We start from the raw sequence: 69428 nt of genomic DNA, 5'->3' as shown, positions 1-69428 counted from the left end.
ATTCATATTTCATTTTTCATAGTTTTTGAATATACACTAAGATGGCTTTTAAGTTCTTAACAGCAGATTGTTAACTAGGATTTTTATTGTAGTACATATTACTGTGATACAGTTATACCTTGATATCACTTTAAGTGCCACATGTTTTAACAAAAATTACCAGGGCATATCCATCATATCAAAGCAAGGAAAAAAAGGATTTGAATGTTGTTTTGTTTTGTTTTGTTTTTGCTGAGGCAATTGGGGTTAAGTGACTTGCCCAGGATCACACAGCTAGGAAGTGTTAAGTGTCTGAGACAGATTTGACTCAGATCCTCCTGATTTCAGTGTTGTTGCTCTAACCACTAACTAACTGTCCCTGAATGTTGAGCTTTTAAGGCACAATGGAGTACAGATTATTTTGTTGTAGAATTAGATGGAAAAGCAATGTGTTTATTATGCAAGGACACTATTGTTATGCCAAAAGGAAACAATATATGGATATATAATCAGACTAAGCATTCATTATAATATTCCCAACTCACAGGAAAGTAACAGTGGGGAAAAATTAGGAAATGTAAAATGGAATATCTCATCACAGAATTTCTTGAAAAAAATTTTAAAAATGAAAAGGAGGCTGCAATCAGACTAAATTTTTGAGTGGCCCATTTGTTGGTTAAGGAAGGAAAATCTTTACAAATGATGATTTAATTAAGTCATATTTGATTGTGGTAACTGAAAAAATATATTCAGAGAGAACTTGTTTAAAACTATTAACTTTTTAGTTCAGTTAAAAATCATATGCTTGTGGATAGATATCAGTATCTGAAAGTACTCAGTTGCATAGAGATATTTTTAAAGATGAAATACATAAAAAATTATTACAGATCAGCATTAATAGATAAACATTTTACTATCAATTTTGAAGATAGGGAAGATTAACTTTAAAATCTTACTTAAGCAAAATGTCAAAAGAATTCCATTCTTCTCACTAGTGGATTTGTATAATTAAATATACATATATACTTAATTATCATCTTTTGAATTTTATTAATAAAATTTTTTGAAAGTATATTTTCTCCCTTATTACAAAAGCACCAATCTTTATTTTGCTTCTTGGCCTAAGATATTTACTTTTAAATAATTTACAAAAATATTTGGGCCTTTACAGAAAATCTACAATCTATACAATGAGGGACATGTTGTATATCAGGGCTTCTTAAATTTTTTCCACTCATGACCCCTTTTCATCTGAGAAATTTTTATGTGATCTCAGGTATATAGACATGTAAAATAGATATATAAGCCAAACATTTACTAAAAATAAATCATAATTTTATGATCCCCATATTTAGTTACAAGATGGATTTGGAAACCATAGTTTAAAAATTTGAAGATGACCTCTAACTTCCCTTTCTGCTCAACATCTGTGATTTTATGATTCTCTGCCTTTGGAAAGGTTCATTAATTAGGCTTTTTTTTTTTTTAATGGTGGAGTCAAGTTCATTCTGACAAGGATCTGATGTAGTAATACAGTGTTTCAAAGTTTGCAAAGCACTTTACATGTATTATCTCTTTGGTTCTTTATAACAACTATGGGTCATTAGTGAATTTTCATCATTACAAACTGACAGGTGCTTGAGGGCAGCTCTAATCTCAATTTTATATCTTTGTTAGAGTTTATTATTGACTTATTCATCAAATCCTTCAAATGGGTGTTTATTAAATATTTATTACATTATGCAAAGATATTTATCTTAACTGTATGTACTTAAGGTGTTGTTAGAATGACTAAGGTGATGAGAATGAGGCAGGATGAATAGAATCATTTCAGATAACTGCCTGGAGGAGTTGAGTTTTGAAGGAAAAAGAGAGATATAGCTTCACCAGGGAAACATATTTTAGGCAAGAATGTGAATGTTTTCAGTAAAGAAAGACTAAAAGTGTGTAGAGAATGACAAACAATAGGTTGAACTGAGATGGATTAAAGCAGATGGATTTGACACTGGGGAGCTTTTGATAAAAATGCTGGAAACCAAGACTAACGTTTATTTTTTGTTTTCTTTCTCTGTCTCTGTTTCTCTCTCCTCTCTGTGTCTGTCTCTGTCTATCTGTCTCTCTGGCAAACAAGGTTAAGTGACTTGCCCAGAGTCTCATAGCTAGTAAATAAAAGTATTCAAATTTGAACTCAGATCCTTCTGACTCCAGGGCCAGTTACTCTATCTATGGTGCCATCTAGCTGCTCCTATCCCAGTAGTTACATTGTGATGAAACGTGTGGTTCTTTTTGTTTCAGGTCTATATTTAGAGTCTAAATGACTTTAGTTTAAATCCTATTTTTCATATACACATTAAGTGATCTGGAGCAAGTCACTTTCCTTCTCAGAGTCCGAAACAACTCTAAGATTAACAGATATGAACCAGCTGTCATCTGCAATGGGAGAATTTCCTCCTCAGGAATATTTTATGCCGATGAAATCACAGGCCTGGACCCACAAAGACTTGTATGTTATGAAAATAATACTATACGTGGAATAATGTTTGGCAAAGAGGATTTAAGAATCTTATTTAATCATCATAACTTTCATTTGTATATGCATATTTTTTCTTATGTAATTCTGTCTTATGGGTATTTAACTTGTCTTTTCACACTAGAAGGTAACTTCCCTAAAGTCAGAGGCCATGTGTAAATAAAATTGTGTATGTTCTTTGGTCTTAGTCACAAGTTACATACTCTCTGTAGTTCCACAAACATTTGATATTTATATCTTTCCATTACAATGCTGATAGAAGATGCTATCTCATCTTAACATAGAGGGGACTGGGGAACTGATTCATTATAGCTAAAGCAGAAAGGAACCCTGGGTAGAGAAGTGGGAGTCAGCATGTCTAGGTAAGTTGGACCACTCTCATCATCTTGACTTGACCTCTCAGATCCTGAGATAGTCCAGGATTCTGACTCTAAACCAGGCTTTGGGAATCTCTGTACTTCCAGCTCTGTCCTGGTAATTCCCCTCTGTGGAGGGACAGCCTAGCAACTACTTCTGAAAGTGGTCACAATCAGACCTTCTGAAAAACAGAAAAGAAAATTCTAGTCACCAAAGTGCTGACAGATAGCTTTGCATTAATAGTGCTTTCCCCCACAGTGGCAAGGACATTGAAGAAGAGACATTAACATTTGCTTTGCTTCTATACCCCAAAGATCATGGGACTTTCCCGTCTGACTTGCAGCTGAAACTTTCTATATGTGCTGTTTCCTCTGTTACCATGTGAGCTGCTTGAGAGCAGAGAGGCTGTTCTAGTTTTCTATTTGTTTTCCTAGAGCTTTGCACATAGATAGTGTTTAATAAATGTTTAATTTATTCGTTCTGGGGAATGAATGTACAGAAGGATTATGAATCCTTAAGGTTGAGTGGTTAGCAGGTACTTATTAAGTACATGTTACTGTATATGGTGCTATATGGTGCTTTCTACTATGTTAATAGGGAATCAAAATACATAGAAAATGGGTCCTTGCCTAAGTAAAACCCATTGTATGGTTAGAGAAGGAGCACATCCATGCATAAAGATGATATAAAATTTACAAAGCAACTGATAGGTAAATTAGATATATCACAATACAGTCATGTATGGATGAAATGTTTAAATTCATATAAACAAACACATGGAGAAAAATTTTAAATTTATTATATATCATTCAACTCTTTAAAAGTTTTTTTTCAGAGTCAGAGGAAAAATAAGCTCAATGAATCATCAAACAGAAGACTTTCTGACATTTTATAGGAGATATACTTTTTACTGATGCTATCCAAGAAATCAACAGATTTTTCTCTCTTCTCTTAAATTTTTTCCAATATCCCTACTCATCATGATTCATATCAGTCATTCAGAAAAGGGGGCCAGTAAAATTTCAGCTCAAAGACCAAATCCTGCTTTATATGTCATACAAAAACAGGTGATCTGGGTTTGGCCAGGTAATGTGCTAATAATGCTGCTAACCCTTCATAGGATTGGGTGGGTGAATGTACTCTTTAGTGATTTAGTTCAATTTCACTAATCAGTTAATTGTGACTAGGATTAATACATTAAAAGTTATTTACAGACTATTAATTTATCTTTCAATCTCAGGTTTTTGACCCTGAACCTTGAGGTCTTGCAAACCTTCCTGGAAGAGCTCCATGTTCACCCTTCAAGTTCCTGAAAGCTGATTTAGAGGTAGTTTGTTTCCCTAGATCCCACCTGGAATCTGCTTATTAAGTTTTTCTTCTGCAGGAGTTTTCTGCTTGCCTGGATAATATTTATCTCTACTTTCTGTTGTTCCCTGTAACCAACACGAACCGCTGACAGATTACAGCTGGTTTTTCTCCTTCCTGGTTGCTCTAAAACAGATCCTATTTCTCCTTATGCACTCTCCCTTTTCCTCTGTGTTTTCTAAGTCTTTTCATTTTTCTTTCTACGGGCCTCCACAGTTCACACATCCTAAAATCAGTTTTTCAAATAATTCTTAAACATTGCCCTATTGAAAATACAAAATCATCATGATTATTCTTACCCTAGCCACATATGACTAATCTGAAATCCACGAATTTTGTGTGGAGGAAAGGGGGAGTGACATTTACCACTTAACTAAAATAATAATTTTTAAACTACTCACTATTTCTGAATAGGCTGGCTTTCTCTCTTGGAAATTTCTTTCTTCCATTTGGCAAGTTCTCTAAGATTCTCCTTCAGACAAATTAAATTCAACAACTATTAATTATTTATTCTGTGCAAAGCAGAATTCTAAACAGAAGGGCTACAGAGACAAATAGAATTCAGATCCTGCTTTCAAAAAGTTTACAATCTGATAATGGAAGTGATACAGGTTTATGGCTAGGGTAAATGTGATAAGGGAAAAGTAAACAAACTGCTAAAGAAAATATATGGAGGGAGCAATCACTTTGAGCTAGGGCAAAGATGATGGGGATTGGATGCTCCATGAAGGAAGTGGTATTTGAGTTGGGACATGAAGGAAGGAAAAGTTATTCAAAAGATGAAAATTGGGGTGAGAAAAGAAAGAATCCTTTCCTGATTTAGATTAAATGCAAGGACAGAGACAATAGGAGAATAGGAAAACCTTGTTATATGAAAGGAGTAGCATGAAATATCATTCAAAAGGCAGGTTGGAGACAAATTGTGGAGGATCTTGCCACAAAGGGTCAGGGTGGATGTAGATTTACATTAGACAGTATTTAATAGGCAAGGAAGATAGTAAGAATTTTTGAGATAAAACCAGAGTAGTACATAAGGAAGATTAATTTGGCAATGGTTTGAAGGATAAATTGGAGAGGGGAAAAATTTATAGGGTAGACTACTTAGGAAGTAAATATAGGATAGTAGGGGAAATAAGAAAAAATTACCTAACACATAGATATGATTTGTAAAGTCACACACATATTTACAAACTAGATATATTTTATTTAAAGAAATCTCATTTGAAAATCTATCAACAAAAGCTCAAAAGTAATTTCTTCTCCATTTCCCTAATTTTCTAGCCAGATCATAGTCTCATAGACTATAAAGCTGAAGTCATCCTACCCATGAAACTACAAATAAAATAAAACCTAATTAAATTTTTATTCTTTTCCTAAAACAGTATTTTATTTTTCCTAATCATGTTAGTGATAGTTTTCAATATTCATTTTTGTAAACTTTGTATTCCAAATTTTTCTCCTTTCCTCCATTTCCCCTTCAAGTCAGCAAGCAATCTGATATAGATTAAATATGTACAATTCTTTTAAACATATTTTCATATTTGTCATGTTGTGCAAGAAAAATCAGATCAAAAGGGGGAAACTACAAGAAAGAAAAAAAGCCAAGCAAACAACAAAAAAGATGAAAATACTATGCTTCTATCCATATTCAGTCTTCACAGTTCTCTCTTGTCATATAGATGGCATTTTCCATTGCTTTGAATCATCACATTGTTGAAAAGAGCCAATTCCACCACAGTTAATCATCATATAATCTTGTTACTGTGTACAATATTCTCTTAGTTTTGCTCACTTCACTCAGCATCAGTTCATGTTTATCCAGGCTTTTCTGAAATCAACCTGCTCATCTTTTCTTATACAACAATAATATTCCATTACCTTCATATACCATAACTTAGCCATTCCCTAATTGATGAGCATCCATTCAATTTCCAGTTCTTTGCCACTAGAAAAAGGGCTGCTGTAAACATTTTTGCACACATGGGTTCTTTTCCCTCTTTCATCATGTTACCCTCTATCTTGTACTATTTTGTATTTATGTGTATATCTATCTTATCTCATCCTCTACTAAATTCTCCAAAGCTTCATGGAGACCACTTCATTCTTGAAAGCCAGACCAGTGAAGGATAAACTGATTCCATCAAAGCTAAAAAGATTGGGCTTACAGAAGTAGTTCCTCTCCCTTTTAAACTGCCCATCTCCTTTCCATTCTGACCTTACGTCCCTATTTGAGACTTTCTCTGATTTCCCCAGCTATTAGGGGAGTTCTATTTCTTTGACTTTATCTTGTATTTGTTTGTATGTATATGGGAATCAATAAAATGTAAACTCCTTGTGGGAAAGGACTGTTAATTTTTGTTTTTAAATTCCCAGACCTAGCAGTGTGTAAGAGGTGAGTTATACAATTATAATTCCAGACAAAATCATTTGGTATGGGACTCTGTCCTTATTGATGGAGATGAATGCCCTGTTCTGCTAAGGGTCTAGGAGGAATTGTCAAAAAAGTGAGAGTTCAGTTCTCTGCTTTCCCCTTCAATACAGATCCTATTTCTCCTTATGCACTTATGCAGAAAATTCATAGTTTCTGTTCTGGACTCTAAATGTCAAGTTGCTTAGGGCATTCATGGCATTGTACTTTGCAAAGGAAGATGGTAAGAGGCCAATCCTCTTTCGGGTTGCCAGAGGAAAAGATTCTGGGAAGACATGAGAGAAGCTGGCATTCTCCACCATGTCCTTACCTCTGGCTTGCTATTCTAGACACTCTGGGGAATTTCCCTTTGGTTAGATTCAGGACCCTCTCTCATGGTTGAGCTGAATTAGCTCACTTCCAATAAGAGAGCTCCTTAATTCTCTATCATCTAGTATATATATATATTACCTTATGTATATAACTTCTCTGATTTATTTTGATGTTGGCTTGGATAAATTGCTGTTTTTGCTATTTGCTGTGTTCATGGAGGAACTAGTATTATATGAGAAAATGGTCTAGCCTTGGATATAGAGCTTGGATATAGAACTTCCCCCTTAAAGTGATAAAGGGATCAGAAGTTATATCCCTTAGGCTAATAATATGTAAGGGCATAAGTATAATTCTAACCTGGGATCCCTAATCTCTGAGGAAAGCATAGCAGCCATTGGCCCCAAACTTCTCTTCCTCTCCTGGAAGGAACTTAAGTCTCCCTTCTCCAAGGGTGTGGGCAAGAAGTTAAAACAAATCTGTTCTGACTCCGTTCGAGTGGCTTCAGCTGCCTTCATCAGGAAAATCACAGATCTTTTCAAGTATTGAAGTTTTAATTTCTTTATGAGATTGTAATTGACTTGAGGGGAAACTTGTTACCTTTATTTTAATTCCCCTGCCCCAAACTGACCATGGCCTGAAAAAATGGCTGTTGAATGAACAGAAAGATTTTGAGATTTTCTGAATTTCACTGTTGGTTATCTTCACAATTCATACATCCTATTTCTTCATAGATATGTGATTTATTACCCTCCAAACAACATCTTCTCTAATATGCTGGGAGAGCTCAGAAAACTAAGGCCTTTTTTTGGTACAACTTCTGCCCACATTCCCCAACCCAAATCAGAATTCTGTACAGTGCTTGAAAGCCTGCCGTTTATTTTTTGGCATATAGTTTCATGTAAACACATGGAGAGCAGAAACGTTCGTCTTTGTATTCCTAGTGGCTAGCACAGTGCCTGAGACTAGAAATTGCTTAATCTTTATAAACTGATCAGTTTGGATTCCTTTGTTTACACTTAAATTTGCCAATTGACAAGTGATAATTTTATCCCTCTTCCATCCCATATAACAACTAATATTTCTATAGAGCTTACTGTGTGCTAGCCACCAAGCTAAATGTTTCTCAATTATCTCATTTGATACTCACACTACCTTGGAGAGTAGGTTTTATCCTTATTTTACAGATGATTAATTTGCCCAGGTTTTACAGATGATTAATTTGTATAAACAAATTTCTACATTAGCTAGGTCCAGAAATGTATGTTTTTTGCATCTTAACTCAATCACCTTTTAGTCAAAGATGTTTGACTTTATTTACAGTGTTCTCACTTCATTCTGCATCAGTTCATACAAGTTTTAGCAAGTTTTTTTGGAAACCATCTCTTTCCTTATCTATTTATGCGAAAGCAACTGGGATTAAGTAATTTGTCTAAGGTCACACAGCTAGGAAGTGTTAAGTGTCTGAGGTCAAATTTGAACTCGGGTCCTCCTGAATTCAGAGCTGGTACTCTATCCACTGCGCCACCTAGCTGCTCCTCTTTCCTCATTTCTTACAATCCAGTAGTGATCTCTTACACTCCTATTTCAGGTTTTGCTGTTCCTTGATGGAATACTCCTAGTTCTTTGCCACAACAAAAAGAATTCCTTTATTTTTATACACACAGGTCTTTATCTTCTTTTATGTCTTTGGAGGTATAGCTCCAGTAATGTTATTATATACTCTATAATATATATAATATAATTATTATATAGTTTGTTTTTTTTCCCTGAGGCTGGGGCTAAGTGACTTGCCCAGGGTCACACAGCTAGGAAGTGTTAAGTGTCAGACCACATTTGAACTCGGGTCCTCCGGAATTCAGGGTTGGTGCTCTAGCCACTGCGCCACCTAGCTGCCCCTATTATATAGTTTAAGTGAATTTTCTTTGAGTTCCAAATTGCTTTTGGAATTGCTTTTGCGGAGATGCAGCAATTCAACTCCACCCATAGGATATTAATGTACTTAATTCCCTTCTCCCCCCAAACTCTCCAACATTGCTAATTTTGCCAATTTCTGTAAAGTGATTCACAGATAATTTGCATTTCTCTAAGTATTATTAGAATATTATTTCATATTACTTTTGAGAGCTTGGCTTTTTTTCAGAATTGTTTGTTCATGTCTTTTAATCATTTATCACTTAGGAAATGACTCATCCTTATAAAATTGGACTCCTTTGCAAATTATAGGTTTTCAAATGCAGTTTAACTCAGAAACGTCATTAAAAAAAAAAAAAACTCAAGATATAAAAGAGTTAAATAAAGGATGGACGGCGGGGTGGGTGGAGAGAAGAGGGCTTCCTTCCTGTCTCCATTAAAATAATAAACCCAGGAGGCAAACTCTGCCCACGATAAAGATGAGAGGAACTTGAACTTCAACGACAAATTATTTAAAGGTTCTTTGCCCCAAACAAAGATGGCAGACTACATAAGCCATACAATGTCTCTACTAAACCAAAGATGTCTACCATATGACACCATTTGAGGGAATTTCTGCCCAAGTCCAAGATGGCGGAAGCCGCCCTCAACCGCCAAAGGGACGGTCGCGGGCCGTGGTTTGGGTCAACAGTGTCACATGACATATTCCTAGCCGGAAGTTGAGGGAAAGGCGCCGCTGGCTGAAGCGCCTGCGCATTAGGGTAGAGACGCTGTGAGGCAGGAGGGGACTTAAGCTCGTCCTCAAGAGTTGGGACCGTTAAAAAGGCCGCCACGGAGCCCGCCGGAGCTAACGCTGCTGCTGCTGCTGCCCGGGTCGGAACCGCCGGGCCGCAGCCGGCGGTGATGCCGCGAAGGAAGGTGAGAGAAAAACTGGGATACTTGGCGGGTTCTTGAGGACAGCTTGGTGTGCTGCATGAACTCTGGCCCCGCCCCGTAGCGGCTGCATCCCCTCCTTCTGCACCACACAGTCCAGCTGTGGAGCTACTTTCCCTGCCCGAGTCCGGCAGGAAAATGCGGGCTAGATACGGGCCTCGGCCTTGGCTTGCACTATTCCCGTTTTCTGGTTGGCTAGAACTGGGGCCTTTCTGAATTTCAATTGGTCACTCCGATGCGGAGAGCCGCACTCATTGGTTGGCCACGCCGCCTGTTTGGGCCCAACGGTCACCTCCCCGCGTGCGGGGGCGGCTGCTGGTCCAGCCCTACTAGGCTCCGACTGGCTAGTGGTAACGATCCTTCTTTTCCTGATTGGTTAGTTCCAGCAGTCTGTCTCGCGGAGGCGCGCCCCCGGTTTAGCTGCGTGGGGGTGCTTATTGGTTGGAAAAACTTCTTTTCCTCTCTTCGCTTTGGCGATTGGTGGGGGGCGGGGCTTTGTGAGATTTCATCCCTTCCCAGATGGGAGACATAACAAAGCTGCAGGGGGGGTGGGGGGGTGGGGGGGTGGGGGGGTGTTCTCCCCTCCTGGGACTGTGCCCTGCCCCCCTCCAGGCAATTGATGCTGAGTCTTGACCACTGTCTAGGTGGGAATGCTTGTTACGGTATGGGGTGGGTGGGAAGCAAAACGCTCAAAGATAGGTTTTAGCTCAGCTCCATCCATCATCATGGCCATCATCATCATCACTAGCATTTTTATAGCCTTAAGCCTTGTAAAACACCTTACAAATATCTCGTTTGATCCTTAGGACAGCCATGGAAAGTAGACACTATTATGCCTATTTTACAGACGATAGAGGTTGAATGACTTGTTCTGGGTCCTAAAACTAGTTTGAGGCTGGATTTGATTTCAGGTTTTAGTGATTTCAGGCCCAGCACTCTTTACCAGTGCACTTTAATCACCTCATTTTATTCTACAGATGGAAAACTACCAGAGAGACTGAGTAATTGACCAGTCATCTAGATAGTTATAGGTACTTCTGGCCCATAACTGCCCCACTTCTACTTCTGGGTGTGTTGTCTTAAAACATTCTAGACAGGTTATTCCAACTTGTCTTTGCAGAAACTCTTTATTGGTAAATTTGAGTTAAAAAATACTATCTTCATAGAATTTGAAGTGAAATTTGGGATGATTTATAGCCTTATAGATCATCAGATTTTTTTGAGTGGATCCTTTAGCTTGGTGGTAAGTTGGAAGAAAATAGATAGCTTCTTAGTTGATTATTTAGATGATAGATCCAAGAGAGTATATGTCTGCTGTGGAGGTGGATATGGTGTTTGAGCACTATTAGTCAAACAGCAATCTACCTTTGAGCCTTTTGCTCTGGAAGATATTTAGAAAATGATCATTAATGTAACCATTATGGTGGCAAAAAGGCTGTATCTGTTTGAGCACCTTTTAACCTTTATGTTGAGAAACTTCAAGAGGAGAGAGAATAGGGAGGACAAAGGAATTTCCCTATTTAATTTGGCTTGCATTCTTTTTCTTGAAATGCTCTTCTACAGAGCATAGGCTCTCATATTTTTGAGTTAATGTCTGGTTCCTTTCAAATGTGACAGATGTTTAGAGAGAGTGAGAGATTCCATCATGATATTGTAACATTGGGACTTAAACAAAAGCTGTTTTTAGAGGCAGAAGGGAAAGAACCTGGCACTAATTTTTCAAGTGTGACCCAGTGAGTTCTTGGTCACAACCATCCAGCCATTTGAAGTTGGTAGTTTTCATTTTCAGAGTGTGGAACTAATGGTCAAGTTGATCATATCTTCCCAGGAACTTCTTACAACAGAGTTAATGATACTGCAACCACACTTTATTCATCTAAGTATTAAATAAAGGCCTTTGTATTATTTAAGTGAAATATACTAATTTCAGAGAAGTTGATTGTACACTAGTAAAAAAGTATTGTGCATACTTTGAATTTGATTTTTATATACTTAAAGTAACCATAGTATTATAATTGTTTTACTTCTGTTATTAATAAAAATCCAATGAACATATGGTCACATGCTAATGTCTGGATCTGTGATATTACAGAGGAATGCAGGCAGTAGTTCTGATGGAACCGAAGATTCCGATTTCTCTACAGATATTGAGCATACAGATAGTTCAGAAAGTGATGGGACATCCCGGCGATCTGCTCGAGTTACCCGATCCTCAGCCAGGCTGAGTCAGAGTTCTCAAGGTAAAGAGCATTGACCACCTCTAGGAAGAGAGGTGACTGGTTGGTAATCATAGTGTTGGTCCAGTGCTTAGAGAACCTATTCCTTTCCTTAACAGGGATTACTGCACTGAATGTGCTATACTGCAGGGGTAAATTACTGTTTAAAAATCAAATCATTAGTAGTGATACAGTTAGGGAACATCTTTTTTTAATTGATCCATATGTCAAGAGATAATGCTGCCCTTAGTCTAATGAATAAAGAAGTTGATGGAAGAAACATTATTCACTTTTTGACTTGCTGATGACTTTAGTGATTTTAATCTCAGACCAATTTTCTCCCCTTCAAAATGGGTACCTAATAGATATATTCCAATTAAAATTGTATGAAATTGGAGTTTTATCTACCGAAGGGAATAAACGACATATAATTGTGAATATATACCCCTTTTTGTGGTCATCTCTGATTATCCCTTTTTTCTTGATCTAGAACCAACTTGAGAAGAATGGGGGTAGGGTGGGGGAAGGAGTGAACTGCAAATACTTCAGAGCACAAAAGTAAGAAGAACTTTTGGCTTGGAAACTTGATTGTGCTTTGAGCATTTTAGAACATTTGGTTATGCTGGATGTACTACAGAAATTAATAGGAAATACCTTCTCATCAGGCACAGGAATAGGTTTCAAGACCCTTCACAATTGCTACTTTTGACTTCACTTTTGTTTTTTTGTTTCCAGCTGAAGTTTATTTCATTCCTCCTTTGATTTGACTTGCTCCCAAAATGCAAGGATCATGAAATGACATGGTGTTCTTGGAGAGGTCTACTACCGTTGTTTAGGACGGTTAGCAGTTCACCAGAAGTTGTGGATATTAAACAACAACAACACAGTGAAAATGAGATCAAAGCCTCTTCTTAAACTGTTTTATACTCTGGGGACCATATCATAGATTTTCCTCTTGAAACATTGGGCTTTGCAATTCTTTTCCTTTTAATTTGCAAAGACTTTAGGGTTTTAGTGTCAAGTTGGAGACTCATGGGATAATACAGTTTTGAGTGCTTCAGGGCAGCTTTTACTGCTTATCAGGATTGAAGTGTTTTTATATGTATAGAGCTATGTGAGGCATCTGAAGAAAACTAAATAGCTCTAGCCCTTGATGTCTGTAAATCCATTAGGACGATGATGTTTGAAACTGTCCAAGTGGGTGACTAGGAGCACAGTGGTTTTGGGATAAGAAAATATATGTGCATTGTAGGTGGATTGCCATTTTATATGAGATGGGAACAGATGTTTTGGGGCCTCTGGTTCCTTGTTTTTTGATTATAAGCTTATTGTCTTAATTGTGAGTTGTGTGCTGCAAAGACAAAAACATAACATTCCTTGCTTCCAAGGAGCTTTCATTCTATTGAAGGAGATAACATGTGTAAATATATATTAAAAAAATCAACAGGATAGACCTCTTAAAGGAAGGGAGTACAGATGGGGAAATTAGGAAGAGAAGATAACATGTTGAAGGTATTGCTTGAGCTGAGTCTTTTCACTTATTTATTTTAACATTCATCTTTTAAAATTTTGGTTCCATATTTTCTTCTATTCTCTGGCCTATAGTTATTTGTTCCTTTGGGCCCAGCTAATACTTGTATAACTTGGTTTTTTTTTTTTTTTTTTCCTCCTGAGGCTGGGGTTAAGTGACTTGTCCAGGGTCACACAGCTAGGAAGTGTTAAGTGTCTGAGATCAGATTTGAACTCGGGTCCTCCTGAATTCAAGGCTGGTGACTTGTATAACTTGTGAACAGAAATGGAACCTGCATCAAATTAATTTGCTTTTGGGTAGTAGGAATCATGGGACTTTATTTAATGATTTCTGTTTTTTTTTCCCTAATGGTTCCAGATTCTAGCCCGGTTCGGAATTTGCAGTCATTTGGCTCTGAAGAGCCAGCCTATTCCACTAGAAGAGTGACCCGTAGTCAACAACAGCCCACACCTGTAACACCCAAAAAATACCCACTCCGGCAGACTCGCTCATCTGGCTCGGAAACTGAGCAAGTGGTTGATTTTTCAGATCGAGGTGAGTGGGAAAAGATATGGTTCAGGGATTTTGCAAAGAAACTGGTCAGTTTTTCAAGAAGGGTTAAGTGTTATTCTTAAATGAATATCTGGGAATGACATGATATTGACTGTGGAGTAAGGAATGTTGTTATTTACCTGATGTTCTGCCTGCCCCTCCTTGAGGATAGTTTAGTGCTGGATAAGTTTTAGGCTCCAGAATTTCTTTGGCTATCCAGCTGATTCCAGTCTGAGAGATCTCAAGGAGATCAGATAGCTTCATTGGCCATCTGGGGTTTTGGGGACCTTCTGTAGGGTGGACCTAGGAGGTTGGTACCAGTTCTGTCTTTTAGAGTCCATTCAAATGAGGCTAATTGTTTCACTTAATGTCTGTGTTGGAACTTATAGATGAATGTTTTCCATCAGCAGTAGGGCATGTCAATTCATTGTGATAGTGATTCTTCTGTCCAACTCTGGAAGCCTTGGGAGTAAGTTGGATATTTGGGTTGATGCAGACCATGCTCTGTTTCCCCCCACCAAGAAGTTCCCTATAAGCCAACCTTCCATTCCCGGTGGTTTCTGCTTGTAAAGGTAGTTGATTAAATTTATCTTCTTTCTTGTGCATATTACACTGGAAGGAGTGAATGGGCTGGCAATAGATTTTTTTTTTTTTAAGTTCTAGCCAATGTAAATTATCTTTAGTTTTTGTGGTTGGGGAGGGAGCCAGATAAATAAAAATGAATACATTTCTAAAATTTAGCTAAAACTACTCGCTAGGGAGAAAAAAAATGACTTTGTTTTGTTTCTCTTTTATTTTTTTCTGTCCTTCTAATGATCAGTGAAATGGCCAAAGGGCCTTGATCAGTTGGGTGGTGTTACAGAATCAAAGTGGTCCATAGATTGGTCCATAGACTCCCACTGTATCCATACTTCATTATCTGCATAATTGAATTACGCTTTAGTTATGACACTGTACTTTGGAAATTCACCACTTGTTTTTCCATTAGATACTAAGAACACAGCAGATCATGATGAGTCTCCACCCCGAACTCCTACTGGCAACGCACCCTCTTCTGAGTCTGACATAGACATCTCCAGTCCCAATGTGTCCCATGATGAAAGTATTGCCAAGGACATGTCCATAAAGGATTCTGGCAGTGACCTGTCTCATCGTCCTAAGCGCCGCCGCTTCCATGAAAGCTACAATTTCAATATGAAGTGCCCAACTCCAGGCTGTAACTCTCTAGGTCTGTTCCTTGTGTCTTGCTGTTCTCTTTCCTCTTTGGGTCAAAATGAACCATGCAATTTACATCCTGTCTTGATTGAGTTTTGGCCTTTTCAGTGACCATATGCTGATCAGATCAAATTATATTGAATGATTTACTATGATGACTGTCTATAGTCCTTAACCAATTGACTATGTAATAATGCTTTTTTGATCAGTTTAAAAGGAAATGCAGGGATACTTCATAGGCTTTGTCCTTAAGGCATTTTGTGTCTCTGTAGTTCACTAAATTCTTCATTGTGGCAAATGCACAAGTACCAGGAGGTGGTTCTGTAATGAAATCCCAGTCCTATCCCATTGCTGTGGGTGAAAGGAGAAGTAAGAAAAGCATGCTCTCTTAAGAGGCAATGAAAGTCAGCAAAGTCAGGAGAGAGCTGTGATTCCAGAGATAAAAAAAAAAAAATTCATTTATTTGATTTTCCCTTTCAGAGTAAAATTTGATCTGATCATGGTTTTTTAGATCTTGCTATTTTTGTTTAGTCATATAAAGAGATAAGACAGACTTACACATGATAGAAAGTTTCTTTATATTGTAGAAATGTCTTAGGAGTCAAAGAGATCTTATTTTTTATAATCTGCTTAAGTGAACTGTCCCACATTTGCAGAAAGAAATAAGGGGCTTTCCCGGTGTAGGTTACCATTCAAATTCAAACTCAGAGGGTAGAATAGAGTGGAGAGTCACTGCTTTTTGAAGGCAGATAGGTAGGTAAAAACAGAGTGTGTAGAATTTGCTATGCTGCTTCCGTGTCTTGGATTTGACTTACTAGTTAAACCTTCTAAATCCAAATCCATGATCCTTTTATGTGGTTAGGACCTTTTATGTGAGTTAGTACCTTGGTGCTTCCACATCAAAGGCAACTGGGGAAGTCCTTTCAATTTCATTTTCTTAATAATTTGTACATGGATGAACTGATTGGAATAATTCATGTATCAGATTATACTCTAAAATTTGCTCTTTACCCTTCTCAACTACCTACAAAGATATTTTCTAAATTTCCAGAGAACATTCTTCATAGGCTACTTGTAGGTACTTGGTTGAAACTTTGAAGCAGTCTTCCCCTCTCAAGAAGGCCAAGTCTTTCCTTTCTGCATAAAGCATTCTTTGTCCAGAATTAAAATTAAAACTGGTTTTCTCCACAGGGCATCTAACAGGGAAACATGAAAGACACTTCTCCATATCTGGATGCCCACTGTATCATAACCTTTCAGCTGATGAATGCAAGGTAATTTACTTTTCTTTTATAGAATATCAATCTTTAGAGTTCAAATGAACTTCCACATCAAAGGCAACTGGGGAAGTCCTTTCAATTTCATTTTCTTAATAATTTGTACATGGATGAACTGATTGGAATAATTCATGTATCAGATTATACTCTAAAATTTGCCCTTTACCCTTCTCAACTACCTACAAAGATATTTTCTAAATTTCCAGAGAACATTCTTCATAGGCTACTTGTAGGTACTTGGTTAAAACTTTGAAGCAGTCTATATGCTTGGGAATTACTGCTGCTTTTAAGAATGTAGTTAGAAAACTGTGATTGGGGGGTCAGAGTTTAGCATTTCTAACATAATAGCTACCATTTATATAGTGCTTTTCAGGTTTGCAAAGTGCTTTACATAGATTATCTCACAACTATTCAGTAAACAGGAAACATTAGAAAAGGCTTAAATGATCAGCCTGGCTTTTGAATGGGTTCCTTCTGAAGTATCTGGGTAGGTCAGCACAACTGGTGAGATTGTAGTGCTCTAAGCAGAGAACCTTGATGTCACTTCTTTGATCCCTTTCTGAGGAAGTTAATTTCAAATGAAAATTCCGGTCATTGGCCATAAATTGCATTCTTAACTCTAACCACTACCTGATAACGTTTTTTGCCTTGTACAACTAAAGGTGTAAACTTTCTAGAAATTTTAAAATCTTCATTAAAGTGAAAACAAATTAGAAAAGTTTTTATATTTTTGTTCTCTCTTAGATGAGAGAAGTTTAGAAGTATAAAGTGTATTATATGTGACTAACTTCTTATGCTTTAAAAGTAACTATGTTAATTTAATAGAATGAAAGGAAGGACACAAAAAAGGAAACAAGCATTTATTAAAACACTTATATGCCAGGCCATGTGCAAAACACTGAGGATACAAATATAAGCAAAAACATTGTTTCTATTTTCAAGGAGTTTAATAAGATCTATTGGGGGGAAACAATAACATAAATGGGAGTTGGGGGAGGTGAGGTGAGAAGGTGGTTCTGATATCCAGAAGAATAACAGTAGTTTCAGCATCTTCACAAAATGGAGGCACCAGAAGTAGCTCACCAGAAGGAGAAAGGGTAGTGGACCTTCCATGATGAGGAGGTGGCAAGGAGGCCCCAGATATTGAAGGAAGTTCCACAATGAGTTAGCTTTAGAAAGGGGTGTGGTTTGGAAGTCCAGAAGTCAAGTTGAGGACTATCTTTTTTGTTTTATCTTTCTTTCACTAGTGCTAAACATAGTGTCTGATGTGAAATATGTTTAATAAAAGCTGGTTTGCTGATTTTTGAGTTTTTAATAAAACAATAGAGGTCTTTTAAGCTCCTTGTTAACTCACATTCATGGAATGTCAGAGGAAACTGAAATTTTTATTTTAAATCTGAAATTGGTTCTCTGTCCTAAATCTTTTGATTGAGAAGGTCAGTAAACCCTTTGCCACTAACCGTGACACATACATCAGAGTCTGTTTTACTTTGGGGCCTAATTAGAAAGATGAGAATAGATCTACTGTCCTCTAGTTCAAAAGTTGATAAGAAGATGACCTGTACAAGTAAAGAAGGTATTGGTTTCCTCTTTATCTTGTGAAGATGGTAGCATATCCTTAAGAGGCAGGCATGTGCACTAATAGATGTTCAGTTATTTTTAATTGACTCTTGGCGAACCCATTTGGAGTTTTCTTGGCAAAGATCCTAGAGTGATTTGCCATTTTCTTCTCTAGTTCATTATACAGATGAGGAAACTGAGGCAATTTTCAAGGAAGAGGAAACCAGTAGCACTCAAGGCAACCTGTTTCCCCTTTTATACTCACCTAATTCTTATCAGGTGGTTGTTGTTTTTTAACCAACATCCTAGTTTCAGTTCACCCATTTGTAGTTGTTCCTCCACTCCCCTTCCTCCCTGCCCCCAGCAGCTTTTTTGTATGCCTTCTGGGGCTCAACAGGACATGTCTTAATTTATTCTCCACTTGCTATACTTCAAAAACTGAATACATTTGCCATTAACTCTGACTCTGCCATTTATTCTAAATGCTAAACCTGTCTGATATTGTCAACATTTCTTTATATGACATAGGTCTTCATATGACTTACAGTCTTCAAGATTTAGAGTGATCTGATATCAGAGATATTGTTACCTCAAAACATAAGGGAGGCTGAATAGTAATGAGGGAATGAGTGCTGAATTTGGACTCAAGGGACTTGGGTTTCAAATCCCTGCTGTACCAGTACTACCTGCCTGAGGCTGGGCAAACATCTCTGGGCTTCTTTCCTCACCTATAAAATGAGAGAGTTGAATTAGATGGCTTCTGAGGTCCTTTGCAGCTTTGAGTATTCCAGCTTTCCTATTGAGTAGTTTTCCAAAATTATTTGGGGGGCAGTAAAGGCTCTTCAACAAGATGTAAAAGTCTTCCTTAAAACATTTTCTTCATTCTCCACTTTCCCCCCTCCTCTCTTTGTTATCTATCCTTTCCCTTGCCAATCTATTCTAGATATTTTTGGTTCTTTTATTGGACGGGTATTAAGAAAAAATTAGAAGAAAAGGTTTTACTTTTGAATTTTCCTGGTGATATTTTTGCTCTAAATATCTGTAGGGTATCGGCAGAGGGAATGGGTATATATTTATGGCTCAGTATTCCCTATCCCAATTCCAGGGGCATGTAAGAGGGGCTTAAGCAGGTGGCCACATTGCCAGTTCATAGATACTGGCTTTTTGATCAAAAGATCAAAAGGACACTAAACCACAAATCAGAGGGCATGGCTTCATTGTTGAGTGTTCCTGGTTAGGTATAGAACTACACTCTACTTACTTTATCCCTTTGGTCTTTCACTGCTCTTTCTGGAAAAGAAAAGAGGCATAATAATAACTCTTATCCTACAGATTTCAAGGCATGTGATGATGACAAAATGAGATTAAATAGAGTTAAAACACTTAGTAAAAGTGCTATGTAAATTCAGGACCTATTATTAAAATTTATTTCTATGCTTCAGATGATTTGTAGTCTGAACTTTTTATAATGCCTACTCTCACAGTGTGCATAATGGTAGTTGGGGGTTTTTTTCCCTTCCAGGTAAGAGCACAGAGCAGGGATAAGCAGATAGAAGAGAGAATGCTATCCCACAGGCAAGATGACAACAATAGGCATGCAACCAGGCACCAGGTGAGTGCCTTACTAGCGTAATGGCCACTCGTGATTTTGTGACACGTTCCAGGTCTCCTCTGGAGCTTAATATTTGCAGCTAGCTTTGGGCCTCGCCCATATTAGATGCAGTTCATGTTTGATGACCAAGGTACTGCACTTGTCCATGGCTTCCTATGTGCTTATATTTGATTGGCTTCTAACACTTTGCTGCACATTTGTTTAAGAAATGTATAAACATTAGAAAAGGCTTTGTAAACTGTAAAGCACTGTATAAATGTCAGCTGTCAACTTTCTAACTCACAAAGCAGTTGTGAGAAAAACAATAATTTACTATAAGAACTCCACTCCCCAAATATTTATATATTTAGTTTTGTGATTTTATTCCCTGACTGGTGGGATCCATGGGGTAGGAATTATACTGAATTATAATTCAGTTTTCTTTAGAATTTAGAATTTAAAAGTATTTTAAGTGATCCCATTTGATTTTCATAGAAACCTTATGGAGTAATTAATGCAGTAGTGTTGTCATTCTTAATTTTATATATGTAAAGGCAGACTTTTTCAGCAAATATTTATAACTCTATATAGGACTGGAAATTCAAAATTGAAAACTGAGATATTTTCTGCCTTTGAAGACCTTAAATCCCCCCCCTCCCCCAAGGCTGGGGTTAAGTAACTTGCCCAGGGTCACACAGCTAGGAAGTGTTAAGTGTCTGAGACTAGATTTGAACTCGGGTCCTCCTGAATTCAAATCTGGTACTCTATCCACTGTGCCACTTAGCTGCCCCATAAGACCTTAAATTTTAGTGTCAGAAATGAGATGTATATATAAATAATTAATACAGATCAGGAAATTACTAAGTGTATAAGAAAATTAAAAACCAGGGACAAAAGCAGATGGAGAAGAGATGGATCACTTCTAATGGGGACATCAAGAAAAGTTTTGCACAAGACATCATAGCCAAGCTATATTTTGAAGGAACAGAAGGATATCAACAAGTAGAGATGATTGAGGTTCTGAGGGGTGGATAGGTAAGTCTGTGTGGAATTTGTATCAAGCATGGGGTCAGAGTACAGAGGCTGACAATGGAAGCATGTGATAGGGACACATAGCCTGGTGTGACTGAAGGTTATGCTGTGAAATAGAACCGAGGGAGTAGTTTTGAGCTTAATTGGAAAAGGTTAGGCAAAAAAGTTTGTATTTTATTCGTAGGAAGTTGAAAGAAGTGAAGTTTTTTGAACAGGGAAGTAAAATCATGAAAAATACTAAACTACATTAAATAAAAATAAAATACAATTATCTCTTCCACATTCCCTATTCCAGTTTCGCTATTTCGTGGGTCAACATAAGAAATTAAAAGGGAATTTTTTTTTGGAGTTTTGCAGAAATTGTAGATGATACCAGAAGGCTAGTAGTAGACAACACGAAACAATTTAGAAATTCAAATTCATAAAACATATGTACAGTATTATATGATGTCAACATATTTTTAATACCATAATAATTCAGACTTTTCTGATACAAAGGGAGGGCTGAAAAATTTACACTGATTTTTTAGATCATGGAGGTGCGATGATCCTAATCCCCTTGATGTGGAAAGGATAATTGTAAATTAGTGAGATTACAATGGTAGTGACATAAGGGATATAATGTTGAGAAAAGAGATTGGCAATAGGAAGATCAGACTGCTCTTAACAATTATTTGAGAAGTGATAATGATGCAAACTAGGATGATTGAAACAAATACAAGCAATAATGTAAGTAGATTTGTTAAGATTGGATGAAGGATAATGAAAGGGAGGTGGAAGTAAAAGATGGCCCCAAAGTTCTGGGGCAAACTGTACAAAGTTAGTAAAGAATGTTCTGAATGGGAGATGGCATTTTTGATGTCACTGGGATGTTCAGTTGGATATATTCATCGAGTACTTGGAGAATCACAGCTGGAGACAGATTTGGGAGTCATCTTTAAATATAGGGTGATAATTGAAACTCTGGGAGTGAATTAGATTCAACCAAAGTGGGTACCAGAGAAAAGGAGAACAGAGAACATACTAATCAGAGAGGTAGCTGGAGAACCAGGAGAAAATAAAATTGAAGTCGCAGGAAGAAAAGGTGATCATTTGATCACAGTTGGGAAGGAAGTCCAGGATTGTTGTAAATGATAATGGAGGAAATGATAAATGTGTCTGTGTCTGTGTCCATATATATGTGTCTGTATATTTATATTATGTATGTATGCATATATATCTCTGTGTATATCTATGTATGTATGCATATATGTGTGTTTGTATATCTGGGCTTATATTCATATGTGTGCACATGAGTGTATGCATGTGTATGTCTAATGCATATATGTCTATGTATGTCTGTATGTCTGCATATATGTGTGCATATCTGTATATTTGCATATGTGTATCTGTGCATGTATCTGCATATGTACATATATGTGTCTGTATATCTGTATCTGCATGTGCACCACTTTGAATTTTAAAATTTGCCACAAAGATTCACAAAGTAACTGTTCTACACAGTTATCCCCTTGTTTGGATACCATCTCAGTGCATTCCATGTCTTCATAGTTAGTGTGATTCCAAATTTGAATTTGTTCAATTTCATAATTTTCTTGTGCTCCTTTCCAGGCACCAACAGAAAGGCAGCTTCGGTATAAGGAGAAGGTGGCTGAGCTCAGGAAGAAGAGGAATTCTGGACTGAGCAAAGAGCAGAAGGAGAAATATATGGTAAGATAGTAAAGTCATTATTTTACTAAAACATTGTGAGACATTTAATATCTTTGATTCTAAGCATTCCTTGCTTGCTATACTTTCTGTTTGAAATTACCTAAAAGTGTATGGATTCAAGATCACTGAAAGTCAGCAGAAGTTACTCTTAAACTCAGTACCAGGGTTATTGATGCTGGGAAAGAAGGTAAATGGAACATAGTGTAATGGCAGAAATTAGATATGGTTCCACACTTAACACCACATATCAAGATAAGATCAAAAGGGGTCCATGATTTAGGCATAAAGAATGAGATCATAAATAGATTAGAGGAACAGAGGATAGTCTACCTCTCAGACCTGTGGAGGAGGAAGGAATTTTTGGCCAGAGGAGAACTAGAGATCATTATTGATCACAAAATAGAAGATTTTGATTACATCAAACTAAAAAGTTTCTGTGCAAACAAGATTAGAAGGGAAGTAACAAATTGGGAAAATATTTTTACAGTTAAAGGTTCTGATAAAGGTCTCATTTCCAAAATATATAGAGAACTGACCCTAATTTATAAGAAATCAAACCATTCTCCAATTGATAAATGGTCAAAGGATGTGAACAGACAATTCTCAGATGATGAAATTGAAATTATATCCATTCATATGAAAGAGTGTTCCAAATCACTACTGATCAGAGAAATGCAAATTAACACAACTCTGAGATACCACTACACACCTGTCAGATTGGCTAAGATGACAGGAACAAATAAGATGAATGTAAGAGGGGATGTGGGAAAACTGGGATACTAATACATTGTTGGTGGAGTTGTGAAAGAATCCAGCCATTCTGTAGAGCAATCTGGAACTATGCCCAAAAAGTTATCAAACTGTGCATACTCTTTGACCCAGCATTGCTGTTATTGGGATTATATCCCAAAGAAATGCTAAAGAGGGGAAAGGGACCTGTGTGTGCCAAAATGTTTGTGGCAGCTCTTTTCGTAGTGGCTAGAAACTGGAAGATGAATGGATGTCCATCAATTGGAGAATGGTTGGGTAAATTATGGTATATGAAGGTCATGGAATATTATTGCTCTGTAAGAAATGACCAGCAGGATGAATTCAGAGAGGTTTGGAGAGACTTACATGAACTGATGCTGAGTGAAATGAGCAGAACCAGAAGATCACTATACACTTCAACAATGATACTGTATGGAGATGTATTCTGATGGAAGTGGAAATCTTCAACATAAAGAAGATCCAACTCACTTCCAGTTGATCAATGATGGACAGAAATAACTACACCCAGAGAAGGAACACTGGGAAGTGAATGTAAACTGTTAGCACTACTGTCTATCTACCCAGGTTACTTATACTTTCGGAATCCAATACTCAACGTGCAACAAGAAAATTGGATTTACACACATATTGTATCTAGGTTATACTGTAACACATGTAAAATGTATGGGATTGCCTGTCATCTAGGGGAGGGAGTAGAGGAAGGGAGGGGAAAATTTGGAAAAATGAATACAAGGGATAATGTCATAAAAAAAAATTACTCATGCATATATACTGTCAAAAAATTTATAATTATTAAATTAATTAAAAAAAAAAAAAGAACAATGTAATGTTTGGGTCTAAAGAACTGTGAATAATCAGCACAAGTCATTCCTGTTATTAGGAAAACAATCCTTTCTTGGTTCTGTCATTCCTTTAAACTGTCATCCTTGAAAAAGCTGTCCTAGCTCTTTGCCTCTACTTGTTTTTTCACTGTGTCCTCAACCCACAGGAGCCTTCCTTTACACCTCATCATTCCACTGAACCAGTTCACTCCAACCTAGCAGTGATCTCTTAGACCAAATCCAATGACTGTTCTCAGTCTTCTCAACTCACTGCAGCTTTTGACAAGGTCCACCATGTGTCCTCCCAGATAGTCCCTCCCCTGTAGATTTTCATAATACTGTTCTCTCTTGGTTTTGCTCATTAATCTCCTTTGTTAGGTTATCCATATGCTGTCCTCTAACCTCAAATCTCTGCCCTAGGTCCCTTTTCTTTTTATGTCTGTTCTTTCTTTTTTTGGTAACTTTATCAATTCCCATGAGTTCATTTATTTCTCTGCAGATGATTTCCAGGATTATATTTTCAGCCCTAGTCTCTCTCCACTTCCACTTGTCCATTGGATATAAATATTCTACTTATTCTAAGTAGCTCAAACTCAACAATCCCAAATTGAAATCATTATTTCCCTCTTCTCCCAAAGCTCTTTTTTCATTTCCTTTTTTTTTTTTTTTTTTTTTTTAATCAGGAGCATCACCATCTTCTAGTCAACAAGATTCATGACTTTGGAGTCCTTTTCATTTCCTCACTCTTGTTTACGTAACATATTTCAGTTGCTAAAACTTGATTCTACCTTTACAATATCTTAGCTGGCTACCTCCACTTGAATGGCCACTCTCAACTCTCACTTAGGCTACTGCAGTAGCCTTCTAATTACTTTCTTGGTCTCAGTTCTCTCTCTTTAAAATAATCTTTCATACAGCTGCCAGAGTGTTCTTAAAACATAAATCTCATCCTGTTGTTATTGCTCAACTTGGCTTCACATTAGCTTTAAAATCAAATACAGACACTGCCCTTTGGCAGTTAAAGTCCTTCACAGCATGGCTTCAACCTTATTGTCAATTATTCCTTTGTATGTACTCTTTGGTCTGGCTAGATTAGCTTTCTTCTTGTATCTCTCATATCCTCTTCTACCTCCTGTCTCTAAATCTTTGTACTAAAGCACTTTGTACTGCTTAGAACCTTAGCTCCCTTCAGAGCTCAACTCATCAACTGTCTCTTATGTGAGGCCTTTCCTGATCTCTTACCCTCAGTCCCCACCCTAGTTGCCTCTTGAGTTTTGTCCTCACTTAGGGTATATGACTTTAAGGTTGACATATCTAGCTCATGATGTTGGATCATTAGGTCCTTAAAAAAAAAAAAAGATTACTAATGGCTCTGGCAGACTTGGATTGAGAAGGTTTGTGAGTCCAAGGACCAGAAGCCTGGAGGTGTCATAACTGTCTTTTGGTGTTTTTTAGGAGCACAGACAAACGTATGGAAGTACCCGGGAGCCTCTCCTGGAAAACCTGACCAGCGAGTATGATTTGGACCTTTTCCGAAGGGCACAAGCTCGAGCATCAGAGGATTTGGTGAGTCTCATACCCCCCTAGGAAGTCAACAGTCACTAAGGAAAGGATACTTAGAAACATCTATGAAGAGTGATTGGAGATCTATTTGATCCAGAGCCAAAATAGAATACATTTTTCATTAATATAAAAAGACTTTTTTTGATCACTATTGAGTTTATTGTTACCACAGAATTATGTATTTCCAAAGCGCTGTTTGTTTGTATTCCCATTAATAATCCTTTCATCATTTAATTTTTATGCCTCGAATAGAATTGTTTAGCAGTGTTAAGAAAATTCTGTTAATTTTTTTTGTGGGAGATTGAAAATAGACTTTAAAGAGTAGGTGTGTTCCAAAGTTGACCTTAATGTGAAATGAATTCTCTTTGCCTGTTGTCTTCATGGGGTATAGAGAACAGTGGGGGGAATTTCCTAATAGATTCTGCTTTACATTTTGAAATGTAAAGAAGTTGGCTTCATGGTAATAGCCACGTTGCTGGGAAAACCTTCCTCATTTGTCTTCTTGCTCACTTTTCAACACTTTGGCATCTAAAAGCCAGTTCTCTGGCATGTTAGATATTTGCTGTGATCCTAGAGTAGGAATCTAGCCTAGGAGCATCACTGCTGTACAATGGCACTTCTGGAACTTCACACTCTTTCCCCACTTTGGCATCTGACACTTGGATGTATATTTTCTTTTTCCTTTCTTTTCTCCATTCCCTAAACCCGGAGAATGCTACAGTTTCCCTAGTACTAAGAATTGTATGTCTAGAGCTAGGTGGGATCTTAGGGATGGTTTAGACTGATTCCTTCAATCTGTAGTTGAGGAAATTGAGGCCAAAGAGATGAAATTATTTTCCTGAGGTCATGTGAGTAGTAAAGAGCCTTGCTTCTGGAGCTGGAACACCTGCGCTCCAGTCACATCTCTGATATTTATTAGTTTTGCCACCTTACGTATTTATTAGCTTTGCTACCTAAGTAGTAACTCACTTAGCTTCTCTGAGCCTCAGTTTCTTCATCTTTAAAATGAGGTAGTTGGACCAGATGGCCTCTGAGGTCTTTTGTTGACTCCAAAGCCATGGCATTCCACTCCTATCACTTTGGTATCACTAGAACTAAGTCAGGCTATGACAGTAACATCTAGAGGTGAGTTTTTCTATCTAAAATCCTATAAACTGTTTTAATTGGAACATTGGAGCATTTTGTAGGTAAGGAAATTTAGAAAGTTTAGGTGACTTATGTAAAATCATACAGCTTGCTGGAAAGAGAGCAGATATTTAAACCTACTCACCTAATCCCCAGTCCATAGTGCTTCCTTTTTCTACTGTATTATGACAACTGTATAGTCTAGATGAAAATTACTGGGAACTTAGATAAAATGCATAATTTCCCTATTTTGTCCTTGTTTAAAATTTGATACATAAAATTTATTCAGAATGATATTGTATTTAGGGCTGTTCTTAAATATGGGGGTGATATGATTGGCGTCTGAGCATAATCTTTTTCCTTAACTTTATTTTTAATGAGGTTGAGACTCTTCTGCTAATTTCAAGTTTTTCATTGAATTCATCTCAGTGCTAGGATCATCTCACAGGACTGGAAGGTATCTCCTGATAAGCATTAATTTCTGAGCTCTGCAGTCTTTCTAAAATAAAGTCAAGGAAAGATATCAAGCTAGCTTATACCTTCTGTTCTTCTAGATTTGCTAGATCTTGGACCTAGTTATTGGTTTAGAATTAGGTAAATGCTGCCAAGATCACACCAAAAGTATTATTTCAAATACTATTTTTTCCATAGAGTTACTAAAAGATTGTTCCTTTTTTTTTTTCCCTCCCAAATTAGGTTTTATTAATAAAACAGGTAAAAACTGATTTGTCAATCTTCACATAGAACTGTAGATGAAGCTGAAAAAACAAGGCCCCATTTTAGAACACAGTGCATCAAATGCAAGTGCTTTGGTTCTTCTGCCTAATTACTTGGGATTGTCATATTTATTTCCATTTACAAAATGCAAAACCTTCAAAGCCAAGGCTTTTGCATTCACTTAGCTAAAAGATTTTTCTAATAAGCTTGTTGTATTAATCCCTTTCCCTTAGTGATGATATTATTATAGACTGTATGTTAAAGACAAGGAGCATCATTGAGCTAATGGTAGTTCACTTTTTGTACCTCTTCAGTGGTAATGCTGTCAAGTACTCTCTGTTGTATCTCAAACAGAAAAATCTATACAAACTCTCAAAGTCACACATTAAAATAAGTTACAAAGATCTTGGAGTGAAGAGGCATAAAGAGTTATTGGGGGAAGGTAGGAAAGAAGATGATGTATGTAGAAACACCATCCATATCCCAGAGAATGGGTTTATAAATTGGGAATGTCACCAATAGAACAAATATAATAAGTCTACATAGAAGCAATTTTGGACTACTAAAACCACAATTATAATGTGATTTTACTCTGTATTAATAAGGTTGATTTAATTATCTGAGTCATTATAATGTGATATTTATCAGAAGGTAGGTAAGAAGATATTTTTATTAGAGAATTTAATTTCTAGATGACTGTCAGTTAATTCAATACAAATTTAAATTTTTATTGAAATAATATTAGTTTGGATTCGTGAAATATCCTTACACTAGAAGGAGTCACAGACATTTTAAAACAAAATAGAGGAGAATAAGCTTATTTTTACACCCTAAATGGGCCACACATAAGTATTTGATAGGTAATTTCATATTTAATGTTTTGGAGAGGAAGATAATGCTAACATCATAGTTTTCTCACAGAACCACTATTGTAGTATGAAAAACACAAGTATTTCTCAGCTTATAATTTGGAAAAAAACCTTGCTTTCACTAGATTAAAACAACAAACCACATTTTGGAATAACATAGGCAACCTTTGTCTTATGTTTTTGTCATCTGAGCTATGTGGTCACAGGAAATATCCTTTTTTCCTGCTGGCTTTTTTTTTTTTTTTTTCCTTTTCTTTTTCCCTTCTGTTGACTGTTGCATAGTACCATAAATGCTTACCTTTCTTTCCTCTTATATATACTTACTAATCTCTGTATGTGTGCATCCTTGATTGTTACTTCAAATTGGGATCACATATGAGGTATCAGAAAGGAAACAAAAGGATTAGGCACCTCCTTAGGCATCTCTCCTATTCCTGTCTTCCTTCCCAGTCAAGTTGTATCAGTCCAGAGTTTCTACTATTCTTATGATAAAATCCTAGGTTTACTTATTTGAAGTAAAATTCTTAAAGTTCTAAAAAACTGTGGTGTTTTAGGTCAGCAGTGAGAATGATTCTGTTTTGTATTTGGACAAACGAGAGAAGACTTTTTGAAAAATGGTACCAGTAGAAAGGGAAGCAGATAGGCCAGTATTAGGTGTCCACAGGGGGAAAAAAGGATTCCAGCCTAGGCCTAAGAAAGGCTCCTGGATGTTTTCCTTGACAGAACGGTCCTTGTCTCCAGTTTTCTGTAGCCTCCCATCTCTTACTTCGTTCACTTCTTTCCTTCTTGTTTCTGTAGTGTGGAGCTAAGGGAGTGAGTCCTACTGTTTGGCAGGTTGAAAGACTAAGGGCTTGGATGGTAGGAAGAGGGAAGGGAAATATTTTGAAAAGAAATATCTTTTTAGTAATTAGAACTTTGAATGTGTTTTTCTAAAGAAAAATTGTTATACTTTGTATTAATACCAATGATAGCATAGTATTTTTAGAATAGTACCCTTATTTATGCTTTACATTTTGACTAGCGTGTTTTTATAGGAAAATGACTTCTAAAGTTTATACAATGAAACATATTAGATTGCTTTACCCTCTCAGGGAGAAGGGAGGAGAGGAAGAAATGGCAAGACTTTGGAATTCAAAACTTTAGTAAAAATAGTATTTACATGTAATTGGGGGAAAAAAATATAATTTTAAAAAAATTTATGCAGTGACAAATCTACCCACAGCCTTTTAAAACATAATCCTTTTGCAAGATGGGAACTGTATAATTCTGCAATATATTACATTTTTCTCTTTCCTAGGCTATCTTTCGTATTCTTCCTTCGTGATTTAGGGTTTTTATGAACCATCAAAGCTGTGTACATCCAGTGATGCCTTTGGGGGAATTGTTAGATAGTGCTGTTAGGGCCATTTGTCCCTCAATAGAGTGCCTTCAAATGACTGTCTCCTTGTGAGTTGGAGTATTCCTGTGATCTGCAGGGACTGTAAGTGTTGCAGGATTGGGTCTTTCCCTTTCAAAGATCCTAAAATGCTAGGTGATGATGTGTTGGTATTTTTCTCTCTGTTCTGTCATGGTCATTTCTTGTTCATTCTTTTTTCTGTCAGTAGATTTGTTTTTGTCCTGGTGACACTTAGAAGGCCCATGTGAAATTGTGCAAAACATTTTCATAAAAGCCTTGTTAGTAGGTAGTCTTTTGGAAGCCTGGTAAAATTTTAGTACTTTCAAGTAAGAGAGAACCAAGAGGTTTAAATATAAATCTTAAGTTGTTAGAGGAAAGGTGCTCATTTTCTGAGATTCTGTCCTCTAGGGGGTGGAACTTTCATGGCTTTCCTTTTACTTCTTCCTTTATTCTTCTTTTCATGTTGATCTTAACATATAGCTAGTTAGACATGTTATTTTACAGCCATTTCTCAGCTACAATAATTGGGGGGGTAATTTAACACCAAGAATCGAGTATCATTTGGGATTTTGGATTGCTGGATGTATATTTAGTGATTAGATCTTTCATATTTCATTTTAGTTCATTTTATTGGGTTCCACTAATATAAGGACCTTTCATTCTGATGAATGAATGTTAGATTGAAATAAAATACTTGTAGTACAAAGATAATATAAATGTAGAGATGATATCCATACACTATGCGTGTATAGTTAGTCAGTTATGTTTGTCTCCACCTATATCTCCACCTACAAGGGCTTTAATATAGATAGCACAAGTACAGTGTTATGTATAATCAATTTTTACGGGTTTTTGGATATTGATGATTATGATGATATTGAATTTGAGATTTCCTCTGTCATATTTCCTTTCTTGATATAGGAGAAGTTGCGACTGCAGGGCCAAATCACAGAAGGCAGCAACATGATTAAAACAATTGCCTTTGGCCGATATGAGTTGGATACCTGGTACCATTCGCCCTATCCAGAAGAGTACGCACGCCTGGGACGGCTCTATATGTGCGAATTCTGTCTCAAATACATGAAGAGCCAAACAATACTTCGACGACACATGGTAAGTCTCTTTACTATCAGATGCATTAGAACTAGCATTAAATTATTTATATTAAAAAGAGGTCTAGGCATTTGAAATCTATGGATAATATTTACCTAATAAGGCTTAAAGAATAGGTTAATTCCAACCCAGAAGGATGCAGTTTGTGACATAGGTGCCATTGAGTAGTATCAGAGGAAGTTATTTATGCTCTCCTTATAATCTGTGATTGTTTGTTTTCCTTTTCTTTTGTTGATCTGCTTATTTTCCCTTTTTTCTCTTTTTACATACACACACACACACACACACACACACACACACACACACACACACAGCAGTTAGCAGCATTACTCGGCCTCATTAGTAGTATTTAGGCCTAAAGAGTTTTCACTCATCATTATGATAACTAACATGTGTATGGTTCTTTAAGGTTTTGTAAAGCGCTTCTCAAATTATCTCACTTATGTCCTCATAACAACCTAGCAAGGAAGGTGCTATTATCATCACCTTTATTTTATAGATGAGGAGACTTAAGGATGTGAGGGTAAGTGACTTGTTCAGAATATCTGATATACTTAATAAACATTTTTGGTAGGATTCAAACTCATCTTTCTGACTTCAAGGCTAGCATTCTTTCACTGATCCACTTAGCAAGTGGATGAAGGCATAGAACTTGAAGTGTGTTTGACCTCTGCTTCTATTTTCACACACAGATGAATTTAAAAACTGGGTTATCTTGTGGTAAAACTGAAGCCAGTGTTTTGCATATCTTTTGGTCCTTCAAAACAGAAAAGGATTTGATAGCATTTATATTGTGACTGTCACACATAATACTATAGGTATGAACTTCTCAAGAGATCTCTAATTCTAGTTTAGAAATTTTAAAAGTTTTGCTACATTGAGTTTCAACACATCTACCATTTCCTAATAACCTATTCCCTAGTATTTGATCATTAAAAACTTAAGACCATTTAATATAATGATTGCAATTGATAGCACGGGTAACACTTCCTTTTAAAGGCATTTCCAGCAACACAGAAGATAAAAGTTGTGACTTTTCTCCGGTTATAGAGCTAGAAGAACTAAGTCTAGAAGCCAGGTGGACTGATGCCTAATCTAGTATTCTTTCCTGTATTCCATGTTACACAAAAATAAGAGCACAGACGGAATCCTTTTAATAGCAAGGTTGTTCTCCATTGCACTTTAAAATATGATTGAACTTAAAAAAAAAGTTCTGTTGTACTTAACCTTTTTAGACCAGTATCTATGATACCAAAATCTTGTTGCCAATGGAATTGAATATTGGGTTGAGGATAAGAGGCAGCTAGTGCCCCCTGGTGGTCAAGGACCATTGGTTTTCCAAACTGGTTTTCAAGTATAGTATTGTCAGCCTTTTCTGAGAGTTTGCTTTTATTCTTGTGGCCAAGAAGGGCTCTTTTAATAATCATATGATTATATTATGGCTTAGTTTCCTCATTGAAAAATGGGGAACCTGTCTACTCTGTTGGGGATAGGAAGTTGCTGGTAAAGGTGATAGTGAAATGTTTGGCATTTGTAAAGTGCCAGAGATAATCTGCTTATGTATTTCCTATTGGCAGGAGGGATTTTATGTTATTGTGGGGTATTTAATTGACTTTTATGTAGTGGATGATTTTAATCTCCTGCGGCAAACAATGCCAGAAAGTTGTTGCAGTAAAAATTTAAGGAGTTTGTAGTAACTTCAGAAGCTGTTGCTTTAGAAGAAAGCCTTTTTTTGGGGGGGAGGGAAGGTGTGGAGTATAGATCAATGTTCTCCCAAAGTGTATCCAGCTGCCTTTTGGCCTTAAGCCTTATTCAGCTCAACTAATTAGCCTTAGTGTTCTCTTTAAATTTTTAGTAGCAATGTACTGATGTGAATTTCCTTTTCTTATAGGCAAAATGTGTATGGAAACATCCACCAGGAGATGAGATCTATCGTAAAGGCTCCATTTCTGTGTTTGAAGTTGATGGCAAGAAGAATAAGGTAAAAGAGGAAGTGACTGACTCGGGAGCAGAGATAGTATAATTCTCTTGGAAACAAAATAGTATTTTCTTAAAATGATACCATGTCAAAAACTAGCTCTGAAGATAAACCTTCTTTAGTTATTTCAGAACTTATTAACAGCTATGGAAGTAAGCTGTGCTGGTTTAGATAAACTTCTCCATTCATTTATTTTTCTGGAGCTTTATACTGTTAGCCTTAATACTTTACCTTTGCCCCAAGGTTTCTAATTATAAGAGCTCTTGAGCCTCCTTTTACTATATTTTCTTTTCTTCTCTGAATCAACAAGCATTTGTTAAGTGTTTTTGTTTATATATTCAGTGCTAGATATAAAGCTGGAGATAAAACAGTTCCTACTCCCAAGAAGTTTACATCCTTTCAGGGGAGATATTTGCATATAGGAGAGTATACTAAATAAATCCAGAACAAGTAGGGAGAAAAGACATTAGTAGTTGCATGTAGAAAGAGTAAAAAAAGACTTCCTTTATCAGGTGGTGTCTGAGTTGTGTCTCAGGAAGTGAAAGATCCTGTAAGGTAGAGGTGAAAAAAGACATGCATTTGAGGCACGTGTGATGGCAGGTCAAAGCCTTGGAGATAGGAATAAAGTCAAAGCAAGTTTGGTTGGACTATATAGCATGTGGGAAAGTAGATAATAAATAATGAAGTCAGAAAGATAGGTTAGGAATAAGTTGTAAGGGGCTTTAAAAGTCAATAAAAATATGAAATTATTGAGGCAATAGGGAACTTTTGGAGTTTATTGAATAAGGGAGGTATAGTATTTAGTCTATGATTGGTAGCATAGCATAGCAAGTAGGAGCTTCACTTTGATAGCATTAAGAAGAGTGGATTGGATTAAGAAGACCAGAGGCAGTAATTGCAATTAATCCAAGGGAGAGGTAATGAGAACCTGAACAAAGATGGTGGCCATGTGAGGAAAGAAAACTGGTTGTGTATGCTAAACTAAAGATATTGTAGAGGTAAAAATGGTAAGAGATTGGACGTGTGGGATGAGGGAGCAGTTAAAGAAGACATTGAATGTAGAGGAGTGATTTTGGTGGGGTAAAATAATGAATTCTGTTCTGGTTATGTTGAGTACAAGATATAGATCTCAGGGATATCTAGTTTGAAATATCCTGTGGGCAGTTGTAGATGTGAAATTAGAGTTCAGGAGTGAGTCTAGGACTAAAGATCTTTAGTTTGTGGCTTTCTCTTCCTCAGCATGCTGATCATTCTTTGGATTTTTCCTCTTAAAACTCAACTGCAGGCACTTCCCAACCATGTGACCAGAATGCCCACCTTTCATTCAATGCCCACTGTTCGATTAAGTATAATTGATATGGTTGGGTCTTAGCTTCAGTCTTAAACCTGTTAGCCTGATGACTGATGAACTATAATTCTTCTTTATATCTCTCTGCTTTCAGATATATTGCCAGAACCTCTGCCTGCTGGCCAAGCTTTTCCTGGACCATAAGACACTATATTATGATGTAGAGCCCTTCCTCTTCTATGTCATGACAGAAGCTGACAACACTGGCTGTCACCTGATTGGATACTTTTCCAAGGTTAGTATTTATAACTTGGTGTGTGAATTATGCATCTAATTATTGGGAGGAAGATATTAACCAAGTATCAGTTACTAAATCTTGGAATTATGAGACTGTCAGGATCTGTCAAAAGCTCTTCCTACAGAGACATGCCAGAGGTTATCTAGTAAAAAATGTAAATTTTTTTTATTAGAACCCCCACATTCCCTCATTTCAGGGTGTGCTTACCAAGGTTACCTGCTTATAACTGGGCCAAGGGCTCTTGCTTGGTAACTAATAAGTGCATATCTTTGTAGGATAGAGTTTTGTGGGAGGGAACATCTCCTTGATCTTTGCTTTCTTTGTAGTCTTAGGTTGGGAACTGCTTTCTAGCTCCTGAGCTGGACTCCCTTAAACTTCTTTGTGACATTGTCATTGTTTTCTTAGGGGACATGATCCAAATTCAACCTTCAAACATCTGGATTTCCCAGCTCTGAGGGAAATCTAGACTGGAGGGATTATTTTCTGTATTGCCTTCTTCCTAGTAAGCTGCCTCCTTTTGAAGTTATTTTTTAATGAGGGTAGCTGGCTGACTCATCAGTCTGCACAACATCTCCCCACTTACTACATGATGCAAAAGGGCCAGAGTCAGCCCTTTTTTGATGATGGAGTTGAAGCCTTAAATCTCCAAGCTCTGGAAACCCCTGGATTAATGGCTTGTATCATCATGGAATAGGCTAGCCAACTAGCAGAGTTAACTCTTATTCCTCCTCCCTGGTGAGCGTTATTTCCCTCATGCATCTGGCATGGCAGACTTGAGCCAACTTGTTGACTCCTTTGATTCTAGACATTTGTGATTTTCTATTTATTTTCTCTTGATTTCAGGAAAAGAATTCATTCCTCAATTACAATGTTTCCTGCATCCTCACCATGCCTCAGTACATGCGACAAGGCTATGGCAAGATGCTCATTGACTTCAGTAAGTGGGTGGTTGGTGTGTGTGTGTGTGTGTGTGTGTGTGCGCGTGCGCGCGCACATGCAGGTACATGGGCGCATGCATTTACTGATATCATGATAGTGCTGAAATGTCAGTCCATATAGCACATATTGAATACATATTGTGTTGAGTCCTGGGCATAGGTAGGGTTGAGGGAGTGAGGTAAGATTCAAAGGCTGAAAGAGATAAGAATCATAGAATTTAGATCTAGAAGGGATTTTTGAGGTGATCTTTTCCAACACACTCAGGTTTGGTATTATTTTCAGAGTTTTCCAAATGTGATGGAGACAGGTTACACATAGGAGAATGAAAATAGTGATATCTGTTTTGAGAGATTTTTATGGTGTCTAGTTGTTTGATGAACACTTGGTCTTTATGCATAGAGGTAGGAAAGGCAGTTAGTTATATCAGGAAAATATTTTACCCAGAATATTTGCTATCACCTTTTCCTTAGAGACATCGCTATGGGATCTTCCTTCGTTGGCATTCATGCTATGTATATGTAACCTTTTTTAAAGTAGCTAGCTGACTAATGGACTCTGATATTTTAATAATAAGAGCTAATGCATTTATATAATCTTTTAAAGTTTGTGGAATACTTTGCATATACTCTTTCATTTAGTACAACAACACTGTGAGGTGAGTACTATCATTATTCCCATTTTATAGCTTTGGAAACAAATCTGAGAGCTGTTGGGATTAGAGGTGTTAGGGTGACTCTTTCAGGGTCATGTGGCTGGTTGTGGTCAGGTAGGTGATAGTGGCTTTTTTGACCATAATTCTGCCAAATGTATTATTTAATATTTAAATATAAGAGTGTATAATGCTCACTGTTCATCAAATGATTTTCTTCGGTCAGAAAAGTAGACACTTCTGATTGGCTAATTAAGCTAATGAGTTTGATTATTTTCTCTCTTTCCAAGTTAAACAGTCAAAAAGATTGTTTCCTCCCACTCCTCCATCCTCAGTGAGGAGTGGGGTTTGGGATAATGTTAACTATATTTATTCATAAATTTATTCCCTGGCATCGTGTTGTCATCACTAAGGAATTCAAGTCCATAGAGAATTATTCAATTCGGATTTTGCTTTCCTTGGCAGGTTATTTGCTTTCCAAAGTAGAAGAAAAGGTTGGCTCTCCAGAACGCCCATTGTCTGATTTGGGCCTCATCAGCTACCGGAGTTACTGGAAAGAAGTGCTGCTAAGATATTTGCATAATTTTCAAGGCAAAGAAATTTCTATTAAAGGTAGGCTTCTGGAATGTGTGGAGCGGCAGTGGTCAGTGGCTTGATAGCAGAGCTAACCTTTAGCTAATAAGAGAGTGACCCTGGGAAGGTCATGGGAGTTCAGTGTGCTGGAATCTCACTTAAAGCAAAGAAGGTGGGGTACCTGCTTTAGAACCAGAGGGAGGCTTAGAGGATATTGAATCCAGTTTCCACCTAGGCCCTGAGAGATTGCTTCTTGTACCTTCATAAACTCATCAAGTTGTTAAGGGCCAACTTTTTGAATTCTTGATAAGCCATTTGTGCTGATCGTTTTTTGCACAGCCTCCAAAACACAGATTTTTTTCTGCCCAGTGTTCAAATCTGCTGGCATATGAACTATGTATAAATTATGATGAGAAAACAAAGCATAGTGGACTCCAGTTAGTGATGCTAAGGTGAGATTCTTCACTTGTTCCCTTTCACTTGTGACTCTTTTTTCCTCTACCAGCTTTCAGAACTCACTTGAAGATCACACCTTTTTAGACCTGTTAGGATTCAGTACAAAAGGCAGGATTCTGAATCCAGTTGAATTACATTTGAGGAATAAGGAAGAGAGGCATGGTGCTGATGATAGTGGTCCTCTACTCTGTGCTCATGTCCTTGTTGGAACATTGTGTTACAGAAATCAGCCAGGAGACTGCAGTGAATCCTGTGGACATTGTCAGTACCCTTCAGGCCCTTCAGATGCTCAAGTATTGGAAAGGGAAACACCTGGTTCTAAAAAGACAGGTAAGTTTTTGGGGTGTTTTTTTTGTTTTTTTTTTAACCCATTTGGGTGGAACAGTTTGTGTCTTGGGATTCAAAGGAAGATGATGTGGAATCTTAACATGCCTATAGTCAGACTTGTTCTTAGGTAAAATGTAGAAATTCTTTAAATCTTCATTTCTTTAGCTTATTATAGAGTTCTTGCTTTTTGCTTTCTCTCTTAAGTTAATCTCTTTCATTACTAGTACTTTGTTAGGTCCCCCTCTATGGTGACTAGTGTGAATTATGCAGTTTCTAAACTTTGCATCTTACAGGGATAGGAAACTTTGCTACTGGGAAATGGCCTATTTTGAGGGGGGATTTATATGCTGTGGGTCCTTGTGCTCTCAGGAATAGCTTAGATACTTTCAGTGATTACTGCCCTTATTCATCCATGACTTTAAGATAAAGAAGGGTGACATTTTCTTTTTTCTGTCTTCATTGAGAGCAAAACATGAAAAGTAGTTTTAAATGTCAACAAAAAAGTATCTAGTTATGCTTATAGGATATCTGGTTGATTTTAAACTTTTTTTTCTTCTGATTTTGAGTAATCTTTGGAATGGGAAATGGAGGGAGTATAGAGACCAAGATCCTTGTCCCATTTGCCTCGGTTGGTGACAAGCTTTGTGACCCTGGGCACAAATTTAAATTTAAGTTCTGTGAACCTCTTGCATTAGTAATAAAGAGGGGATGATACTTTACCAACCCCCCCAGAATTGTTGTGAGAATCAGATGAAAATTATGAAAGCACTGTGTAAAGCAAAAAGTCTGAACACATTGTGTATTGTGATCCTTTTAGAGATAGTTTCTGAATCAAAGAGCATGTAGGTACTATGTGTGGGGAACCAATCTGGTGAACTTGTGTCTTTCTGTTCTTTACTTCTCTCAGGACTTGATCGATGAGTGGATAGCCAAAGAGGCAAAGAGATCCAACACCAATAAGACCATGGATCCCAGCTGTTTGAAATGGACCCCTCCCAAAGGAACTTAAACTGGCTGTGGATCCCCGAGCCAGCGAACCCCCGCAGTAGGAAGCCCCCTTGGGATCTGTGTGTCCATTTCTGTGGCTGTTGTGATTGGCATGTACAGTATCCTTTGGGAAGGCCATTCCCCCTTAGGACTGTCCTGGCTCCGACCCTTTGTGTACACTGCAGACGCTGGTTCTGAGGAACTATTGTTTCGGCCTCAGTGAGGTTGCCTGGAATGCATCTGTCTTGGACTTGATTGAAGCTCCCACATAAGCACTGACCCAAGGAGTTCGGATGTGGTACTGTACCTGTCCAGTCACTGGTTCTCCCTCCTGTTTCAAGCCCCCAAGGCTGTATTGTGTCCTTTAAACTGTCTGTAACAGTGCTCCTCTTCTGGATTCTGAGCAGCATCACTCTTGTTCCCTTTTGAACTTAGTTATTTCCACCTTCACCTTGACAGTTTCCCAGGTTTCTTTCAGAGGGTCAGAAAGGAAGTGAAGATGCAGAGGGTAGGGGCAGAGGACCACAGTTAAGCCATGGTGCATTTTCACCCTGTTTTTGACATTCTTAGCTCATTTGTTTTGATTTAAGAACTTCTAACACACTTCCACCTCCCACCCCTTTTAAGAAATCCTCATCAGGCTGACCAAAGCTGGGGGTTAGTCAAGATGGAGGTTGAATTGGAGGAGAGGACGAGTTAAGCAGCACATGGTGATTTTGTGCTATAATCTGGGACCATTTCCAGGGAAGGTTACTTGTTTTGATGAAGGGGAAGGACCACTGGCCTCCCTGCCATATTGTCAGGGAAGTTCCCTGGAACAAAGAATAGAAACAATGGCCTTTCCAGACCTTACTCTCTTCCACACTGGCAGTCACCAAGACCATTTCCAGTGCTAATTATTCACTTTGTGTCTTAGCTTATTCTTCATATTCCGTACTTCTTTCTCCCCCAGTACCATTCTGGCCCAATGCAGTCTTTTGTCCTTCTTTATAGGGTCATAGTAAATGCTGGTGGGAGCACGTGCAAAACACCCTTAACTTTCACACTGGTTGCATTAACCTTGTTCCAACTTTGACAGAGGAGGAGTAAATGACAAAACAATCATTTGTCTGCTGTCGCCGTTGTGGCCATGCAAGTCAAAGTAATAGCAGCCTCCTCCGCCATACAGCTAGTTTGCTTCTCTGGCGGCAGCTCCTCACACCCTTTGAGAACAGAAGCGCTTTTATCCCGTCTGAGATGCTACCCTTCTCAGTCCCACCCCTCTTCTCTGCTCTTTCTGGTCTACAGTTCACTTCTGTTTTTGATGTTGTTAAAGTGATTTGAGGAGAGAATGAGACATTCTGGCTCACTTCTCGCCAGTTTCCATATGTGCTATCTCAGAGCAGCCTTTGATGTTTGACATGTCACCCTTGCCAACTTGGTCTCCTGCAATACTGTTGTCTTGATGTGGAGCCCTCACCACAACCCCTAACCTGTGGTCAGTCGTGCCTTGCTCCTGTCACTTCTATACACTATTTATAATCACCGTGGGTTTGTGGGGGGCTGGTTTCAAGCATGCTCAGTGGCGGCTCCCCTCCCTTTCCTCCCAGCCGCAAGCTTCTGTGTCACTCGAGATGTTGATTACAGAAGCAAGGTGGCTGGGGAATTTTCTCCTGAGGGGTATAGGCCTTTCTTATACAGAAGCTAAACCCTTTTCCAGATGTGGTAGAATGTGCGGTTCTGTATCTATTTCTCAATAAAGCATGTTCTCTGCTCAAAAGTCTCCTTTCTTGTCAAGGCTTTCCTATGGGCTGGTTTGGGGCTCTACCATGTGTTCTTTGTCAAAGACGATGCTCCGTGGTTCCCTGTTGGTAGATGGTAGATTAGGCTGTTTTTCCAGTGGTAGAATGAGGTTGTGCCAAGCTCTGTGTATCCTCTCACTTAGCTTTCCATATCTGGAAGATGGCTGATGGGTCAAAGAGGCAAGCATGTGACTCTGAAACTAGGTTTGTTTGTTTGTTTTCTCCATGTGACTGGCTTCTGTAGGAAATGAACCATGATGAGTACCAATGAGGGATGATCTTAAGATAAAACTCCTTGTGACCAGTAGAATAAGATTGTTTTTAGTTCTTTTATTTCTAAACTCTTCATTAAGATCCAATTAATCTGATTGGAAATGAAGTGAATAGGACCTAGCCATCCTTTCCCTTTCCTCATAGGAGCATAGATTTAGAGCTGAGTAGGATTTCATAGGATTTCAGTTCATCTAGTCTAATCCCTCTCATTTTATAGATGAGGAAGCTCAAAAAAACTGTTTTGCTTATGGTCAGACCAGAAGTGAGTGGCAGAATTAAGACTGAAACCTAGAAACTCTGACTAGTATAAAGTACTCTTTCCACTAAAACACCTCATATCCATTTTGTTTTAGGGTTCTTGTGAGGATTAAGTGAGACTTAGCATAGTGTCTGGCACATAGTATACGATATCTAGCTAGTAGTAGTTATTGTTATTGCTTCTCCTTCTTAGAAAAGACAGAATAATGATGTCTACTGCTTTATTTTTTTAAATTCCAATAATATTTTATTTTTCCAATTATATATAAAAATAATTTTAACTTTGATTTTTATAAGACTTTTGAGTTCCAGTTTTTTTTTTTTTTTTTTCCTTTTTTTCTCCCTTACCTTTTTCCTTCCCAAGACAGCAAGCAAGCTGATAGGTCAAACATGTACAATCCTTTTGAAGATATTTCTATATTAGTCATGTTGTGGAAGAAAAACATGAACAAAAGAGAAAAAACATGAAGGAAAAAAAAGCCAAAAAAGGTGAAAATACTATGTTTTGATCCACATTCAATCTCTATACTTCTCTCTCTGATGCAGATGGCATTTTCTCTCCCAAGTCTTTTGAAATTTTGCTGCTTGTTGATATGGACTAAGAAGATTCTGTTGATGCTGGGATGTGAGGGACATGTTTGAAAAGTAGTTTTACTACTATTGGTCTGTATGTCACATCTCTGGGCGTCCTGTATCTGTTTTTCATAGCTTTTTTAGGGTGGGGTTTTCATCTCCTTTTGCCATCTTCAGAACTGGGTACCATCTTCACTTTTGCATGAGAGTGACTTTTGCAAATGAGTGTTCCTCATATAAAGAATCAGAGATTTTAATTGCAGGTCATAGAATGTTAGAGTTTAAAAGGGGCTTACAAAATTATTCAGATTCCATTTTACAATTGAGAAAATAGGTCTAAAGAAGGGAAATTGCCTTTCTTATAGTTGGTAAGTGGCAATCAAAACTCAAGTTTTCTGTCGTTGTGATAACTAGTTTAGAACTTCCAGTACACCAGAGTTCAAGGACTTAAAGTGAGATTTGTAAGTTAGACCTATAAGTAAAGTCTTTCAGGAGGAAAGTAAGCTGTTTGGATTCTGTGAGGGGTCTGTCCATTTGATCTCTTCTATATATTATTGCATTATTCCAAATAAAGCACTAGTTTTAATTGCTTTAATGAGACAAGGCAAAGTGATGTATTCAGCAAGTAGGGGAACATATAGCCCTGATCGTTCTCCCTCCCTCTCCCTCCTTTCTTCCTTCCCCTTCCCCCCTCTTCCCTTCCCATTCTTCTTCCTCCTTCCCTTTCCCTATCCTTCTTCCTCCCTCCTCTCCTGCCCCTCTCCTTTCTTCTCCTTCCCCCCTCCCTACTCCTTCTCTCTTCCCCCTCCCTCCTCTCTCTCCTTCTCCCCTCCCTTCCCCCTTTTGCCTTCCCTCTCTCCCTCCCCTCCTCCCTCTCCCTTTTCCCTCCTCCTCCCCTTCCCCCTTCCCTTTCTTCTTCTCCCTTTTCCTCTCCCTCCCCCTCCCCCTCCCCCCTTCCCTCTCCCTCTCCTTCCTTCCCTCTCCCCTTCCTTCCTTCCCTTTCCTTCTCCTCCACTTCCTCTTCCTTTACTTCTCCCTCTCCCTCCCTCTGTCTCCCTTCCTCCCTGTCCCTCCCTCTCCAATCAGTTGAACTGATTCTGGACTCTGCTCTGGAGATTCCAACTTTATTCAAATTCATTGTTCTTTCTACTGCACTGGGTTGCCTGGAAACTACTACATCATATATATATATATTTATATATATTTTGTTTATTTTTGGTTTTTGTCATGTCATGTGGATATAGAAGGTCCACCTCACAATCCATTCTGTATTTCTTGACCTTAGTGCTTACATGTCACTCCTAAATGAGCACAGGGAAAAAAACCACAAAACTATTATCCCTTAAAATTTACTGAGAAGCAAACCTGCAAAGTTGTCTGTCTCAGGAGGAAGACAAAATGTGATGCTGTGAGAAGAGTTCTAGTTTTGGAGTTAGGATCTGGGTTCAAATTTCAGCTTTACCATAAATAATCTATTGGGTCTTAGTTTTCCCCTCTGCAAAATGAGAGATCTTGGTGAGAATGATCCCTTCCATTTCTATATGCTATTTATTATGATGTGTATATTTTAAAAGGTGACTTTCATTCTTTGATTGTCTTCTGAGAATAGTTAGGATTGTAGATTCAGAGCTAGACAGGACTATAATATAGTCCAACCCCTTCATTTCATAGCCAAGGAAACATAGGGCCAAGAGAGATTAAATGATTTGTTCAAAATATAGGTAAGTGGCAGAACTGAAATTTGAACCTCTGGTTCTAAATCTAGGGCTTGTTCCACTAGTTTTTACTACCCCCTCCAATAGCTTTTTTTCCCCCGCAATAGTGTTTTTATTTCTCCAAATACTTGAAAAGATAGCTTTCAACATTCACCTCTACAAGACCCTGTGTTCCAATTTTTTCTCCCTCTCTCCTCCACTATCCTCCCAACTAACACAGTAAGCAATCTAATAGAGGTTAAACATGTTCGATCCTTTCAAACATACTTTCAAACCTGCCATGCTGTACATGAAAAATTAGACCAAAAAGGAAAAAACCATGAGAAAAAAAAAAGTAAACAAAAAAAGGTGAAAGTACTATGCCTTGATTCACACTCAAGTCTCCATAGTTCTGTTCTCTGGATGTGGATGGCACCTTCCATCCCAAGTCTATTGGAATCACCAACAGTTGTTTCTAGAGAAATTATCAAGTTAGAAGTCAAACTGGCAGCAGTACTGAGTTTTGAGGGGAGGTTCTAGTATCTAGCTGAAAGTACTAAGCAAGAAGGCAGGAATCCCCTGGATTTCAGACCTGGCTTTGCTACTGTTTGGCTTTGGACTGGTCATTGAAACTTTAACAAGGGAGAAGTAAAATTTGAAAAGCCTTTGTTAAGTAATGGACACTTGATAAGTACTAAAGTTTATTAGCCTAGAAATTCGGAGTTGGGAAACCATTGAATTTTAATACTGAAAAACCAGAACAAAACAAAGCCCAACAGATCTCATTTGGCTTCCCCTCCATACAGCATGTTGCTTAAATCAGACTTAAAGGAAGGAGTCTCCTTGCTGGTAGAGGCAGTCCCACTGTCCATCTTCTCTTCGATATTCTCTACCAAGTGCTAATGAAGGTACACAGATGCCCAGAGAAAAGGAAGAAATGAGGACACTGTGATAAAAAATTATTCTTTGTACTAACTCCCTGCCTCTTTCCACCTTGTGCAATACATATACCAAAGCTGAACAGTGCCGTGTCATCCTTTGTTTTGGGGCAGAGGTAGTTTATTTGTGCCCAATAGAGAAAATAGCCCAGGCTCTTGCACAACTTGAACTCCACTACTTCTCCCGAATGTTTTAAGATCAAATATAGACAACTACAGTCTGACAAGCAATTCACCTCCCAGGCAGCCAGCAGTGGGCCTTGCCAAGTGTGTGGTCATTTGTGGCTTAAAGCCATGCCTTGTATGCCAAACCTCTTCTAAATCTCTAAGTCTTAATTCAGGGAAATGCAAGGGAAGTGTCAAGACTGGTTTCCATTAGTTGGCTACCTGTAATGGGAAGCAAAGTGTGTCCAGAGTCAGCTCAGCTCTGGGCTTTGTACTTTACCAGTAAGGAGATAAGCCCTCCACCCCAGCCCACTACCTCTACTCTTGCCAGACACAACTTCTCAAAGCTCTTTTGTCTGGCTTTAATCTCTTACCTTGAATTAATCAATGTCTCAGTCCAGAAACACTCCTCCCAACCTGCTCCAGGAAACAATTCTTATTTCTCGTTTCTATCTGTCTACTAGGGACCTTTGAGATGAGAGAGGACAAGTTTCTGACTTGTTTTTCGATTTGCTTAATTTTTTTTTCTGCTTTAGAACTTCTCCATCTATTCCTTCCTGCTTTGTTTTGGATGTCATTGAAGCAAAGTGGCAGAATAATCATTCATTCCTAAGACCTCACTTTGATCATATTCTGTTACTTTGCTCAAAGATTAGAAATGGTTTCCCATTGTCCATTGGCTCAAGTCCAAAGTTCTTACTTATCCTGATCCTGATATTCAAATAGAAGGCCCTTTAGTAATCTGATCCCATGAAATATTTATATAAAAATTAAGTTTCTCCTATCCAATTTTATTTCATGTTACTATTATTCAGCCACTTCAGTTCTTGGCAAAGATACTGGAGTGGTTTGCCATTTCCTTCTCCAGCTCATTTTTCAGATAAGGAAACTGGGGCAAGTGACTTGGCCAGGATCAAAAACTATTAAATGTCTGATGCTGGATTTGAACTCAGCAAGATGAGTCTTCCTGATTTCTGGCCTGGTACTCTTATCTATTGTGTCACCTACCTGCTCAATTTATTTCATATTATTCTACAAAATATACTTCTGTAATGTGAGGCAGGTCTTTTCATTATCTCCTATGCATGTCAGTGCTCATGCTTTTGCCCTACCTAAAATGCCCCCCTTCTCTCATTTAAATCCCAGAGGTCTTTTAAGAACTAGCTCAAATTTCCTTTCCTTTATATCTCCCCCCAGTTCTCCACAGCACTAGTTAATCCATGAATCATAATAAACATAAAGAATAATACTTCTTGTTTGTATTCCATTTTATTTTGCAATTTATTTTATCCTGCCACATTTAGTTCTCTATTCAACCTTTTCTTCCTAATTAAATTGTAAACCCTTCAAAGTCAGAATACATTTTCTGTGTTCACTCTCGTCCACAACACAATGCCTACTAATAAACATATAGCTGGGCATGAAGAAAGCAGACAAAGATTTATTGTACTGGTTTTAGTATCTTTCATATGCCAAAATAACAATCATGATCCTCTTAGCAGGTCATGTTTTTGAGTGTCTTCTTAGCAGTAAGAGCAAATGATAATGTGCCATCCCATTTTTGATCCAGGCCTCCTCAGGGTCTACAGCACATTTGAGATGGCTAGCTAGGGTTAGGGATTCAAGTTGGGGTTTCTCTGAAGTTACCAGGTCCAGTCAGGAGTTGTACCCATGATCTCCCTGGTGCCCTAGGTCCTGCTTAAGTCATTATGTAAATCAGGAAGTTCCCTTTCTACAGATTCTGAGTTCCAGTCAGCCCAATGTCTTGATTTGAAGGAGAAGCCAGTAAGGCAGAAGGGAGGCAGTATTAAACCACCTCTCAAAAGTCTAGGTGGCTGGAGATTACTCTTCTGACCATCTCAATATTGGGGGAAAGGGAATGCAGCTATATTCCACCCTAGAGTTTATGGTTGATGGTCATCTCAAGGCAGGAAGCAGTAGAACACCTGGGTTGCTTTTTCATGGGACCAATAACTCTAGGGAGAGCAAGGCCTCTGGCTGTTTTATATCTTTCTCTATGTGTCTTATTCATTCTTTCATCTGCACTGTTGTTTACACTGTTCCTATCACAAGAATTCCTTTTATCGTCATTGATCCGTATTCTTCCCTTCCTTCCAAACCTGGCTGAAAACTCTCTTCTTTCCAGGCAACTGAGTGCACAGGTATGGAGGTCTTAAGTGACAGGGTGGGGCGAAACAGGGAAGATTGCCTGGAAAGAAGAGAGTCTTCAACCAGGTTTGGAAGGAAGGGACCTACCCTTTTGCTCTTGTTGTTGCCTTATGTGTTTTGGAGTTATTTCATGAGTATAGTTTTTCCCTCTTAGATTAGCAGTTCCCTGACAGGCAGGAACTGTCATTTCACTTTGGTCCTTGAGATTAGGGACAATCTTCCCTACCAGGATGGAGACAGGAGGAAGGGATGGTCTCCCTGATCAGATTCAGAACTCTCCTCTGAATGTGCCAATCATATAGTAATTCTCTTTTTACTGGGCCTAACATGGTCTCAAAATTAACCAGGCTCACCTAGACTTGTAAGGCAGACACCTGGATGTCTGACTTTTTGCTAGCTGGGTTGGCCATTGTCTCTGGACTCCAGTTATTCATTTGTAAAGAAGGTTCCATTAGATGACTTCTAGGGTTTCATCTAGCTCTAAATGTATGACATATATGAGTCTGCCAAGCTACTGAGTAGTTAGATATCCAGAATATCCAGGCCATTTGAGCTCCCTCTTTACCTTTCTCCTTGGAAACAGAGTTGAGACTCTATTGCCTTTACATAGGAGGTGAAAGCAAATGAAACTAATTGGCAAAGGTTAAAGCTAGGGTAACGGACACCAAACCCTCCAGATCTTGTGCCTAAGGGAGAAGCCCCCAAGGATGTTGAAAGAAAAAAGCAGGCTGTCCAACAAGATGTCATCACATTTTAACATAGCAGCAATTTGACAGGAGAATACCATATATTCCAAAAAAGACACAGTCAGTTTGGTGTCAGTGCAAGGCCAGTGTCAAATGCCAGTGGGGTGTTGTATTTGGGGATTCTGGAAGGCTGGCAGACATGAATAAAGGATTGGCCTCAGATTTCCGGATATAGGGGGATTGGGGATAGGAGAGCATTCATTCTTCATAGTGTGGGGTCAAGAGTCCCACTCTTGGCACTTGGTCCTTATCTTCCCAATCCTCAGAGAGGGCTGAAAAAAAATTGAAAAAGATTACAAGTGACAATTCTTCCTCTTCTTCTGGAATCATAGAATTTTGGAGGTAGAAAAGACTTGAGAGATGATCTTGATCCACTCTCCCATTTTATAGTTGAGAAATGTGGGGGTTGAGAAACTTGAATATCTTGTCCAAGGTCACACACACACACACACAACACACACACACACACACACACACACAAAAGACAATTTCAAAGTAAGTGTCCTTGCTCCTTAGTCCAGGGCTCTTTGCCCCATAAACCCCATGTCAGCTTCTAGTTATTGAACCTGTAGGTTATATAGTGATTTTCATCTATTCATATCTAATGTGAATTTTCAAGCTTCTTGGGAGAGGGGGGGAAAAGGGGACTCCAGTAAAACTGAAGTTAGCTCAGGTATGAGAATTAATGTAATAGAGGGGTCTCCATATGATCCCCATACCCTGGTTAATCCCTCAAACTCCTTCTATCTAAGTTTAGGATGCCTTCTATGATATCTTAAAAGGATGCTTTGATCATTTATAGATGGGACTTAAACCTGAGACTCTTTTTAGTTATGACATTTGATGATTTCTCTCTTAAGTACATATTATTAGAGTATTTTGTTCTCTTACTAGATTTACCTTCCTAAAAATATTTGCCTTGGTCATTAGTGGAATTACCTCCCTTGGCACCCAGAACAGAGGCTGGAGAAAAATAGGTTGGGAGGGTGATGAGTGTTGTGTGGTGGGGAAAAGCCAGACTCAGATTAAAATCTTTGAAGTTAAGATTCTCCAGGGAATCCACTTCCAGGTAGAATTGTGAGGTTAGTGAAGTTTGTCTGAGAGCCTTCTATTCTTCCCCTCCCTATCCTTTACATCTCATATTTCCAAGCAGACACACGTACTCTAATCACAATCACAATAATCATTTTAACTCACACTTATATAGTGCTTTAAGATTCTCACAGCTTGTTATATTCATCCTCTCATTTGATCTTCACAACAGCCTTTGAAGGGTAAGTGCTATTAGTATCCTCATTTTACAGATGAGACTGAGATTTAGAAAGGTTGAGGGACTTGCCCAATGTCATACACTTAGACATTTCCCAGGACAGTATTCAAATCAAAGTCTTCCCAATTCCATGTCCAATATGTTGGCTAATTCTGCTTAGGAATTGCCTTGGGATCCCTGCATTTCCTGGAGAACCCAAGAGAATCAAAAGAAAGAACCCTACGGCAAAATTTCAGACCCTGAAACAGGCAGCAGCAGAGATCTAAACCCTAGAGAATCAAAAGAAAATCTCTAATAGTAAAATTTTAGGCTCTTTTTTCAGGACCTTTTTAGATATATTGAGGATTCTTTTTTCAAATATCAAAAATACTCCTGACATGCATATGATGTTTTAGAATTTACAAAGCTACTTTACATACTTTTATGTGCTTTGGTTCTTGGAACAGCCACATTGTGAAATGGGCAAGATAGTTTGTTTTTGGTTTTTTGATCCTTAACATTTGTTTTTGGTTTGAGCAGTAATTTCATTATAGAATACTTCCAGTTTTGAAACTGAAGGGACTTAGCTGCAATGTATAGTTTTAAGTTAATTGACGATGGCAACTAAGGAGTTAAATAACACATCGAAGAACACCCAATTAATTATCAAGGTTTGGGCCTAGGTCCTCCTGACATAGAAGTTAGCTCTCTTTACACTATTCTGTGATGCCTTTTAGAGTAGGGAGGATTATCCTTTATTAAGGAGGAATTTGAAACTCATAGAAATGAGTGATTTTCTCAGACAGCTAGTAATTGACAGATCTGTGATTCTACTCCTCCATTTCCAGTTCTCTCTCAACTAGGTCTCTCCATAGGTACAAATCTCTCCATAGGTACAAAATTCTTCATATATGAGTAAGGTAGACTAGTGAGATGATGTTATAGTTAGCAAGGGTGTATTCCGGCTGTTACAACTGGGCCCAGTTATTCTCTCCTTTCACCCACTTGCTCTCATCCCTCATTTGCCATTGTAAAGGATTCAAGGGGAGTCTCACAGAGGCAAATAGGGTCAGAGCTTGAGTGAGAGCTACTTGCCTTGGAAATAATAACATTTACAGAGTGCTTCCTATGTGTCAGGCATTTCACAATTAGTATTTCATTTATCCTCACAACTACCTGGGAGATAAAAGAGGAAACAGAGGTGGCAGATGTTTGAGCCATAGGACATTGGTCAACATATCCTGGATTTATTTGGTGTCTTAGAGAAAGAAGTGTGTCTATTTCCTTGGGTTGAAAACCTAAAGGGGCTTTTTTATTGAGCTGTACTGGGTATCAGCAGGGGAATGTCACCCACCTTGATTAGTTGTTCTCCCCCTGAGGCCTATAGATATGTCTTCTTGGTGTCCTAATGTGAATCCCCTAATGGGGATTAGATGACAGAAAGAGTGCTTTTGTCTTGGGAACTGTGACAGGGCTAGAGACCTGTACCTTCTAAAAATGACTTGTTGATTCTCTAGAGTTTTAGAGGAGAAGAATAAATGACTTTTTGGGTCATTTATGGTTATTATTCTTTAAAAAATATTTTTGGATTTTAAAAATTACATAGATATATTTAATATATAGTATAATATATAGCATAATTTAATAAACAAAAATGGATTTTCTTTGCCTCTTCCCATTTCACCATCACTGCATCTCTACTTTTTAAATCCTAAATGATGAGCCCTCTCAGTTCCCCAGCATGTGACAGTACTAAATTTTCTTTTCTTTCCTTCCCCACCTTTCTTTCATCTCATTTGATCCTATTTTACAGATGAGAAAAATGTGGTGAAAGAGATTGATGTCTTGCCAATGATTATATAGTCAGTGTCTGAGATAAGCATTCAATATCATCTCTTTCCTGATTTTAGGTACATACAATACATTTTTCACTATACTGGTTGGATCTCGATTTAACCCCTCCATCATTACTCATTTAGTAAACCCAGCCTTTCTAGGGAAGAAGTTTGTGGTCAAGAATGTGATGATGGCTCCACCCATTGTACAGCAGACCTGCCTGGCGGGCTGCCTTGGGCTGTGGGAGCAAGCCTCTCCTCTAGTCTTACGTATTTTGGGGAGGAAGACCTTTAGAAAGAAGCCACCAAGGGGAATAGTATAAGTATTACTTACCTTTGTGCTTCACTAACTGGATCAGTGACTTCCCTGGAAGTAAAGAGAGAGAAATGAACTTCAGACCTTGTGAAAAGTCTTCCCCCATGTTCCTCTTAGAAGGTTATATGGAGAGGTGAGAAGTGGAGTGGGGAGAAGGTGGTCTCATTGCCTCCTATAATTTCTTCCCCAGAATCCTAATTACAAGGACTCTGTGAATATTATTTATAAGTGGATTATCTGATTTTAAGCTAAATATTATTTATAAGTGGATTATCTGATTTTAAGCTAGAAGAGACATTGGAGAGGTGTTGTAGTCAGTCTATAATGGAACGCATGCTAGACAGGGTTTTAGGGGGAGCTGTATTCAAATTCTGCCTCTGAAACTTACAAACTGAGCAGTTAGGTGGCCCAGTGGATAGAGTAATCCTTTCTTGGACACTTACTAGCTATGTGACCCTGGATAAGTCAATTAAGCTGGAATGCCTAAAAAAAAAAAAAAGAAAAGAAAAGAAAAGAAAAGAAAAGAAAAAAGAAAGAAATGAAAGAAAGAAAACAAGAAAAAAAAAACTTGTAAATCCTGTGATCATGGGCAAATCACACTTTCTCAAGCCTCAATTTCCTCATCTGTAGGATGGGGACGGTGATAATACCTGTAGTACTGACCCCATAGAGTTTTGAGGCTCAGAGGAGATGTTTGGAAAGCCCTTTGCAAATCTAAAAGGGATATAGGAATCAAGATCAGTTGTTATTGAGAAACTGAAATTCAAATTCCTCTTTATTAGCTAGAGGAAACAATGTAGAGTAACATGTGCTTCCTGGAGAGATGAGAAACATGGCTTTTCTCTTTAATTTTGCCATTAATGAGTTTTATAACTTCATTGTAGGTTTCTGGGCTCCTTATCTTATGGGCCAAATAGGGATTAATAATACCTTTATGGCCTGAAAGCAGGGGACTGAGTCAGCTAGCCTATGGAAGGCTCTTCTTGTCCTAAGATCTGTGAAATGAGAGGATTTAGCTTTCTTAGGCTGACTTTTCTTCAGTGTGTAAAATGTGAGGGGAGAACAGCCTCAGGGGGTACAGGTACATTTTAAGGTTTGTCTGAGTGAAACAGAGCAAGTGCCTGCAGGCTCAGAGAATCACAGAATCAGAGCTAGAAAAGACTTAAAAGATTTTCTGATATAATTCCATTTTATTTTATTTATGAATGATGACATTGAGGTCTTCAAAGACCTGATATTGAAAAGGCAGGCAGCATTATAAGTGGTGGGCCAGCATTGGAACACAAGTCCTTCTCCTGTCATTCAAAGTGCATGCTAAATAGGTCTCTTATTCTGTAGAATTGAAATAAGACTTGTTTTTTAATAGAGAGGTCTTTGACTCCCAAAGCCCATGTAGAACATGGGTTTAAAAAAATTTTTTTTATCACTACTTTGGATTATTAGTATCACTACTTCTCAAGGTGATCCAAATCAGTCAGTCAGTCAACAGGCATTTATTATTAGTTACTAACCGTGTAGTCCTAGGCAAGTCACTTAATCCTATTTGCCTCAATTTTCTCAATTGTAAACTGAGCTACAAAAGGAAATGGCAAACCACTCCAGTATATTTGCCAAGAAAACCCCAAATGAGGTCATAGAGTCGGACACAACTGAAAAAATGATGGAACAACAAATATACCAGGCAATACTAGTGATATTGTGGTCTGGGATGTGTAACACAGAAGCAGATTAAAAGGTCATTATGAAATATTTAATAAAATAAATAGAAATACAATAGAATATAAATAATATCAAAATGTGATTGTATAAGTCAATACACAGTCCATGGGGATCTTCATGTGCTTTTGAGTGTCTCCTAGTTGGTTTGAGTTTGGTGCCACTAGTCTGTGCAAACTATTGCATTTTACAGTCTCAACTTCAGCCCATGTTGTTTTTAGGTGTTAAAAATGAAAAGTCTCTGCAAGACCAGAGGTGACCCTGGGGTCCTGGTGCCTTTCTCATGCCTTCTTTTCTTTTCTTTTTGCTGAGGCCCAGGGTCACACAGCTAGGAAGTGTTAAGTGTCTGAGACCAGAGTTGAACTCAGGTCCTCCTGACTTCAGGTGCTCTATCCACTGCGTCACCTAGCTGCTTATACTCTTTTCTTATCCCAGAATCTCATCATTCAGCCACATAGATTTAGGAAACCAGCCCTACATGGCCCTTTGGCCCACTCACCTCTTGCCCGTTTCCCCATCAGTCCATAGAATTGTCCCGTCTTTCCTCTCTTCACCTCCTGTACCAACTGCCGGAAAGAAGTCCCTGGGGACTCTCCTTCCTAGAAAAGCAAGAGATGAGTCGAGGGTAAAGGAATAATAACAACTGGAGTTTCCACAAGCACTTTATAATGTGCAGATGTGCTTTATATGCATTAGCTTATTTCAACCTCACATACCTGTGAGCCAGGAACCCTGGGTAGTGTTATTCTCCTCATTTTATAGTAACTCTGTGGTGGTTGTTTGTCTTTTTAACCTGTGATTTCATTGATCTAGGGATTTCCTGGTGAGGAAATTCCCTCTCCAAGGCAGATTGGCACCTTTCCTCTAATTTATAGTCTTATAGAGTTACCAAAAACACAGAGAGATTTAAGTGACTTGTCCAATGATCACACAGCGGCGTGTTGCTGAGATGATGAGGTGATATTTGTGCTCCATGCACAAAGGTACTCTGTGATGAGATGATATTTGACTCCAGGCCTTCCTGATGGCCAAGTGTGGTATGGTAACCATTAGTTAGGGAACCTTAGTAGTGAAGCCTACTCCGGATACTTTTCCCTACGTCATGAGGGATCTAAAACTAGCCTTGACAAAGAAGAATGAGCTAAGGAGATTAGTCTGGTATAACCCTCCCCTTCTACCATTCCACCAGTTGATTTCTTCTCTAATATCAGCCCCGATTCTTTCATGTTACGGTTGCTGTTGCCATATTGTTAGGTGACCTAGACCAGGTTTACTCTCTTCCTGTAGGATCCCAAATTAAGGATATAAGATGGAGGGGAGTCTGAGACATAAAATAAATAACTGTTCTGATCCTTGACAGATCCCAAAGCTGTACTTCAAATCCTAGTTTCTCTTTCCTGATGAGTGACATGGGCTCAAATTCTTCTTCATCTCTGAGATTCTCCCAACTTCCTGCTTATCCAGAAGTTACGGATCACCTTTGGGGAGAGAGAATATGAGGGAGGCCTGTGGAACCCATTTATTAGCCTTAGGCTAGTAGATGGTAGAAAGAATACAGTTTGGAGTCAAGGCTTAAATCCTAGTTATTCTTACTACTTGTGTGACTTGGAGAAATTGCTTAGCTCCTGTGAGTCAAGTTAGCAAGCATTTATCAAATACTTACTATGGGCTGAGCATTGTGCTAAGTATCAGAAGTTATTGTTGTTTTTGTTTGTCTTTTGTTCTCTAAGAGGACATGACTCCGGGAGGTGATGCTGTGACAGGAGAATGAATTGGATGTAAGTAAGCATCCTGGGCTGGGCAAAGTCACCTGCCTCACTTTCCCCTCCAGAGTCATTTGGGTCGAGTGGGTAGATACAGTAGATCGAGATGACAGGAGATGGCCCTGGATGAAATGGGAGACTTTGGCCCTTTTAAGCTAAGATCTTCAGCAGGTTTGACTGAGGCCCCACCCATTCAGTGATTAAGGCTAGGTAGCAATTGAAGCAAAGAAAGACTAGCTCTTTCAGCTAGTCAAAAACAAACCAAAACAAAACAAAAAAAACAAACTAAAAAAATAAATGAATGAATCTGAGAGGGGAAGACTCTCAGGGTTTCTGGCCAAAGCAGAAATCATTACTATTTATTTAATCTGAGTCAATCAGGACCCAAACAATGACTAAATGAGACTTGGCTTAGGACCTATTGATAGACAATTAGAATCATATTGGTTTTGGTTTAAACCCTGAACGTTAAGAAAGACATCTACCTATTAAACCCCAAGATAAAATCTTGGATGGGTTCAGAGGTTCAGAAGAAAAAAAAAAGCTTTTTGAGAGCATCTATAGGTAAAGCAAATTAAAAATAGTTTAATTATTTTTAAGTATCCAAAACACAAGCAAAAAGAAAGTTCTTGTCCTCAGGGACCTCAGTCTAATGGGGGAAGACAGCATATAAAAGAGACTAGAGAAAGTACTCAGGCCAGGAAAAGGTAGAAAAAGAAGGCTAGGGATTCAGCAATGGAGAGTAAGTGAATCTCATTTGAGCTCTATTTTCCTCATCTATAAAATGAGAAAGTTGGATTGGATAGCCTCTTAAGTTCTAGCTCTAAAAAATCATGAAATGTCTCAAGACTCGCCCTAGCTGGGGACCTCCTCTGATGATATTTAAGACAAGGATTGATTACCCCTTGGAGAGTCTTGAAGGGAGGGATCCAGCCTGTGCCAGAAGAGTATCAGGGAAACGGAGAGAGACTGCCACTGACCAGTGGAGATCACATCAGAGTGGGGGGGGCGGAGGAAGTGGGTTATATAAACCACCTTTGATTTTCACAGCCTGTCTTCTCCTGAATAGTTCCCAGGATGAGGAAGTGGCATGTTTTCTAAGCCTTGGGCTGATTCAGTCACTTCCAATCAGTCTCCTCCCAAAGAACGTCAGCCTCAATCCATCTGTCTCCAGGGCTGCAGTTTCTCAGCCAGACAGGGAACCTGAAAAGTCACTTTGGAGATTTGGACCCACTTGTGAAGAGCTCTTTGAAAGCCACTTAACCCCGGGAAAAAGCTAATCCTTGAAAGATGAGCTTAGAAAATGGAGTGGTTTGTTCCAGTGTGAATACTGAATGGTTCCATGAATCTTCTGTGACTCAGAAGAAATCTCCTAATTGGTAAAACAATAGAATTTTAGAGCTGGAAGTAACCTTAGAGACCATCTAATCCATTTCATCTACTTTTCATCTAAGAGAAATTGTCTTGCTCAAAGTCATTTAGCTAATGAATATCTGAGCCCAAGATTTGAATTCGGCTCATCTGATTCCATAGTATTCTTTCCTCTATATTACAATACTCCTTAAATTAAAAAAAAAAAAAAAAAACCACCAAATTTTATTGTTGACTTTTTTTTGTTTTTACATCACACATTCCTAGATATGCTGGTCTACACCTAACAACAACAACAACAGTAATAATGATAATAAATCTCTCTCTTAGAAAAATGCAAAACAAATCTAATGACCTCATTGGACAATATATATAGAATTATGCACCTTTTTACTACTATTTAGGGTGGTATTTCTATATTTCTTCTCTGGAGCTCAAAGTGGTCCTTATTTTGACTTTGTTTCCTTTCCACTGTATTACAATGCTCCCAAACTAATCATTTAACTCTATTTGACTGAGTTTCTTTTCCACTATATTATAATGCTACTTAAATTTTTTTAAAACATGCTTTATTGTTGCCTTTTGTTTTTATATCACACATTCCTAGATATACTGGTCCACATCTAACAAAAACAACAATAATAATGATAATGAATCTCTGCCTAATAAAAATGAAAAACAAATAAGGTCAATGGACACAATGACCTCACCTGACAATATATGCAGAATTACGTACCTGTAACCCCCTCTTGACTACTACTATTACTACTTATTTGAAGCCCAGACTGGTCACTTAATCCTATTTGCCTCAGTTTCTTCATCTATCAAATGAACTGTCAAATTAAGGCAATCGCTGACCACTCCAGTATTTTTGCCAAGAAAACCCCAAATGGGGAACAAAGAATCAGACATGACTAAAAAATGACTGAACAGCAACAATTACAACTCTTAACTCTTGATCCCAATTTCCTTCCTGCTATATTCAATATAATTGAGCTACATAAAGCAAATAATCAGAAAACAATTATTAAGCACCTACTATATACTATAAGTACACTAGAGATACAAAAAGACAAAAGCTTACAGTTTGATAGGGAAATAACATGCAAATAAATACAAAGAAGCAAACTAGGATAAATAGGAAATAACAGAAGGAAAGTACTAGAATTAAGAGGGGCTGGGGAAGCTTCTGGTAAAAGATGGGATTTTAATTGAAACTTAAAAGAAACTGAGAGTAACTAGAAAAATAAGGAAATTATATAATACATGGCTGACCTATTTAAATTTTTTTTTTATTCTATCAACCTGGTGGTTTTACTTTAGCATATAGAACATTAGAAGTTCACTATACTTATAGGTTCTAGGGACCTAGTAGGACTGTTCCCTCAATCTCATTTTGCTTTTAGCAGCTGTAGTAATTTTTCTTTCATTAGAATGCAGAGGACCTAGGTTTAGCTAGAGTTGTAACTAGAATAAAGTGATCAGAGCATTGGTGGCAGGTGCCAGGTTTAGTGGGTGCTAAAAGCAACCTGTGGAGATACAAACAAAGAATTTAGCAAAGAGGATGAAGAGTTCATTTTTGGAACAGCAAGAATTATCTAAAAAGAGAAGGTACCAAATGACCTACTTTTCTCTACATGGTTGAAGGTTAAGTTTTTCTTTAACTTGACCTTACCCTGCCTTATAGATGGCCTCCCCCAAAGTATTCTGGTTTTTAAAAAGTTAGATTGAGCATAGTTTATGGCCTCAGTTTTGCTTTTGGAGCAAATATTTCAAGATACAGGTCTTAGACAAATTTAGATAAACTTTCTTGCCCTGCTCTCCACTTTTTCCTGAGCTCTAGAAATTCTCCCTGATTCACACTTCTTGCTATTTCCCCAAAAATATACCTTTCCCAAACAAGCTTAGAGTCTGGACTCTTATTATTCATCTGCATCTGCCTTTGCCTTCCCCAAGAGAGTAATGAGATTCTGCCTTTTTCTTTCTTGTGGCTCTACCTAAAATGTCCATTGTAGAGTGTTTAGTTTGAAAGTCAGAGGAAGCTAATGGGCAATCAGTCCAAGAAAGAAAACACTGAGGTTTTTACTTTAGATGATGTAAGTTCTTCCTCTGTTAAAAGCCTTCCTATTTAAGGTACTTTTCTATCTACCATATTTTCATTGCAAACTTAAATCCACACATAGAAGCAGTATGACCCTGAAGTAGAAGCAATATATTTGGTCAGGGGACATATATTGAGAACTGTCACTTAGTACCCAGTTTTAGAATCCAGTTAATATCATCATGATAATGGACCAATCATTTTACTGACCTAGCTTTCAATTTCTTCATCCATAAACTAAGAGTTGGATTGTATGATCTCCAAAGTCCCTAAATAATCCTTTGACCTTTCAACACATACACCCACACACCCACACCCCCCGCCCCACACAAGCCTATACATGTAGCAACAACACAACACCAACATCCAGATACAACATTCATTTACACACACACACACAGACACACACAAGCCTCCTTTAGAACACCATTGAAATACAAAGGATTTGTTCTCTTAGTCCCCTATAAATAAGTTTTGAGGGAGAATTGGGTTCCTCTAGACCAGGGTTGCTTTATCTTTTTCTACCTGTGACCCCTTTTAACTTGACACATCTTTATGTATATAGGTATATAAAATAGATATACAAATGAAACATTTTCTTATAATAAATCATAATTTCACTATCCCCCAGTCAGTTATGTGATCTCATATGGGGTCATAAACCACAGTTTAAGAAGCTTGAGTCTGGAATGGGGGTTATGAATCTTTTCTGTGTCATGAACACATTTAGCAGTCTGATGAAGCCTATGGATGCTTCAGAATCATGTTGTTATTAAATAATTGAAGGAAATGGCTAAATTTTAGATTAGTGAGGTTAAAAATATCATTTACCTTCCTACCTCCATCTGTGTTTTTGATGAAATTTGTCCAAGAAGTCCCTGAATCCAAGCTTAAGAACTCCTGCTCTAGGGTGAGGAAATTGTCTCTTGAAACCTTTGAATGAATCGAATATACACAGCTTCTAGATCCCTAGACAGGTAAGATTCCCATTTAGCCCTTCTTAACGTGTTTTTTTCAACTTGTTTTTCTTTTGAAAATTTGAGAACTATTTTCCTTTGAATCCCAGGTGTTTTATTTTATGCATTTCCAAACATTCTGAGGTATCTGTTGTCATCAAACTGCCAAAGGGGAGAGAATTAAAAGATCCAAAATATTCTTCCAGAGCATACAACAGAACATTGACTAAAGAGTAAAAGCTTGCTAGGTCAAGAGAAATTCTACCACGGTGGATCCCTGGACTATTCTCACAGATAGCACTTCTGGTTTGGGGAACCTAGGAAATGGGATAATGTCAAGACCAGGGCAGGGTTCTCTCTCATTGCCCCTCCTCATTCCATGGTATTACATACTCTTTCCTACTTCTCTACTTCTCTCTCCAAAATTCCCCTAAAAGAGGTCACAATAACCTGGCCCTGACACCCAAACCCAACCTTCTTTCCTGACAGTACCTTCAGGCTCAAGATCAACCAGGGCTCATCTTCTGAGCGAGGGGCAGGATCCTGTGTCTCAGCACCAACCACCTTCAGGAACAGACACATTAGGAGAAACAAGGCGAGACAGGAGGGCATGGTGATTGATGTTCAGTTTTTTTTGGCTCAATGTGGAGGTACCCCTTCTTTCTCTAGGCTCCTGGCTTTTTGGCTGAATGTCCAAGAATAGAGGCAGGGGGAATGTTCTGCCTTGAACCTTTCTGTGGATTGCCTGCTTCACTCAACTCTGGGGTTCTCAGTCTCTTGCTCTTTTTTTTTTTTTTGCCCTATTTATCTGACAAGCTGGAGACCAATCTCTTAGCAGCTCCCCACCCAAAGTGAAGTGAGACCAATGATTGCAAGGAAAGATCCCCCAGAAGGAGGGATTTGGTTTTGTAATGGGGGGAAGGTCTCCTTCCTATTCCACCCTGTGCCTCTACCAACATCATTAGATCACCTAAGGTATTGATATCAGCTTAGCTGGCTAATACAAATCCCTAGAATGGCACTCCTTCTGCTCTTTGGCTAGGTTCCCTTTTATACTCACAATGAAGTACTGTTTGCTATGTGGGTTTGAAAAAGAACTTTACTGAGATACTGGAATAGCTGGCCAGCCTCCCTGGGCTTCCATTTTCTCACCTGTACAGAGGAACAGTGTTGAGGTTGTCAAGTGTGTTCTGGGACTTCATCTTGCTATACCCCAGAGGGGTAATTGAGTCATAGAAGGAGGGAGAAGGATGAAGTCCCAAAGTATAATACAAATAAAAACTTCCAATTCTGACCTTAGAGACTCCAGCTCTACTTTTCTTGGATCAATGACATGAATCCCATTCCTCCATCTCTGACATTGGGCTCCCTTCTTGGACACTGAACCCTTCCATTGTAGATGTAAAGTACCCATCCTTCACATTGACAATGGCAAAAAGTTCTCATCCTGACACTGAGCCCCCTTCTATGCCAGTGGATTTTCAATTCTTGGTACCAAGCTCCAACCATGAAAACAAACTCCTTATCTTTGATATTGAGTTCCCATTCCTTACATTAAGCATAACATTAAAACTGAGGATTCCATACCTGAAACTGCACTGCACCCTTTTGTTAGGATTACTAGGTGAGAACTCAGATTGTCTGGACAGTGACAAGGTGAGAATTCAGGTTGTCTGGACAATTACAAGGTGAGAACTCAGGTTGACTTGACAGTTCTCTGGCTCAGACCTTTGGTTTGGGCCTTTTAAGGGAGTTTACACCTTAGGAATTCTAGGAGGAAGCAAGCTCATTGGTTGAAGTGGTTCTTCCCAGAAGCCCTTGTATGATCCCACGCCCATACTCTGGGAGGATAAAAGAGGCAACATTGGGCCTGGACAAGCAGTCTGGACTGGGGAAGGACAAGAGCTGGCGGAGATTCAGAGCCAGGATTCAGGAAGAAGAAGAGGCTGGCTAGAGGCTCCAGAAGCCTCCCAAGAAACCTGCTCATAGAGGAAAAGATTATACAGAAAAGAAACCTCCTCCAAGAGAAGGATTACAACTGAGAGACTATCAGAACATTACACCCTTTCCTAGATGCTGAACTATCATTTCTCACCCTGAACACATTGAATCTCTTGCAGCTAGTTGGGTTTGAGTATAATTGAAAATTTGGAAGTATAGAGTGTTGAGAAGGAATCTCAAAGAACTTCTAGATGGATTGAAAAGACAAAATTAAAGTACATTAATCAACAGTGAAGAACAGAAACCAGTACTGATCAAATGTGATCATTCTGGTATAGAATATGAGGGCTATTTGGAGGGGAGTGGACAAGGATATGTTGGAGAAAATCCTTAAGTAGCTCTCAAATTTTCTTGTTCAGTCATTTTCAGTCATATTTGATTCTTCATGAACCCATTTGAGTCTTCCTGGCAAAGATCCTGGACTTTGTCATTTCCTTTTCCAGTTCATTTTACAGATGAGGGAAGTGAGGCAAATGGTGCTAAGTAACTTGCCTAGAGTCCTATAGTAAGTATCTGAGGTCAGATTTAAACTCAGGAAGGTAAGTCTTCTGACTCTGTGATCAGTACGTCATTTGAGATCAGAAAACATGCATGCATGTATGTATGTATGTATGTATGTATGTAGTGGATCCAGAAAGTGCGATTTAGTGACTTCTTAAAGCAGCATGGGAGCAGGGACAGGAATGGAGGAGACACATGATGGGAACAATGCAAGGTTTCAGTTTGATAAGGTGTGGATTTCAGTAGGTCAGTGCAGACCTTGAATGTCCTTTCCATCTCTAAATCGGTTGTCCATAACATTGAACTTATCTGTAAAACTGAGATGACTACAAAAGAATAATAAAGCCAGATCAAGAATGATGGCCCTAGAGGGCTACTACTGAGGGGCCTGAAAGTCAAGGTGAAAACAAAGAATGGATTTAGGAGGAATGAGGCTTAAGGAGAGAGGAAGAATGATAGAAAGTTGAGTTCGCATAAGGGAATTCCAGAGTTTTTCATCATTTAAATGGAAAAATTATAGATGTGTGGCCATCCCCCCCTATGTAGTTGTATGCAGAAGAGTAGATCATGGGAAATGAGATTGAAGAATTGGGAGACTTTGACTTTTGAAAGAACATCAAGTATATTAGGGAGATGAATTGTGAGCTGAATACTGGAAAGGCTGACCTGGGATTTAGTGTCTCCTGAGATGAACCAAGATCTATAAATACTAGAAGATGGAAGAAACATAGTAGGAAAAGTTCTGAAATGGAGAAGTTAATTTAGAACAGGGATTCCAAAAACTACAATGGAAGAAGTAGAATGAGCAGATATGGAAGATGAGAGCAGTAGGATTGTGGTAAATAAAAATGGAAGAAGAGGAATTGGAAATTGGAGAAGGGGAGTAGTTTACCTTCAGGTAACCTTGGTACAGTATCCTTGGTATTGGAAGAATAAGGGGTGGTGAAAGTTTCTTTTAAACTATAGGTGTAGCATGGCAACAACAATATTGTATGACAATTCTGATGAATGTGACTCTTTCCAACGATGAGATGATTGAGTTTAAATAATCTTGTGATGAAGAGAGCCATCTACACCCAGGGAGGGGACTGTGGGAACTGAGCATGCATCACAACATAACATTCTCACTGTTTTTGTTGTTGTTTGTTTGCATTTTGTTTTCTTATTCATTTTCTTTCCTTTTTGATTTGATCTTTTTTGTGTGTGCAGCAAGATAATCATTTATATATATTGGAGCTAACATATATTTTAACATGTATTACATATATTGGATTACTGGCCATCTAGAGAGGAAGTGGTGGGGGAGGAGGGGAAAATTTGGAACTCAAGGCTATGCAAGGATCACTGTTGAAAAATCCATGCATATGTTTTGAAAATAAAAAGCTTTAATAATTTTTTAAAAAAACTCTGCATGGTAGAGATCTGTAAATAGGTTGAAGCCAATGAGGGCTTGCCTATGAAAAACTATTTAAGAGACACCATTGGAGTATGTGCATACACACATAGATTCATGGTTATATGTGCATACATGGGCATATATACCTATCTGTAAATGTGTATATAAATATATGCCCAATGTATTTATTATATGATGTCCATTTTTATGTCAATGGTTTGACATGGTATATATACACATATTTGCACTGTACCAAGTAAAATTTAGTCAATAAAATGAGGTCATAGCTCTAGTATAACAAAAAAAAAAAATAAACTATGGGTATAGTAACAGTAGTTCCCTCTCAGCTCTGCAAAAGAGCTATGCCTTATGGAATCTGGGCTGTACCTTTTGCTGATATCAAAGGTAAAATCTTATCTTCCCATAGTCTTGAGCTCCATTCCATTGTGTCTATCTCATTTCTCCTCCAGATATTACCTTCCCTCTATCCCACCTTAGTTTACTTTTTATAGATTGCTTTCCCTCATTGAAATGTAACCCCCCTGAAGGCAGAGTCTCTCTTTTTTTCCCACTTAGTTTACTTATTTTTAATACACATTGCTTTATGAATCATGTTGGAAGAGAAAAATCAGATCAAAAGGGAAAACCATGGGAGAGAAAAAAAAAAAACTAGAAAAAAAGAAATGAACATAGCATGTACTGATTTACATCCAATCTCTATAGTTCTTTTTCTGGATGCAGATGGCATTTTTTGTCCAAAGTCTATTAGGATTGCTTTGGATCACTGAAGAATCACTAAGAACTAAGTCTTTCATAGTTGATCATCGCAGATTCTTGCCATTATTGTGTACAATGTATTCCTGGTTCTGCTTGTTTTGTTCAGCATCAATTCGTGTAAATCTTTCCAGGTCATTCTAAAATCAGCTTGTTCATTATTTTTAATAGAACAATAATATTCTATTATCTTCATATATCACAACTTGTTCAGCCATTCCTCAGTTTATGGGCATTTACTCATTTTTCAATTCTTTGCTACCACAAAAAGAGATGCTACAAACATTTTTGCACATGTGGGTCCTTTTTCCTTCTTGGTAATTTCCTTGGGATACAGACCCAGTAGTGATACTGCTAGCTTAAAGGATTTGCACAGTAGCCCTTTGGGCATAGTGCTAGATTGCTCTTTACAATGGATGGATCATTTCACAACCCCACCAACAATGCATGATTGTCCCAATTTTCCCACATCCTCTCCAACATTTATCATTTTCTTTTCCTGTCACCATAGCCAATCTGAGAGGTGTGAAGTTGTTTTAATTTGCATTTCTCTAATCAATAGTCATTTAGAGCATTTTTCATATGACTATAGATGGCTTTAATTTTGTCATCTGAAAATTTTTTGTATTCTTTGACCATTTATCAACTGGAGTATTACTGTATTCTTATAAATTTATTCTTATATATTTCAGAAATGAGAGACCTTTAACAAAACACTGGCTGTAAAGATTTTTTTTCCAACTTTGTTCTTCCTTTTAAATTTTGTTTCTGTTTGTTTTGTTTGTACAAAAACTTTAATGTAATCAAAATTACCCATTTTGGCTTTCATAATGTTTCTCTGGTTCTTCTTTTATCATAAATTTCTTCCTTCTCCAAAGATCTAATAAGTAAATTATCCCTTGCTCTCCTAATTTGTTTATGATATCATCCTTTATACCCAAAGCATGTACTCATTTTGGCCATATTTTGGTATTGGGTATCAGATGTAGGCTATGCCAAGTTTCTGACATAGTATTTTCCAGTTTTCCCAGCAATTTTTGTCAAATAGTGAATTCTTATTCCAGAAGCTAAAGTTTGGGGGTTTACCAAATATTAGATTATTATAGACTGATTATTGTGTTGTGTGCATTTAATCTATTTCACTGATCTACCACTCTATTTCTTAGCCAGTACCACATGGTTTTGATGATTGCTACTTTATAAAATAGTTTGGTACTGCTAAGCTACCATCCCTTGTATTTTTGTTTTCATTAATTCCCTTGATATTGTTGATCTTCTATTTTTCCAGATGAATTTTGTTATTATTTTTCTAGTTCTATAAAATAATTTTTTGGCTGTTTGATTGATATGGCACTGAACAAGTAGATCAAGTTAGTCAGCATTGTCATTTTTATTATATTAGCTTGGCCTACCCGTGAGCAATTACTATTTTTCCATCTAACTTTATTCCATCTGACTGAGAAATGTTTTGTAATTATGTCCATATAGTTCTTGGGTTTGTCTTGGGAGGTAGAGGGTTTCTCTTTGTATCTCTAGCTTTAAGCACAAGACCTGACACATAATAAACCCTTAATATATGATTGTTGACTTGTTGACATACATACCCATTCTCTACTTTGTCGATAAGTTAGGTAAATGGATGTAGAAATGTTACACTTGGTTAATTTATAGTCGACACAAAGCTGGGAGGGATAATCAACTAACGAATTTGTTATTGTTGTTCTTCAGTCATGTACAACTCTCTGACAGCATTTTGGGATTTTCTTGGCAGAGATATTGTAATGGTTTTCCATTTCCTTCTCCAACTCATTTGATAGATGAGGAAAATTTAGGTAAACAAGGTTAAATGGTTTGCCCAAGATTACACAGCTAGTGTCTGAGACCAGATTTGAACTCACAAAGATGAATCTTGCTGATTCCAAGTCTAGTGCACTAGGACTACCAAAAATATTTTTGACCTAGAACAATAGGATGAATTGAGTAAGATAAAAATGAATGGGGATAAATAAAAAATCCTGCATTCTGGTTAAAAAACAAAACAAAAAGAATTATTTAATATGAGAGTTTGACAATAGTTTTTGTGGAAAAAGATAAGGGAATTTTAGTGATTTGCAAGATCTTGCTCAATCCTATGACATGCCGTCCCCAAATAGCTAACAGTCTGCACCTACTTTAAGAGAGAAAATCTGTACAATAATGAAGTGCTCCTCTATATGATGCTCAGGTTAGACCACATTTAAGGTATTGTATTCAGTGCTGGATATCACATGCTAGGGAAGGATATTGACATTCTGACATCCAGAGAGAGACAAAGATGATGAGTACTGGAAAGTATGAATTTGTTGAACCAATGGTTGATGTTTAACCTAAATCTAAAAAAAAAGATTTAAAGGTAACATGATTATTATTATCAAGTGATTGAAGGACTATCATGTGGAAGGGGATTCATTTTATTCTGCTTGGCCACAGAGGACAGAAAAAGAAATAATTGCCGGAGATTTTGGAGAGGAGGATTATTATAAGTGTACATAAAGCAAAGAGTTCTTAACAATTAGAGCTGTCCCATAATGGAAGGGGCTGACTTATGATGTAGTGGGTTCCCCATTACCAGATGTTTTTTAATCAAAGATAGATGGCGAATTACTTAAAGAAGGCTAATTCCAAGGATAATTCTGTTCAAGTGTGAGTTAGAATAAAGGATTTCTGAAATGCATACTCATTCCATGATTCCAATTATAGAATATTGGATTCTATGATTCTGTGTTCCTATCTATCACACATGGGATTCTCTAATTTAAGTGACATCTGAATTCCAACTCAGATTCTGTGATTTTGTGTCCTTTCCCCTCCTCAAGGATTAAACTTGTAGCTTTCCTAATAATAGGTGAAACATCTATTCAGGTATGAGTTAAGGCTAAATGACCTCTGATAACCCCGCTCAGATTCTTTAATTCTTTATTCTCTTGATCAAATTAGGAGCTTCCTAAAGATGATCACAGTGTCTCCTATTTCGCTCTCTGCAACATCCAGACTCCCTAATAAAGGACGGATACCGATCTGCTGGGGCGGGGTGAGGGGAAGGAAAGGGCAATGATAGAAATTTCTTTTCCGAAATAGGCTGAAAGTGTACTGTGCTTGGGGTTACAGTCACAGATCTGGGCCCATTTGCGCTTAGGAGTTTTCCTCCTGGATTCATGGGAAAGAGCGTTGGTTGATTTGGCCAGTTCTGTTTCTTTAGTGTGGGGCAGGATGTGGTGCGGACGCCCAAGCAGACCGCCCCCTGGGCTGGGGACCGGGGTGGAGGCTGCAAGGAGCTAGCGGGATGTGGAGACGAGTTAAAAGGGAAGGCGCCAGAAAAGAAGGGAGGGGAAACCCCAAGTCAGGAGTGCGGGAAGGGAGAGAGAGAGGAGAGGCAGAAGGAGAGAGGAAGGAAGAAAGCAAGAAGAGTACAGAGGGAGGCGGGGAAGTCGCACGGGAGGGAAACTGTAGCTATTTCCGTCGCTTCCACCTCGGTTGTGGTCTTGGCCAGGGTTTCCAGCTTTCTGAACCCATCCTGTGCGGCCCATCCTTGGGCCAGTCCTCTCTGCCCTCTGCCACCGGGGCGCTGCCCCCGGCCAACCGCACCTCGCCGAGGCAGGAAAGACGAAGCTGGGCCGGCTGTAGCAGAGTCGGCGCCGCTCTGTGATGACCGCAGCCCGCTGCTGGCCCCTTCCCACCCACGCCCTGGGCGCTGAGGCTGGCAGCCGAGGGCAGTCCGGGCAAGGGTCAAGGATGCAGACGAGGGCACGAGCTTCCGCGCCTAGGGAGCCTGCAGGGGTTGAGGGGAAGGCTTTGCAGATCAGAGAGGCTAAAGGCGGAGGAGCTCTTCTCCACCTCCAAAGGTCCAATCTGTCAGTCTCCTACTTGAAAGAGGACAGATTTCCCAGATGCAAAAACTGGGAAATGGGCTCCGCACCTCGGGAAAGGAGGGAAGGCATAAGAAGGAAAAGAAAGAGGGACGAACGAGAAGGGAAGGAGAAGCGAAGGAAGAAGAGGGGAGGCGGAGCTTTATTTGCTTCTCCCCTCTTCCCTCCCCTTCCAACCCCAGAAGAGATGGAGAGGGGAGGTCCAAGCTAGGAAAGGTGAATGAAGCCTGGGAGTCAGAGATGGGAACCAATCAGAAAAGGGAGGATGGGACCAGTGTTAGAATTCCCTAGGGAAATGGAATCCGATAAATATGACTTTAGTTGACAAGTAAACATGGCCTTTCTGAACAGTGTAATTGAGGTGAAGAAGAGAAAGAAGGAAAAAAAAGAGAGAGGGAAAAATCTGTGAAGGGAGAAACAGAGAATGAGAAATAAAAGGAGAGAGAAATATAAACAGAGGAAAGAAAAAAGAAACTTTTAAATAGGGAGGATAGAGGGAGAACAACCAGTATTCCTTGGCGTCTGATGTGTATATCAAAACCCTCCAGAGAGACTCAGAAAGGGTCTTGGATCTGATTCACAACTGAGGCATTCTGAGGCTTTGTTTTTGTTTTAATTTTTTTATTGGCAGAGGGATTTCCTTTTCTCTAGTTGGACTCTCTATATGGATAAAAAAGGCACTGGCCTTTGGACTTTTGTGTTTGAGTGCAGTGAGTTCAGGAGGCAGAAAGCTTAAAAAAATAAAACAAAACATTATTGCCTAGATCTTTTAAGGTCATATGTATTGTTTCATTAAGAAAGCAAACATTTCCTTTAGACCCATAATATGGACAAGGAAACTGAGTTACCTATCTCTTTCCTTGATACTTGACTTCAGTGGGTTTATAATCTCTTCTCAACCTATCAGTTTCTTTCCATAAATCAACCATAGTGTTCATATCTACATATTATTGGAGACTCCTTTTTTTTTTTTTTTTTTTTTCCTCTCAGCAATTCCCTACTAGGCATCCTTGATTATTCCCACATGGACCCAAAGCCCATGTTTCACTGATGGCTGGCCTTTGTCCCAAGTACTCTTTGAGACCACCTACCTTTGGCAGCTGATGGTCTTTGCTAGGGAGTATAAACTCATTCTAACATCACTCTAAGGCCACAAAGGGCTGAGTCAGTGACTTTCCCAGCAGACAGTGAGCTCCCTGAGGTTGGATGTAGGGACTCTCTCCTCTGAAAAGAAGGAACAGTTTTGGAAAAACCTGAAAAAAATTGTATGATCTGAGGGAGAGCAGATTAGAATCAGGAAATCAATTTGTACAATAGCAGCACTGCAAAGACCAATAACTTTGAATGAGTCGTAAGAACTCTGATCAGCAATCTGATCTGATTCCAGAGAACTCATGATGAAACATGCTACCACCTCCTCACAGAGAGGTAATGGACTCAGGTGCAGAATGAGACAGAAAGTTTCAGACATGCCCAGTGCTAAAATTTATTTTGCTTGACTCTGCATATTTGTTACAAGGGTTCTGTTTTTCTTTATTTTTTCAAGAGAGGGAGGAAGTGGGAAGGAGAGAAAACAAATGCTTGTTAATTGAAAACAAATTTATTCCTTAAGAAAGGAGAGGGGAAGTGACACAGAGGGTTAGTAGGTAACAGCCATGGGGATCTGGAGATAGATACATCTGCAAAGAGTAATGGCCAAAGTGAAGTGAGTGAAGATGGCGGGTGGCTGGAAGAAGCAGTTTGAAACAAGGAGCATATCTACCCGTCCTCCCAGCCCACTTATGTTGGAAGCATGAGATAAAACACAGCCAGTACTGCTGAGGTTGCCTAGGGATGCTTTGTCTTCAGGAGAGAGCCTTGTTGCCATGACTGCAAAGAATTGGAAGGAGCGTGAGCAGAATGCAATTTGCTAATTTCACAGCAAATTCTAGACTCTTTGTTTGTATCTCATTGGTTTTCCTCAATCAATATAATAAGCATTCCTAACACTGTCCCCAACAGTCTGGGCACCCTCTAGGGTGTCTCTTTTCAGATTCTCAGCTTGATTGAGTCAGCTACCTTACTACTACTGCTCAGACAGATTTTTTTTTCCCCTGAAGGACAAGCTCTTTATCTCCCCAGATTGTGTGTTTCAGTAAAGGTTCCATGAGTGTGACCCCATTAGCCAAGGAAGGAAAGCTTAAGTTAGTAAAAAGGCTGCTAGTTTCTTCCCAGGATATTGGACGGAGAAAAAGGCTAAATGACTAATTGAAAAGACAATTATCACGTGTTCTGTCTGGTTGATGACAAAGACCCTCTGCTGCTAGTCTGAAAATGGTGGGGAGCCAATTGCTGTCCCAAGCTCTCCTGATTCCCGACAGTAATAACCCACAGGGGACATAGCTTGCAGTTAGGGGCACAATCTCTGTCAGAAACATCAATGTAGCAGAATGCTTTTTTTAGGTTCAGAACCATACTTTGTTGACATTCTCTAACCAGTAGGCTCTCTGGACCTGAAGAGAATGGATTCTCTTCTCACAAACTCCTTATAAATAGGTTCTCAAGTATTTTCTTGTTCCATTCTCTTCACTCAACACCCCCCTCTCCCCCCCCTCCCCGC

General features: G+C 38.3%; 2 protein-coding genes across 3 annotated transcripts; one reads left to right on the top strand and one right to left on the bottom strand.

The window, feature by feature from the left end:
* The first annotated feature begins 9611 nt into the window (after positions 1 to 9611).
* KAT7 (lysine acetyltransferase 7) lies at positions 9612 to 40107 on the top strand. 2 transcript variants are annotated; one of them, XM_074261191.1, is made up of 15 exons: positions 9612 to 9800; positions 11908 to 12055; positions 13920 to 14096; positions 15082 to 15321; positions 16500 to 16582; positions 19668 to 19757; positions 22380 to 22478; positions 25526 to 25636; positions 30662 to 30853; positions 32745 to 32834; positions 34274 to 34414; positions 35261 to 35354; positions 36471 to 36617; positions 37258 to 37364; positions 38269 to 40107. In XM_074261191.1, the coding sequence occupies exons 1-15, from the start codon at positions 9786 to 9788 to the stop codon at positions 38368 to 38370; spliced, it is 1836 nt and encodes a 611-aa protein (XP_074117292.1). In that variant the 5' UTR covers positions 9612 to 9785; the 3' UTR covers positions 38371 to 40107. The 2 variants fall into 2 exon arrangements, with proteins under 2 accessions (XP_074117292.1, XP_074117293.1); XM_074261192.1 differs by lacking the exon at positions 19668 to 19757 and having other exon boundaries at positions 9613 to 9800.
* Positions 40108 to 47052: 6945 nt separating this feature from the next.
* TAC4 (tachykinin precursor 4) lies at positions 47053 to 58864 on the bottom strand. The gene is made up of 4 exons (XM_074264758.1): positions 58745 to 58864; positions 52561 to 52660; positions 50364 to 50396; positions 47053 to 47217 (listed from the first exon to the last, which is right to left on the bottom strand). The coding sequence occupies exons 1-4, from the start codon at positions 58862 to 58864 to the stop codon at positions 47144 to 47146; spliced, it is 327 nt and encodes a 108-aa protein (XP_074120859.1). The 3' UTR covers positions 47053 to 47143.
* Positions 58865 to 69428: the final 10564 nt, after the last annotated feature.

This window comes from Sminthopsis crassicaudata, chromosome 4, assembly GCF_048593235.1.
Source record: "Sminthopsis crassicaudata isolate SCR6 chromosome 4, ASM4859323v1, whole genome shotgun sequence".
In the NCBI taxonomy this organism is placed as follows: domain Eukaryota; kingdom Metazoa; phylum Chordata; class Mammalia; order Dasyuromorphia; family Dasyuridae; genus Sminthopsis; species Sminthopsis crassicaudata.
The sequence above is the reverse complement of the archived record's forward strand: the minus strand, read 5'-3'. Positions and strand labels throughout refer to the sequence as shown.

What these genes read in the sequence shown, in the direction of transcription:
- KAT7 (XM_074261191.1), top strand. An exon ending in CAATACTTCGACGACACATG is followed by an intron (nt 30,854 to 32,744) that starts GTAAGTCTCTTT and finishes CTTTTCTTATAG; the next exon opens with GCAAAATGTGTATGGAAACA. An exon ending in CAAAGAAATTTCTATTAAAG is followed by an intron (nt 36,618 to 37,257) that starts GTAGGCTTCTGG and finishes ATTGTGTTACAG; the next exon opens with AAATCAGCCAGGAGACTGCA.
- TAC4 (XM_074264758.1), bottom strand. Translation starts at nt 58,864, where the DNA reads ATGCCCTCCTGTCTCGCCTTGTTTCTCCTAATGTGTCTGTTCCTGAAG. An exon ending in GATGGGGAAACGGGCAAGAG is followed by an intron (nt 50,397 to 52,560) that starts GTGAGTGGGCCA and finishes CTTTACTTCCAG; the next exon opens with GGAAGTCACTGATCCAGTTA. An exon ending in CCAGTTAGTGAAGCACAAAG is followed by an intron (nt 47,218 to 50,363) that starts GTAAGTAATACT and finishes ATTTTTTTTCAG; the next exon opens with CCCTCTCTGAGGATTGGGAA.